At 32.8% G+C, this 69362-nt stretch overlaps 3 protein-coding genes across 3 annotated transcripts; all 3 read right to left on the bottom strand.

Moving 5' to 3' along the window:
- Window positions 1–26018: 26018 nt before the first annotated feature.
- On the bottom strand, window positions 26019–45958 carry LOC131936189 (uncharacterized). The gene is made up of 16 exons (XM_059293103.1): window positions 45754–45958; window positions 45370–45482; window positions 42736–43000; window positions 41805–41826; window positions 41461–41662; window positions 40292–40508; window positions 40119–40172; window positions 34504–34628; window positions 33935–34199; window positions 33360–33381; window positions 32027–32222; window positions 29770–30001; window positions 29285–29397; window positions 27529–27792; window positions 27426–27429; window positions 26019–26749 (listed from the first exon to the last, which is right to left on the bottom strand). The coding sequence occupies exons 1-16, from the start codon at window positions 45881–45883 to the stop codon at window positions 26019–26021; spliced, it is 2955 nt and encodes a 984-aa protein (XP_059149086.1). The 5' UTR covers window positions 45884–45958.
- Window positions 45959–47216: 1258 nt separating this feature from the next.
- Window positions 47217–57063, bottom strand: LOC131936188 (uncharacterized). The gene is made up of 8 exons (XM_059293102.1): window positions 56984–57063; window positions 54977–55182; window positions 51978–52206; window positions 51417–51526; window positions 50061–50304; window positions 49738–49759; window positions 49099–49300; window positions 47217–47309 (listed from the first exon to the last, which is right to left on the bottom strand). The coding sequence occupies exons 1-8, from the start codon at window positions 57036–57038 to the stop codon at window positions 47217–47219; spliced, it is 1161 nt and encodes a 386-aa protein (XP_059149085.1). The 5' UTR covers window positions 57039–57063.
- A 2864-nt stretch (window positions 57064–59927) lies between these two features.
- On the bottom strand, window positions 59928–69106 carry LOC131936220 (uncharacterized). The gene is made up of 8 exons (XM_059293135.1): window positions 68995–69106; window positions 68399–68663; window positions 68063–68084; window positions 66336–66525; window positions 61856–62066; window positions 61366–61478; window positions 60301–60564; window positions 59928–60029 (listed from the first exon to the last, which is right to left on the bottom strand). Exons 1-8 carry the CDS (start codon window positions 69079–69081, stop codon window positions 60027–60029), a joined length of 1155 nt encoding a protein of 384 aa, XP_059149118.1. The 5' UTR covers window positions 69082–69106; the 3' UTR covers window positions 59928–60026.
- Between the last annotated feature and the right edge of the window lie 256 nt (window positions 69107–69362).

Raw genomic sequence — 69362 nt, 5'->3', positions numbered from 1 at the left:
TTGATACGGATCTACCATTTTGATATAATACTTATATATGAAATTTCATCAACCTAGCTGTAACGGTACTCAAGTTATCGTGTTTACACACGGACACACAGACACACAGACACACACACACACACACACACACAGACATACGGACAAGATTGCAAAATTATGTTTTTCCGTATCAGTGAGGTGTAAAACGTCGAGATTTGTAAAAATCTCCATTTTTTTTTTGCACGATTACAATACTTTCTCTATACTACGTATATACGAGAAAGTAAAAAAAAGAAATTATATTTTGGAAATCCATACCTTGTATAGGCTGACTTTGTCACTGAAAATATTATAACAATTACTGTTCAAGTTAACTTAAACAATTAAAAACTACATTTATTAATCTTTAAATTAATGCCAATTCAAATCATCAAAAATAATCGGTAGTCTAGGAAATGAAACGCAATTGTTTCTAAAATGCTACGATGCTAAGGATAATTGTTGTGGCGCGATGGACAGTTCTGTAGAAATATGTCGTCTGCTAGAGTTCTTGCCATTCAAATATACGGCGGGTAAAATTAGCGGGTTTATTTGGCTCAGTGGCGTAGGCAGGGAGGGGGGGGGTTAGGGGGGGGGGGCGTAACCCCCCCCCATAGACCTCTCGGTATATATATATATATATATAAAGTATGATGGGGGGTGCAAATAGAAAGTTTGAGGGGGTGCAAATCGAAAGTTTGAGGGGGGGGGGGTGCAAATCGAAAGTTTGTCCCCGGGTAAAAATTGGAACCCCCTCCCCTTGAGACGATCCTGGCTACCCCACTGATTTGGCTGTTGCCTCGATCAAGTTATTTTTTAATGAATGTTGTGTTACCCTGAAGACTTTTAAATTAATGAAATTAGTAATACTTTTTATACTTCCCCGTGGCCTAGCGGCAGAGAGCTAGACTGCTAACCCGAAAGTTTCGAGTTCGAATCCAGGTTTAGGTCAATAGAAATCGTCCACCCAGCTGATCGGTATCTAATTCACATGTATTTAATATAGTCATGATTTATGAATATTTTTTCGATTACCTTCTGATAACTATTAACAATAGTGATAAAACATTTATTTTAAGTTTCAAGAGATTATCATGAATTATTACCCACATGTTTAGACATTACCAGTAAAAGCAGATAATAAAGTGTTGCCTTGTAGTTTATTCTTGGTTGGACAAAATGACTATTTAAGCAAATCCAAAAAGAAAAGCAGGCTGAAACTGGAGTCAATGCCTACTGGCGGAAAACCAGTTGACACGTATACTGAATTGTATTGGAGGCGTGGTCGAGTCGGCAAAAGCTCATGGTTGTTAAAATTCGAAAACGTCTCGAGTTCGAACCCTCTTGCAGGTAAGGCCAGATCCCTTCCAACACTAAACATTAAGAACGAAGAAAAAGAAAGACTAACAAGTTTAATGGAATTAACTCCATAAATTAACTTCATTTTGTACATCTTATAAAATTTTTAAAAATATATTATGTAAAGTATTATGTAAAGTCTTGGTTATTAATCAGGACAGTAAGTTAACTGTACCTTGTGCTACGTCTATCGTTATATTAGCAACAATTGTGTCTCTGTTGTTTTCTGTAGCCACACACACATACGTGTAGTCATCATACATGTTTTCTGTTTGAAACGTCAGTGTCGACGAATGAAGGTACCTGGCACAGGTTGTCCCAGAATCGATTAAATCAGGTTTGCCAATTGTTATTGCGATTTTGTCAGGATATAGTGTAAAGCTTCTAAAGTTACTTAACCTGCTGCCAAACTTCCATTGAATGTTTACATAGTTTGATCCCTGCAATTATACAGCACTGCATACAAAAGAACAAACATAAATATATAGTTAAATATAATTCTTATCAATTTGTTTTTGCTCAGTGTTCGTAAGAAACACGATATTAAATTGTGTAGTGTGGGGATAAAATGAAATAAGCTATGAATCAACGCACACACATTTTACTTTAGTCACCCAATAAAAACTCTGAAAACTTTTTCGTGCAATTGTAGATGTCATATTACTGTTATTGATTTTAATTTTGTGTTTACGCAATTGGTTCATTTATTTACGGAACTTACATTAACAAAACACGTTAAATTGACATTTTGTCCTTCGCTTACTTCTAACTGCAAATCTGGGGGGCGATACTTTCCCCCTTCGAAAAATAGAGCACCTTTTCCGAAAAATAAAAAAAAAGAATTAAAACAATTAAAAAACAGTGATGAGAGAGTACCCACACACACAAAAATGACTTAGAAGTAATGCACCTATATTGTGTTTGGTGTCTTTGTTTCACTGTTGTCTGTGTTAAAATATTCGTTAATGAACGAACCATTTGTGGTCGTTGTATGTACTATATTGTTGGTTAATAACTGTATGCTTTTAAATATGGTGTATAAGTGATGAGTGTCAACAGCATAGTCCATGTTTAAAAGCTGTACTATACATTTCATTTTCTCAACTGAACGTTTGTTACGTTTTCTGATACCTTCCTGTTTTGTTTACCCATATATTTAGTGCTTATGTTACATTTAAAATAATCGTATTATAAATATGTGAATCATTGAAGTAAGCCCTTCTGACGGGTTGCTGTTGTCTGAGAAGAAATGTTAACGCAGTGTTTTAAGAGTATTTCATCAATTCGTTACCAATCGTCTACTTTTACAGCGGGGCCTTGTTTTAAGTTTTCAAACGTAAAATAAGCAGTTTCTCTATTACTTGGCCATAGTGCTCACGGGGGGAACCCGATCTGCTGCAGGTCACTCGTCCGCCTGGCGCCGGAGGACGCGACTGTTTCGAACTAGTGAACGCTTATAGTAGTCTATCTTATTCTTAGTGTATCAATATGTGTATGAATACAAACAAACATATCTAATATATAAAGCTCAATTCTGTATGTAAAAATAAATTTGTTTGTCGTTGACATACTTCGATGGATTTAAGTGTTAGACTATTATCGTGCTCATAGTCTAAATTTATAAGTTAAAAAATTACTATTGAAAGTGTTGGGAAATAATTTTAATTTTTCAAACTGATAGTAATAATTGTCGGCATGTTCATTAAACACAATTTTAAAAAAATAACAAAAATTCTAATTATGTCTGAAAATTATTTATATTTAGTCCTTTAGCACTTACTTCCCTTTGATAAATTAGGAAAACACAATTACTTCCCTTTATAAAACATTGCATTAGTGGAAAAGAATTTACTTTTTATTACTTTGTTTTGGTGTTGGGAAAAAATAATTACATAATTAGCGGGGATTGATCAAGTGCAAATGTTGTAGGTATTTTACGAATAAGCTTGGACAGGAGTCGGCAACCTTTTAAAGCGGAAGAGCCAAAAGTTACAATTTTCAAAATTTCCCTGGTTTTAAATAGCCACCAACATTTGTTTCATTTCAAATATTTTATTTTTTTATTAAGATTATTAGTATTTGTTCAAGGAGCTGGAGAGCCGCATCTTGATATCAAAAGAGCCGCATGCGGCTCGCGAGCCGCAGGTTGCCGACCCCTGGCTTGGAGTATTATAATTGTTCATTTGGTTTGGTTTGGCACCTACGTTCGTTTAAGTGAGTGCAAAAGACTATGAATAAGTTGGGGTACTATAGTCGATTATTAATTAAGCTGAAACAGGCGATTCTGCCCCGGGCTAGACTGTGAGCACTTTGCGTTTATGTTAGCGTTAGTGTTTTCTTTGTGTTTAGGTTGGGTTTGCGTTAGTGGTTGCGTTTTGATTTGGTTCGTTTTTGTTCTTTCTTTTTTCGTTTTCGTTTGTGTTTTTTTCTTTGGGTTTGTGTTTGTATTTGTGTTTGTGGTTGGTTTTGCGTTTGGATTTGGTTTGTTTTCGTTTGCTTTTTCGTTTTTTTTTTCGTTTTTTCATATGGTGTTTGTGGTTGTGGTTGGGTTTGTTGTTAGGTTTTTGTTTTCGTTTGCTTTTTTGTTTGTTTTTTCTTTGTGTTTGTATTGGTGTTTGTGGTTGTGTTTGTTGTTAGGTTTTTGTTTTCGTTTTTATTTGTAATTGTGTTAGCGTTATGTTTGCGTTTTGTTGTTTTGGTTTTGGTAGGTTGTGGTTTGGGTGGACAATGCCGGGTTTATGATAATTACTAAACACACTGTTAATGGTCTTTAACAGAAAGGTTTTTCACAGAAGCCAGATCAGGGCCTGGCCGGTACGGCTAGTATATATATATATATATATATATATATATATATATATATATATATATATATATATATATATATATATATATATATATATATATATATATATATATATATATATATATATATATATATATATATATATATATATATATATATATATATATATATATGCATGCCTTTATTAATAATAAAACTCACAAAAATACAAAGTTTTCACTCAAACTGATTTATTATGTAGATCTATAAACATGAAAAGTAATGTATGAGTGTGTGTGTGTGTGTTTGATTTCCTTTAATGCATTACTACACCTTTCATCAGATCGCCATGAAAATTCGGGAAGTTTTTGATAATACTCATTGGGAGGTTTCTGTGAGAAAGAAATTTCAATTTCGCACGGGCAGTGCCCCGGTAGAGTGCAATTAGGCTCCCAGTGTTATCCGGTGTGCGCTCTGGCGCCTACGTTTGTTTTAAACAGTGCGATAGAGTATTAAACAAGTGGTGTTATATAGTTGATCAATAAATCGAATTAGGCGCGTCCGGCATGGTTTTAAAGTGTGCGATAGAATATAAATAAGATGTAGTATCATAGCCGTTTATTAAATCAAATTAGTTTTAAGGAGCACCCTGTAATATTGACACGACATAATGATTAAACCGTAGGTTTAGGGGCGTAGGTGGTGACAATACATAAGCAACATAATTATATTGTACTTTAAGTAGCTTTAAAACTCAATTTAATAATGCAGAATTTTTTCATGTAGGCCTACCTGGTACTACAAAACCAACTGGAGATGATTTAAGTAAAACTGGAACAAGGCGAGCTGTTAAAAGTTTTGAATCTATGAGTTAAGCGATAAAAATGTCATTTTCAAAAGTAAGTTTATATTCACTACTAATCGTAAGGCTAAATAAAACTGATGACTTTGTATTTAAACTCGCCTGTAATTGTAAGACTCTGATACCGACTCTCCATTAAAACATCATTATTTGAGTTGAAGTATATCGCAGAACAAATATACAAGCCATCGTCTGGACATTGAGCATTATTGACCATCACGCTCATCGTCATTGTGTTTCTGTTATTTAGTCTGTCAGATGATTCATTTATCCTCCCAGAAAAATAAAACCTTAATTTCCCGGCACGTAAAGTTCCTGATGGAAACTAAAATAATTATTTTAATTTTAATGTATATATAATTTTATAACACAACATACACACATATACACATACCCTCATATATATATATATATATATATATATATATATATATATATATATATATATATATATATATACATACATAATTTTGCAATAATTAAACTAGATTACGATTTACTATAATATTAAAATGAAATAAATATGAAATATGTCTGAAAATTCATAATACGCTCCAGGCATTTTTTAATTAAAAGTTTCAAATATTATCTCTGGTCATTTATTTTTAGAAGCTTTTATTTAACTTTCTTCCTCTTCATATCTTTCTGTCTGTCGTCCGTCATTGATCAAAACGGGCAATCAAACTTTTCAGCACTTCGAATGTTCTCCGAAATTCAGCACGTGGTTCAAGACCCGACGATATTGCAGCTTGACATTAAATGCCATAGAGGCATGTAAAAGCTCCTGTCTGTAGGTATGCGTCAGCGGCTTAGGAAATCCCAACTCTAGGCCGAAGACACCTATTTGGTACCGATCCACCCACCTGATATAAAGAAGCATACTCTGCCTGCAAGTTCAATATTACAACACTTTATTCCTTCATAAATAATAACAGTTAGGTGAATCTCAACAGACTTACAATGTCACAGGTCCACACACTGTATCACACCGACTCTCACGATTTATTAACACTTGTCTCTGCATTCAATCCGTTCTATATCTCTCTTCATATCAGTGCCCAATCGTTCTATCTTCGTTTCAAAACGCACATCTTCTGTCACGCTCCTGCATGCATCTGTCACTCTCTACCCAAATGTAACGCAGCTTATATACACCCAGTAACACCTAGATGTACATCCTGTATTGTCAACAATGTCTATCAAGGTCAAACTATTCTATTTTGGAAACACCTATTGTATAGTCTCTATCAATAGTTTGTCCATTTGTCTTTAAGTTGACAAGTCAAATTATAATTAGTAATACTATCTACTTCACAACAATTTCATAATAATCTATATCTATAATTCTCCTCTTCGAGCCGTTAGAAAACAAGCTGCAAACGCTCTCCCTACCTCCCCACCCCTACATGGTTTTAGTGAGCTGTGTTCACTCTAAATGTTTACAAGCAGAGCCAACGATTTTAAACGTAGGGGGGGGAGGGGGGGGGGGGAAGGAAGGGGGGGGGGTTATGGTCCATAACGAGCTACTTATAGTGTTTTAAAGAAATATTTTCAGTGTCAGCGTTGGTACTGTCGAATTCACAAATTATGAATTATTGAAAATTAGAAACAACTACATAGCGGCGTATGTTATGCCGCGGGCCGGCTCGTATCTATATAATTCTCTTCTGGGAGACGCTAAAAAACAAGCTGCAAGCGCATCCTTGCAGTCCCCTCTCTTCCTCTCTATCACTACTAACCCCACCCCACCCCCACATGGTCTGGTGAGCTGTGGTCACGCTAAATGTTTACAAATCGTAGAGCCGGGTTTGGTGACGGCTATTAGGGGCAGATAATTTAGTTTGAAACTATTTTAAACTTACAGGAGGTAACTAAGAGGAGGCTGTTTTCAGGGGGGGGGGGTTGTAGGGTCGGGGTTAGGGGAAGGGGGGAAAGGTTAGTGTTTTAAAGCAAATATTTTCAGTGGCAACATTGGTACTGTCGAATTCACAAATTATGAATTACTGAAAAGTGGAAAATAAAACAACTAAATAGCGGCGTATGATACGCCGCTGGTCGGCTCGTTATAAATAACTCAGTTCATTTCTGGGCTTGGTCGTGTTCATATTGACAACCTAATACCCGGTGGGCGCAATTTGGAACGCCGGACTATACTTTTAGCACTCTGCGATTATGTTTGCGTTAAAGTTTGTGTTCGCGTTTAATTTTGCATAAATGTTTCTGAGGTATTGTTTTCGTTTAGGTTTGCGTTTGTATTTGCGTTTATGTTTATGTTTCTATCTGTATTTGTCTTTGTGTTTGTATTGTTGTTAGTGATTATGTTTGCGTTTGTGTTTGCGTTTGCATTTGCGCTTGTGTTTGCGTTTGTGTTTTTATTGTGTGTTGCGTTTGCTTTTGTGGTTGCGTTCGAACTTCTTTATATGTGAGCAGATTAAAGTTAGTTGATTCGTTTTGAATCGAAATTTTTTAGATCCAGAATTGGGACGTCGGTTATGCTCATTGTTGCTAATCCTAAAAGCCTCGAGTTCGAAATCCTGGGCAAATGAAACTCGAGAATTGGGGACATCAACTTTTCTAAAACAAAAAACAACTTCAAAACCAATCAACTGGTGCCGTGTAGTTTTTTCTTGGTTGGACAAAAGCTTTGGAAGCAAATCCAAAATGAAAAACAGGCTTAAATCAGAGTCAACGGTTTATAGGATGCATAATCAGTTGACACGTAATGCTTAGATATCTCGGAGAGAATACTTTCCAACACTAAAATTAAGTTCGAAGAAAGAATATCTGGTTTGTTCCTGTGGTTACATCTCCATAGTCTTCCATCATACTTCCTTAAAAATATTAGCCCCTAAGCAAACTAGTAGTTTTTTTTTTTAATTTAAACAAAAATAATCAAAATGAAAAACAGTTGAAATAGACAAATTGCGAAGAAGTTTATCAATTTACCAGTGAGAAGGTAAGAGACAATACAAGTTTTCAAAAGATAATGATCCAATTAAAGCTACATTAATGGAAAACATTGTAAGTATTCAAATTACATACTACAGTGTATGTTTACGAACTGATAAGGTATAACGTAACACATTAAATATTGAAATTCGACGAAAGGTTGTTGTATTTTAAAGATTGCTTCGAAAAATATGATATGTGTATAAGGAGTTTCTTACTGATGATTCGTATGGGGAGGTAAGCGTGTTGTATTTCGCTAAAGTAGTTGGCTCTTTTTTCCCATCTCTCCTTGCAATAGTCAGGCTTAAAATTGTTCTTGCATTTGTTGGAACACCAGCACGCGAAGCGTCACATGTCACCGTGAATGATCCTCCTATATCAACAACTTTTGGGTTGACGAGGGTTTCACTAAGTGGCTGACTAGCAGAAGAAAAATTAACTTTAAGTAGTTCTAGGACAAAGCAGCTGAAACTTATCAGTGTGTATCTGTTGTCACTAATTGAATATTCAAAATAACATACGCTTGCTAACTAGTCCAGTTTTATTTGATAGCAGTGCATTTCATAAAACATCCATCTATATGTATCTACATCATTAAGCTGCACAAATGTATCCAACCATTATAACATATATTTGCTTAAATCATTTCGGGCGTAATGTATTTCAAATGTTAATAAAATTTAAAATAAAATGTGTATGGAATGAAATATAAAACAAAACATCGTAATGTTGTAATTCTTACCTTGTATCAGGGAACTGTTTCCCTGGAAATATTGCAACTCTTAGAGTCTATGTTTAAATAATTTTGCGATAATTAAACTAGATTACGATTTACTATAATATTAAAATGAAATAAATATGAAATATGTCCGAAGTTTCATAATACGCTCCAGGCATTTGTTAATTAAAAGTTTCAAATATTTTCTCTGGTCATTTATTTTTAGAAGCTTTTATTTAACTTCCTTCCTCTTCATATCTTTCTGTCTGTCGTCCGTCATTGATCAAAACGGGCAATCGAACTTTTCAGCACTTCGAATGTTCTCTGAAATTCAGCACGTGGTTCAAGACCCGACGATATTGCAGCGTGACATTAAATTTGACTTCATTGGATTAAAAATTCATTATTTTATGAATTATTACATATTTTCTGCGCATTATGATGATCATTTGGTGCGCAAAAAAATGTTTTTACCCATAAAATTCTGTTTTAAAAATTTTAAAGTAGGCATTCTAAAAATTTTAATTAATAAAAACGTTTTAGTAACAAGCGTTAATATAATAATGCACTCAAAGGAGAGAATAAAAGATTTTCTTTAAATACAAAAACGAGCCACTATTTAAATGACTAAAAAGAAAAGCGTGGGTCGCTTATTAAATTCTAGTAAACAAAAAGGATTCAATACATATTATAGCGAGCCAAGCTTTTCTATTTATTTATTTAAATAGTAGCTCATTATCATATATGAACAAAAAACACTTTTCTTTCATTTTAGTGCATTATCACATAACATCTTGTAATTTAAACGTTTTTATGAATTTCTATTAGCACTATTCAGAACTATAGCTTTGTAATTAATTTGATTCATTATTAACTAATGTAAAGATACTTTTCATTATGTTTAATATTGACTTAGTAAAATCTTAATACCTTTTTTAGTGTACAACGTCATATTCCCAACGACTGTGTTCATGTTGTTTTCTGTAGCCACACACACATACATGTAGCCATCATACTTTTCTTCTGTTTGAAACTTCAGTGTTGACGAATGAATATACTGGACACATGTTGTCCCAGAACTGACCAGCACAGGTTCAGCAACTGATGTCGCGTTTTGTACAGGATATGGCGTAAAGCTGCTAAAGTTACTTAACCTGCTGCCAATTTTCCATTGTATGGTTACGTTTTTTGGTCCCTGTAATAATGTACGGACAAATTTAAAATACAAATAAAAATAAATCGTCACAACGTTTTCCTTGATGATTTTAAAATAAAGATATCTAAAAATATTTTTTAAACATACTTCGAGTATGTTATCAGACAATAATAATTGTCAAAATAATTATATACCTTTAAAGAAAAATTTAAAATGTAATACCACAAATATATAAAAAATAAAAACCGTGTTAGAGTCGTTGCTACAGCTGCTACATATAAGAGTTCTAATTATTGTAATATTTGACATGGTTTTAGATCAGGGGTCGGCAACCTTTTGAAGTAGAAGAGCCAAAAGTTACAATTTTCAAAATTTCCCTGGTTTTAAAGAGCCACTAACATTTTTTTATATCAAATATTTTATTTTTTTATTACGATTATTAGTATTTGTGCAAGGAACCGGAGAGCCGCATCTTAATATCAAAAGGGCCGCATGCGGCTCGCGAGCCGCAGGTTGCCGACCCCTGTTTTAGATTACTCGTTTATACTAAGTTAAAGCTATAAAGATTCTTACGTCGATGATACAATTCAAATCAACATCAGAACCCACACCAATAACAGACTGATTAGGACGCAGTCCAACTTTATCATTGGTATTTACATACAGCGAAACAAGAATGGGACGCGGTGTTTAAAGATTTAAATCTCATTAGCCATATTTACTTACGTCTTTTAATTTTAAACATAATGAATATAATAATTAATATACTATTTTTAAAAAATAACTAAAATTGCTTTTATTTCCATTACATTTTACAAATCAAATGTATACATAGCAAAATAATGAAATATAAACCTACTGTTCATTCTAATGTAAGTAACTGAAAATACATGTTTCTACTATATGTGTTTGCATTTAGACGGAATATGAAAAACTCACCTTTAACCGTGAGAATCTGGTAGCTATTTGATATCGAATCACTTTTATTGGAGTTAAGGTATATGGCACTACAAAAATAAAAACCAGCATCTGTACATTTAGCGTCATAGATCACCACTTCTATTTTCATTGTGTTCCTGTTCTTTGGTTTTCTAGCAGTTGCTTGTAAGGTTCCAGAAAACCGAAATGCCAATTTTCTTGCAGGGAAACTTTGCGGTGGAGGCTGAATAATAGATATTATGCTGGTATTTTTCTTTATATCTATCCGTATATATACGTTTTCAGAATTAGTGTATTGTGGATTTTATTTTTAGGATTAATATTTAAAAATTCCCAACCCCCACTTTCTCTCTCTCTCTCTTTCTCTCTCTCTCTCTCTCTCTCTCTCTCTCTCTCTCTCTCTCTCTCTCTCTCTCTCTCTCTCTCTCTCTGTTCGCATGTTCCAAGGGAACTTTATGATACGGGCTTTTCTTAAAGATATATTGCGGATGTTTTAAACGTATAAACTAAATTGTATTTAAAGAAGGAAAAAGTGAATAAAGGCATATTGAAATGTAGAAAAACACTTTTAATTATGCAACCCGAAAGTGTTTATGTTTGTAACAAAAACGTAAAAAACAATGACGTCACATGTCGCAAATTTAGAATATGAAGAAAGGATTCATTTCATTCAAATTTTATTTAGATTTATAGATCTAATTACCAAGACGTCCGCTATGAAATGTATACAACTTATACAAATTACATAAATACCACTGAACAGTCGGGTTATAAACGAAATCATTTGAGTCTTATAATCAGCGTGTGTATTCAATATGGTGTTGTGTATATAATTTGGTTTTAGCTATTAAGTTGTTTTTTTTTTTTTTTTTTTTTTTTTTTTTTTGCTTTATCACTACTACCGTTAAACGTGTAGTAAAGCACATTGCGTTTTAAACTATTTTATAAATGATTTTTTCCAGGTAAGTATAAAATTAAAAATATATGAGCCTATAATTCACGTGAAACGGGTATCTATGGCTAGTTATTAATAAAAAATTGTCTTAAAGTTTTAAATAATAAAAATATAATCATACTAGTCTGTCTGACATATTTTTGTCTTTAAATTTAGTATATTAATTAGATTTAAATAATCTTAATGTTTTTGTCTTATTCGTTTTATTTGAGGCATAATCAAAATGATAAAACAACATAAAGTGTAATTCAACTTCAATTCGAAACAACATAGCAATAAAAGCGTTACCTTAGCCTCGTATTGAGTACCATTATGTCCGTATCTTGCTAAAGGTTTAAGCTGCTGTGTACCATCTGACCACTCAATCACCAGCGTCCGAACTGTTGTAGCAGTTGTTGGAACACCAGCACGTGACTCGTCACATGTCACAGTAAAAGTTCCTCCAGTCCCAGCTACACTTGGGCTGATAAGCTGATTATTTATTCTTTGACTAGAAAATATAGAATACATTTGTTTAATTAAACCAGTAGTTATTCATTGCAAGTATAGATGCTTACATTTCATATTGCTACTTGGCGTAAAAAAAAATAATACATTTGTGTAAATAGTAATTAACCCGGTAGTTCAGGTATTCTCTTAAATTAAAAGCAGTACAGGTACAATTCAATATCTTCCTCTTTCTTTAGACTAAAGATCTAATAAACTTAAAGTCTTGTATAATTACTACGAATTTTAGCACGTATATTAGACATCTGTTGTGCCTTAATGTATTTTAATTCAAGCCATATACCAAACTAATCAAATCCTAAAATTAAATTTCCAATCAGCTCAATTCATTATAGCTTTGATAATGTTATATTAAAAGAAAAGCATTTGTGTGAAAATAAATACAAACTAAAACAATAATAGTGGTGCCTTTCATACCCTGTATGGGCTTCCTCTATCCCTGAAAATATTTTAAAATAGTTATTTACAGTTATAAAAAAGGGTAAAACATGAATAAAAACGGAGAGAAACGGAGATAAACAATTTATACTAAAGATGTAAGTTATAAAAATTACAATTAAAATGTTGATTTTCAAATTATCATTTATCTCGGAATTCAGTCATTTATTAATTAGTTGTTAACGTTTTCTACTACCTAAATAAATAACTAAATTCTAAGTATCATTATTAAGTTTAAACTAATTTACAAAAAACTGTTTGTCCTTGTAATTTACAGTTTGAGCGAGACATCCAAATACCTATTTGAGTGTATATGGTCATGTTCCCAACAACAGTGTCTTTGTTGTTTTCTGTAGCCTCACACACAAATATGTAGCCATCATAATTGTATTCTATTTGAAACTTTAGTGTTGACGAATAACGGTATCGGGAACAAGCTGGTTCTAATTCGACTCTCTCAAATATTGGGTTTAGTGCAGGGTATAGAGAAATGCTACTGAAATTAGTCAATTTGTTGCGGATTTTCCATTGAAAGGTTACGTTGTTTGGTCCCTGAAATAATAGTAAACTATAGAGAAACGACAATACAAAAACATGCTGTTGAATAGATATGCATTAAACAAGAAGTTTTGATGTATGTGGGTAATATTGTTATGTGTCTGGAAGAGTTATCTCCCTTCCACGTCTGACATAAAATGACAATTTAATATAATCTAAATTGTTTTTTATCTTTCGCATGTCTAAGATATTCCCTAAATTTCCTAGTCACTAACAAATTGTGATGTTCAATGTTTGGCCCAGACGTATAGGACACAAAATTTAAAATTCGTGAGCTGAGGTACAGGGGTGGTGAAGAGTGAGAAATTCCTGTAAAAAAAATTTAAACAATTACTGGATAGATGTTTAAGTAAAAAGATGTAGGTTAATTAAGTAGCCTAATTGGCCATAAAGTTAAAACCATTCCATTAAACTTGATGATATATTCTGTACGGCTGTGATGAGAAGAAGGACATATTGTCCCACTTCTCGCAAAAGCTAGGTTTTTTTTTTACATTTTTTTTTTAAATCTCAGTTGTAATTTATACAAATAAAACCGGGAGTGATCTCCCCTAAACTTTCTCGAATATTCTTATATAAATCAACAGTGAATGGGTACTCGGGGTATAGACATGATTTTTAATCCATTTTAAATACTTAAACTTTTTAAAATAGAATAAAATCTCGTGGAAAAAGAATTGCACATCAAGTGAACGCCAAACAAAATGTGCATAATAGTGCACAATATTATTAGTACTTATAAATTTAAATTAGTTTTTTGAGAAATCTGAAATAGCGTAAATTACTACTTCCGGTCAACGAAAATTACTCAAAATTTAACAGGTGTTACAGAATTAGATCTTTTACTCACATTTGAAATTCCATTTATCTATCTGAAACGGTACTCAAGTTAAAGGCTTTTGAAAAATTCAAAGTAGAAAAAGTACCACTTCCTGTTATTAGAAATCGCTCAAAAGTTGATACAGATCTACGATTTTGATAAAATACTTATATATGAAATTTCATCAACCTAGCTGTAACGGTACTCAAGTAATCGTGTTTACACACACACACACACACACACACACACAGACATACGGACAAGATTGCAAAACTATGTTTTTTCTGACTCAGGGAGCTTTGCAAAAAAGATCGATTTTTTTTGCACGATTACAAGCCTTTCTCTATAATTTGTGTATACGAGAAAGTACAAAGATAACACAAAATAAACCGGGAGTGATCTCCCCTAAACTTTCTCGAATATTCTTATATAAAACAACAGGGGATGGTAACTCGGGATATAGTTATGATTTTTTATCCATTTTGAATACTTAAACTTTAAAAAAAATAATAGAATCTCATAAAAAAAGAATTGCGCACCAATCGAACGCCGAATAAAGATGTGTATAATAGTGCGGAATATTATTAGTACTTTATAAATTCACAAGCGTTTTTTGAGAAATCGGAAATAGCGTAAGTTAGTACTTTCGGTGAACGAAAATTACTCAAACTTTGAAAGATGGTAGAGATGTAGATCTTTTACTTACATAAGAAATTTCATTTACCTATCTGTAATAGTACTCAAGTTATAGGTTTTTGAAAAATTCAAAGTAGAAAAAGTACCACTTCCGTTTATCGGAAATCGCTCAAAAGTTGATATGGATCTACGATTTTGATAAAATACTTATATATAAAATGTCATAAACCTAGCTTTAACGGTACTCTTCTTCTTCTTCTTTCTTCTTCCTCGTTCTTTATTGTGAATATGGTGGAGGATTCAGACAACAAGTCCAACTTCGTGGACAAACCGGACTGTGGTCTCCAGTTTGTCAGGTGCCCCATATAATTTTTCCCTGAGTGGGGTGGGCTGGGGCCAGTGTCTGTCTCGTGCCTGGCTATACAAAGTACATTCCTGGAGTACATGCTCCGTGTTTTCCGGGGCCTTGCCACAAGGGCACATTTCGCTACACCCAACCTTCAGTTTTCTGTGCATGTGTTGATTTAGTCTGTTGTGGCCTGTTCTAAGTCGAAAGATTATGTATTGTTGTTTTCGTGTTAAATTATAATAGCCGTCGTCTTTAATGTGTGACAGACCACATTTGCGTTTGTTTGTTTTTTATTATTCTTTTTATTTCTTTTGGGTGTAGCGAAATTTCCGGTTGTGGTTTCTTTCCCCCAATTTTTGCCAGCTGGTCTGCGATCTCGTTACCCTTGATCTGGCAGTGGCCCGGGATCCACTGCAGCACAATTCTGCTGCAGGTATTTTTTAGCCTCTCTAGTGCTGTCATAAGTGCTTGAATATAGGACTCTGGATTTTGTAGGGATTGCAGGTCTGATTTGGCATCTGTAAGAAATACAATCTGACTATTCGGTGATTCAGGGTGTTCTGACAGGAGGTTTGCTGCATGTTCTAAAGCTTCTTTTTCTGCCCTAAAATTGTCGGATAGGCTGCCTGTGGCTATTGACTTTTCCAGGCTTTCTCCGCTTGGCCATTAAATAAGGATGCCAGCCCCGCCATTTTTTGTGGCATCTTCAGCTGAGCCATCTGTGAAAACTCTAATCCAGGTATTGCTGGGGTACTGATCCTTAATGTGTTTATTTGTTATTTTCTTAAGTTCTTCTAGATCATAGTCAGATTTTTTTCCTATGGTGTCTATTGAGTCAATAATGGTTAAGTGACAGTGGGAGATCCAAGGCGGGGAGAGGTTTTGAGTTTTTATTGCTTCAGGAATGATATTTTCGATTTCATATTTCTTTTTCAGATTCTTTGCTTCTTTGATGAAACTTGTTCTTTGTAGTCTGGTTGATGGACTGGGTTTCTGGAGTTTTTGTTTTAGGTTATGGTTTTCCAGTGCCTCTAGCTTTGTGTATTGAGGGAGGATTTTTTATTCTCTTCTCTCTTCTATTGAGCTAAGAGCGGCTATTTCCTCCATAGCTTTTATGGGTGTTGTTTTCATGGCTCCTGTCATTATTCTCAAACCAATGTTCTGAACTTTGTCAATTTTGCTAATAAGTTAGTACTTCCGGTAAACGAAAATTACTCAAACTTTGAAAGATGGTAGAGATGTAGATCTTTTACTTACATATGAAATTTCATTTACCTATCTGTAATAGTACTCAAGTTATAGGTTTTTGAAAAATTCAAAGGAGAAAAAGTACCACTTCTGTTTATCGGAAATCGCTCAAAAGTTGATACGGATCTACGATTTTGATAAAATACTTATATATAAAATGTCATCAACCTAGCTTTAACGGTACTCAAGTTATCGTGTTTACATACACACAGACAGACAGACAGACACACACGCACACACATAAGGACAAGATTGCAAAATTATGTTTTTCCGTATCAGTGAGGTGTAAAACGTCGATATTTGTAAAAATCTCGATTTTTTTTGCACGATTACAAGACTTTCTCTATACTTCATATATAGGAGAAAGTAAAGATGCATTAAAATCATAAATGTATAAAGAATTTAATATGACCAAAGGAAACTCAGGATCAAAATAAAGTTTTCTCTGGTTTATGAAGATACAAAATAATGTTTTTCAAGCACTTGTTTGTACAGCAAAAATTAAACTAACGAATTACTAGCGTGGGAAGAATGTTGTTGGTATACTTTAGTTTATAATGTGATGTTTTATGCGGGTGCATGGACATTTTTTTTTAAAATACACCAAATGTTCCGCTTCTCACTACATATTTTAATGGCGTAACAATTTCTTTTTTTTGTTGTTATTACAGCTGTTTTAAATGTGACTGTACTTACTTCAATGCTGCAATATATAGTAACATTTGAGCCAGGTTGATGAACGGACTCAAATGGACCCAGTCCAGTATTATTCATTGGATTTAAGTAGAAAGACATTTTTCTTCCAACTGTTTAAATTGAAAATGTTATGAGGCTATTGTATCTGCTTTTTTAATCACCTAAAATGAGCATTTCAAAAAATGCATTTCTAAGAGTGCATATTAAAAAGTGAATTTTAAAAAGTGCATTTCAGAAAGTAGTAAATATAAAAAAAGTGAATACCAGAACGTGAATATCAAACTTAAATTTAATTATTTTTTAACGCCGATAGTTTTGGCAAGAGAACAAACGTATTATAGTCATGTTTATATATAATACACTCTTCAAGTTAAGCAATTTTTTAATGCTACTATAAGTTATTTAATTAAATACATTTTATTAACTCATTTAAAATTAGATATTCATATTTGTTACACATTAAAAGAAGTTATTGTTAAAATTCAAATGTATCCTAATGTTAATATGTTCAAACTCAGAATGAAATATAGGCCCTACTTGCCTCTGATAGATAGATTCTGGTAAAAGCCGTCTGATTTTATTTCAAAACCAGCAGAGTTTAGGTAAATCCCATGACAAATGTAAGTGCCGGCGTCTGCACATTTGGCATCACGGACAATTAATTCCATTTTCATCGTGTTCCAGTTTTTTGGATGGTCCGCAGTACCTCTTAGGCTACCTTCAAAATTATAAGTCCAGTTTCTTACTGGATAAGAAGTTGGTGGAAACTAAAAATAAAAGAAAGAAGCTGAGAAGTCCATTTAGAATATATATATATATATATATATATATATATATATATATATATATATATATATATATATATATTTATTTATTTATATATATATATATATATATATATATATATATATATATGTAATGATAATATGAAATCATTCAGTGTATTTAAAATTGATAAAAAATCATAACTATATCCCGAGTTACCATCCCCTGTTGTTTTATATAAGAATATTCGAGTAAGTTTAGGAGAGATCACTACCGGTTTATTTTGTGTTTTCTTTTTACTTTCTCGTATACACAAATTATAGAGAAAGGCTTGTAATCGTGCAAAAAAAACGAGCTTTTTGCAAATCTCAACGTTTTAGGGCTACCTGAGTCGGAAAAACATAGTTTTGCAACCTTGTCCGAATGTATGTGTGTGTGTGTGTGTGTGTGTGTGTGTAAACACGATAACTTGAATACCGTTACAGCTAGGTTGAGGAAATTTCATATATAAGTATTATATCAAAATCTTAGATCCGTGTCAACTTTTGAGCGATTTCCGATAAACGAAAGTGGTACTTTTTCTTCTTTGAATTTTTAAAAGCCTATAACTTAACTACTATTTCAGATAGATAAATACAATTTCACATGTAAGTAAGAGCTCTAATTCTCTGCCGTCTGTCAAATTTTGAGTAATTTCCGTCGAACGGAAGTAGTAATTTACGCTATTTTCGATTTCTAAAAAAACGCATTGTGATTTTATAAAGTACTAATAATATCCCGCACTATTATGCACATTTAATTTGGCGTTCACTTGGTGTACATATCTTTATTTTACGAGATTCTATTCTGTTATAATGCCCCGTAGTGTTATATTAGAATATTCGAGAAAGTTTAGGGGAGATCAATCCCAGTTTATTTAAAAGGGAAATGGGGTTAGTATTCAATTTATAAAGCTCAATAGGATTCTTTGGCTGTGTATGTGACAGAATACATAATAATATAGTAAAAATCCCAATTTGATCGCCATTGTGCTAAATTCTTGAAATGTTTATTATTTAAAATAATGATTATAAAAATACTTTAATGCCTTTGTTAAATATTTTACATTTTCCAAACTTATCGTTTTAATTCACAGAGTGTAGAATGAGCAAAAAATCAAAAGAAAATATATTACCCTTCACTAAACTTCTAATTGTGTCTGAAAAAAGTGTGCAATTACACCCCTTATTCCTTTAGATTAATTTAATTTCCTTGAAAGAACACACACAAAAATCTTTTCTATTAGACCCATCGCGAAAAATAAAATTTTATTAATTTTTTTGATGTTGGAAAACACAATTATAATTTATAATTGATAAAGTGTAATTTGGCAGGTAGAAAAAGTGCTAATTTAAATACTACCTTTTATTTATTTTATCCACTGAATGTACTGTTTACTAATTATTATGTTTAATCAATAACAATTTAGAAGCCGTTCCTCAATGTCGTCTATAACTTTTATCTTTCCGTTTACGGATTAGATGGAGTACTATTTGTGCCCCGGGCAATCTTGTGAACGCTTTGGTGCATACACTAGTGTGAATGCGATAGGCTGTGAGCAAAAATGGTTACTATAGTCCTTCACTAAATCAAATCTTGGGAGTCCTCTCACGACCCGATAGATTACTATTTGGCTTCTCGGGCCTTCCTACGTTTTTTTTAAACAGCGCGGTAGACTATGGATAAGAAGAGATACTATAATTTTTCATTAAATCGAACCAAGGCGCCCCTGGAGGTTGTGATTTGGCACCCAATCTACAATGTGCGCACTATGCGTTTAAGATTGCATTTAAGTTTGTGTTTATTTTCTGCGTTATTGTTTGTTTATGGCTTGCGTCTGAGTCTGTGTTTGTGTTTGCGTTATTATTTATGTTTTTGTTTGCTTTTGTAATTTGTTAGTGTTTGCAGTTTGTTTCTGTTTACTATTGTGTTTGCTTTTGTGTTTGAGTTTGTGTTTGCGTTTGCGTTTCTTTTTGAGTTTTTGTTTGCTTTTGTGTTTGGATTTGTGTTTTGTGTGTGTTTGCTTTTACGTTATGTCTGCGTTTGTTTTCGTGTTTGTTTGTTGTTTTTTGTGGTTAAAGTTAATTCGAAAAGTAATATATTTCCTAAACCCGGGCATATGATGCTTAAAAAACACACACGTCATAGTGCTTTACAGGTTGGTTTTTTTTTAGATGCCAGTGCAGGCCCTAGGCCGAGGCGGCTATTCTTATTCGTCTAATACAGGGGTCTCCAAACTTTTTAGCCCGAGGGCCGCATTAACTATCAAATATCAGTTCGGGGGCCAGAGTTTCTTTAAGGCATCTCTTCAGGGTCGTGGAGCCCCCCCCCCCCGAAGAACGTCTACTGCCCCCTCCCCCCCAACGAAATATAATTTATATAGAAATATATACACATTTCAAGTGTCCACCCCCCCCCCCCCACCCAGGTATGTTGTTCGAAAATTTGAAAGGTACTTTGATGCAAAAGTTTTAATGTTAGGACAGTCTTCCTTGTGCAAAAACGTATGAAAACCCATCTGACCTTCTTTGAACGTGTCTCTAAGGAAGTCATTTTCTTGCACTTCAATGACCTCCATCTGCAGTTAATCTTTGCAACTGGCCACATTTGCTTCAAATGGGCTTTGAAACAGTCTCAATTCTTCTGCCTATGAATCCAAGTAAGAAAACCGCTACTGAAACTGCAGCTGGAGGTCACTGTTATGAAGTCATCTGTGTGCTTTGTTTTGATGGTGGTGATGACTGCAGTGAGGGTTGAGGTAACAGTTTAAGCCCTGATTTAATAACCCCAACACACGAACGATATTAAGACTTTTAATACACGAAAGAAACTAGCACAGAGTTCTGCCACGGAGCACAAGACACACACTTCCACACGATAACAAGTCTAGCATTCAACTAACTTAATTCATTCACGCGGCCCCAACTTCACCCTAAGGTAACCCAACCCCTACCTAACCCCAGCAGTCCCGCGAGGGGCGGGGCGCCTGACCTGTGCATGCATTAACTCGAACTTTTTACGACTGGGACAACTACAGGCTATTCAGACTTGTATCTAGTAAGGGGACGTTCAATCAAATACACTAAGGGCTATTCCTAATACAGCTATTATGATCTATCTAATCTACAATTAAACAATATAATAGTGTGGACATAAATACTATTATGATTTAAACGATATTCTATTCCAGTTTTCTATCATATGCTAATCCCAGTTATAACAGTCACTATGTTTTCACCAATATATGCAACACGAAGCCACATTTTCAAATAGTTTTGAATTTTCTGGTCAAAGTTCCTCAGCCAGCTCCAGCAAACATTTATTCAGTGGACAAAAAGATCGTCGCGGGCCGGATAAAATGACCTCGCGGGCCGCATCCGGCCCGCGGGCCGTAGTTTGGAGACCCCTGGTCTAATATATAAAGATGAAAGATTCTGTGCTCTGTGGGTATGCTTGTGTAAAACATGCATATAATACAAAAATTCGACTCGGTCGCCGATGTGTAATATTCCTAAAGTGTTCATTTTTGGACAACAATCTCAATTGAAGTCTAAAAAATAAATATTAATGCTTTTGTAAACAAAGTTCTCGTTTTCTAAACTATCATTATAATTGACGAAATACGTAAAGATCAAAAACAAATATATCACAATTCACAAAAATTATTATTTAGTCTAAACAAAAAAGGAATATCTTCCCATAATACCAATTATTTTTCTTGATAGATCACCCAAAAAAAACATTACATAGAGAAAGTAGGCTACTTGTTATTAGTTTGTTTTGATGTTGGAAAATATATATATATAATTAGCATGTGTTCGTTTTAAATAGTGCGATATGCTATACATAAAAAGGTTTAGTATATTCGTTCATTAATTCGAACCCACGGCGTCCTCTCTCGCCCAGATATTTGGCGCCTCCGGCCTTCCCGTATGCACTTCAGCGCCAACGTTCACTAAAATTCAATCAGGCGAGCCCACAGTCGTCCATAGGCGCCCCGCATGATGCTATTTGGCGCCCAGGCTATACTGTGAGTACTATGTGTTTGTGTTTAAGTTTGTGTTAATGTTTGTGTTTGCGTTTGTGTTTTGGTTGCATTTCGTTAGAGTTTGTTGCCGTTTTCGTTAGCTTTTCTGTTTGCGATTGCTATTGTGTTTGTTTGTCTATATGATTTTGTTAGTGTTTTTGCTTTTGTTTCGGTTTGCGTTTGCTTTTGGGTTTTTATTCGGGTTTTTGTTTGTGTTTGTATATGTGTTATGTCTGATTTTAAGTTTGTGTTTTGGCTTTGGTTGGTTAAAGTTAGGGTTAGGTTTTTGAGTTGGAGTTTGATGTTGGGTTATGAGTTATTTTCTCAAACGTCCATATTTGCATAGAGACATTGATATGACAAGTAATACATTTCCTAAACTCGGGCAGTGCCGGATATATACTGCTTAATCTCTCTATATTTACATTGTTTATTTGGTGAAAAAACAATGACTATTTACAAAACTTTTAGGGTACCTTAGTTTTGTACATCTCGCTAATTTTTTTCATAGACCTGAGTAAAAGAATGGACATGGAAAAATTACCGGTCAGTTTCTACTCACAAGGCAATGGCTAAAAAGCGACAGAAAGTTAAATTATATAAAAAAAAAACTCCTTTGGCCGAACCCAAAGAGCTGGCTTTTACCAGAATCTCTTTGTGAGATCGTAGAAAATCGCATATTAATTAAAAAAAAAACAACTAATGAAGTATAATCTTTGAGTTATACTATTAAGAAAGCATCTTAGTACTAATTACCTCTCAAGTAATAAATTTGCGAACTTTCCGTCAACTTCACACAAATTACTCTTAAACTTGAGCAATTTACATAACAGCAAATCACTAATTACTTAACCATTGGAATTTATCAAATGTTTTTCAAAAAACCTAGAGAAGCAATGCCAAGCCGGGACAGCAAGTTTTTATTTTAAAAAAAAATTATAGTCTTTATTGAATTATGAAAAAAACGGATATATATTTTGTCATTCAGAAACGTACATAATTCAACAATCGTGAACTCAACGTGTTAACAATCGGTCACGGTCACGGTCATGGTTAGGGTCAGGGTCAGGGTCAGGGTCATACAAGTAGGTATATGTAAGACTATACCCTATAAAAGTTGCTAATTAAATTTTTAATTAAAACACTTACTCTTCTTTCGTATGGAGGTATATATGTACTGTATATTGCTAAACCTGAATTGATTGTCCCACGTTTGTATGTAATTTGTAATAGAGAAATTGTTGTAGCAGTTGTTGGTACACCAGCACGTGACGCGTCACATGTCACAGTAAAAGTTCCTCCAGTCTCAGCTACACTTGGGCTTACGATATCATTTCTACTGGTTTGACCTTTCACTAAAACGATAATCTTGCATTAAATGCTAAATAAACACTTTTCACAAGCTTTTATTTAACTTCAGTCTAGATCGAAACGCCTGAGCAAAATTACGAGCACTTCTAACCGACAAATAGGGTTCGTTGTTCGTACGTGGGTCAGGACATAAAAATAAATGCAACATGACATTTCACCTGACTTATTTGTTGCCTAATTATTTTTTTATAAATTAATTCAAATTTTGTCCAAATTAGTAGGCTGTCTCTTCCAACGATGCTGCACTATTATACACACGTTATCACGTTCATTAGGTGCGCAATGGTTTTTAGTCATGCAACTCTATTATAAATTTAAAACATTTAAAGTCGGCTGTCTCATCAAACTTTCCTCGAGCAATTATCCACGCGTTGTTAAGGTGCGCAATGGTTTTTAGTCATGCAACTCTTATGTATATAAAACATGTAAAGTACTAAAAAAAATTTGTAAAAAAAACGGTTTATTAACTAGCTTGTATGTAAAAATGCACTAAAAAGTAGAAAATAAATTATCCACTACTGTTTAAATAATTTTAAAGAATAGCGTTGGTATCTTCCTAAATATTACTAAAGGGGTCCAATAGATACGATTTTATTTATAGTTAATTAAATTGTAGTGTATAATTTATGTTCTACTTTTTAGTGCATTTTCACATAAAAGCTTGTTATTAAAACGATTGTATGATATTTTTTAAAAATTCAATTAAGTAATCAATGTATTATTTTATTAGACAATGGCCGTTATATTGAACACAGTTTCAACACTTATACAAAAAATTATTTTTTAAAAAAATTCTTTTTAAACAAAAATATTCGGGAAAAGAAAAAATATAACCTTTTGATAAACCCAGTATTGCCATCCCCAAGCCGTATAAAATGCAGTAGTTCATTTTGAAATGCATGAATTTGTCGTCATGAAAGATAAAATGTACCAGATGGCTTAGCTAAATATAAATGTAAGTTAACCAGTCTTTTCGTTTTAAATAGAGTCTAGTCTACGTTACAGTAGACGTGGCGTTGGAAAGCAGAGGTGATGCTAGTAGGGATGCAGGGGGGGGTTGGTTGATTTATTCGAGAAAAAATAAGTTAACTCTAGTTGTCAGTAATGATATAGCAATCATCATTAGAGGTATAGTCGACTCCAGAGTGTCAACGGCGTGGTCGTATTGTTTTACAACTGCTAACTCGAAAGCCTTGAGTTTGAAATAATTTTTCTGAATCCACACAGCTCTGATGGAGAACTGACTCACTAGGGAAATAAGAGGTGGCTGGGCATAGTGCCGATCACACTTTTCTTTCATATGTCGAGGTTACTGAAACATGTGAACTCTACTTTACCTGGCGCAGGTTCGAAAAGGGAACTTTACTTAACTTTTCTGGGACAGATTGGCTCAAAGAGAGAGCTTACAACTGCTAACTCGAAAGACTCGACTTCGGATCCCGGGCTCAAATGTGTAGGATGTCCACTCACGCTAGATTGTCAGCTGATACACTTTAGGGAAATAAAAGCGGCTGGGCATTGTGCTGCCCGCACTATCTCCTTGTATGACGAGGTCATTGAAACGGGAGAACTCTACTAGCAGGAAAAATTAATGATTACTGTGCCATCTACTCTGTTTATTATGAAATAATATGGATATATTTCAAAACAGCCTCATGCCTTTAAATTTGTGTGTTTTTTCAACGCTAATTGGTCGCCAATAAAGTACTACTTATTAATTGTAAATCCAAACCCTAGCCCTAACTTCGCTGTACCTACGCCACTGTTTCACCACTAGAGCTCTATACTTGTCTCGTCACCACATTTTATCCACAAGAAACAAATCTCTGTCTGAGTACACATACATGTGGGTGGTTTAAAAGATTATAGGATTAACAACGGATTAACCAACAGCTTTAAAGAAACCAAATCCTACATGTTTTTGAGCTAACGATACGGGCAGTGATGTTTTGTAAAGTGTTGAGATGAAGACTAAACGGTATTATATTCTGAATGTATGGAGCATTATCACAGCTTAACCAACATTCTGGTAAATGAAAAAATAACCATAGGACTAATCAGACAGTACGGGTCCATTTTTATTGGAATGGCAACTCGAGATACAGACAGGCTTTTAAATCAATTTTTAAATAATAAAACTTTTAAAAATAAAATAGAATCTCGTTGAAAAATAAAATACGCACTACGTGAACAGCTAACAATGTGTGTATAATAGTGCGGAATGTTAGTACTTTATACTAACTTATGCGTTTTTCGACAAATCGGAAATAGCATAAAGTATTATTTCGGTAAAAGGAAATTATTCAAACTTTGAGAAAAGCAGAAAATTAATTGTTGTACTCATTTGTAAAAATTCATTCATCTATCTGAAAAAGCTCTCATGTTAAGTCTTTTGAAAAACAAAAGTACAATAAAAATCATTTTTCGGTTTCCCGATATTGCTAAAGGTTGAAGCAGAACTTCAATTTTTTTTAATACTTACGTATAAAATTTCATTAACCTATCTGTAACGGTACTCAATTTATCGTGTTGACACACACATACATACACACATAGACATACTGACAGAATTGCAAAGAGCAGTTTTTCCGACTTGATTTCGCATAAAACGCCGAAATTTTGATAACGCTGGATTTATAATTTTAGCCCGATTAAATAAGTCCCCTATACTCCGTTTATGATGTAGTGGTGCCTGCTGAGATGTAAACCGGTTAAAACTGTCAAAATTTCATGTGATTTTTTACCACTTTATTTTGATTGGGAAATACATTTTCAAAACAAAACCAGTGATTAACTTAATCTAAATCACAATCTTAATAATTATGATGCGGTTTCTTTAGATCTATTGGCGTGCGTTGAGATTTCCCTATGTTGATTTTCTAAATTGACGAGCTGTAGCATGTGGATATAGTTTGCCATTGTGTTGCAGGCGTAAAAGGCAGTACCACTTGTACCTGTACCACTTGTACCTGTAACACTTGTACATGTACCTGTACCAAATGTACCTGTACCACTTGTACCTCTACTACTTCTACATGTACCTGTATCAATTGTACGTGTACCACTTGTATCTGTACCACTTGTACATGTATCTGTACCAATTGTACGTGTACCACTTGTACCTGTACCACTTGTACCTTTACCACTTGTACCTGTACCACTTGTACCTGTACCTGTACCACTTGTACCTGTACCACTTGTACCTGTACCACTTGTACATGTACCTATACCAATTGTACGTGTACCACTTGTACCTGTACCACTTGTACCTGTACCACTTGTACCTGTACCACTTGTACCTGTACCAATTGTACCTGTACCACTTGTACCTGTACCACTTGTACCTGTACCTGTACCATTTGTACCTGTACCACTTGTACCTGTACCACTTGTACCTGTAACACTTGTACCTATACCACTTGCATCTGTAGCAATTGTACCTCTACTAATTGTACCTGTACCACTTGTACCTATACTAATTGTACCTTGACCACTTGTACCTGTACCTTTACCACTTGTACCTGTACAAGTTGTACCTGTACCACTTGTACCTGTAACACATGTACATGTACAAAATGTACCTGTACCTGTACCAACTGTACCTGTATATATAACACCGTTTGCATAAGGGATGTTTTATTATGTGTAATACTTTTTACATTTTAATCATTGGACAAGTTATATACAATTTAAAAAATTATTTAAACTGGAATCAACGAATACGGGTAACGTATTATATTCTATTATGGGACAAGGGGGTGAAGGGGAGAGACGATAAATATCCGTAGTTATCTCGTAGGGAGACACTCTCATAGCTTTCTCCACAATGATTCATGCAAAGCACAAAACCAAATTTAGATTAGTCAGTTAATTTTCTATTTGCGACACACACACATTTCTATGTATAGCTTTAATACATTTTGTTACACTTCCACGCAAACAAAACAAAATTCCGGATAATAGTCTGTACGCTTTAATCAACTAGCAACATACTTAAGGCTACTTTTGATTTCAGGAAAAAAATTCAATAGGCTTTATTCAAAGTCTCCTACAATGTCACCCATGTCACTGAAAAAATTAGAAACATAGTTTAAAAATAAATATAAGGAATAAAACTTACTAAAATTATCTGAATGAAATATTTTCTTTTATGAAATAATTTAAAATTCCTGAATGTTTTAAATTGTGAATAGTCAATTTTTAATTTATTAAACATATACTGCATACAATTCTATAAAGTTTATCAAAAATCATATTTTATTGTATAGAACTTTAATAACCTTTCAGTTAAAGTCTAAAATTAGTACATTCTTTATCAATATAAATATACCTGTTTTGTGTATATCGTCATATTCCCCACAATTGTGTCTCTGTTGTTTTCTGTAGCCACACACATATACATGTAGCCATCATACATGTCTTCTGTTTGAAACTTCAGTGTTGACGAATGAATATACTGGACACAGGTTGTCACAGAACTGACCAGCACAGGTTCAGCAACTGACACAGCGTTTTGTACAGGATATGGCGTAAAACTGCTAAAATTACTTAATCTTCCTCCAAACTTCCATTGAAAAGTTACGTTTTTTGGTCCCTGCAACAAGGTACGGACACATTAAAAATATAAACAAAAATAAATATGGAAATAAATTAAATAAACCGGGGATGATCTTCCCTAAACTTTCTCAAATATTCTTAAATACAATACGGGGGATGGCAACTCAGGATTTATACATCATTTTTAATCAATGTTTTATTACTTCAACTTTTTTAAATAGAATAGAATTAGGGGAGACCACTCCAGGTTTATTTTTATTAACCTTGACTGTGTATAATTAAATACTGCTGCTTAGAGAGTCCTTTTACTATGTCGTATACAGAGTATGTAGGAAGTATTGTAATCGTGCACACAAACCACATGCAATTTTCACAGTATTCATAGTTTTACATTTCAGTACTTCCTTATATACGGGGACTTATTTTAATCGGGCAAAAATAATAAATCCAGATTTCTCACAATTTCAGAGTTCTGTGCGTAATTGAGTCGGAAAAACTGCGCTTTGCCACTATGTCCGTATGTTTGTGTGTGCGTGTGTGTGTGTGTGTGTGTCTGTAAACATATTAACTTGAGTAGGCTACCGCTACATCTAGGTTAATGAAAGATCATATACAAGTATTATATGAAATTTATAGTTCTGTTTCAACTTTTCAGCGCTTTCTGGTAACCAGAAGTTGAAAGTATTCTAATTTTTGTTTTTCAAAAGCCTATAACTTGGCAACTATTTCAGATAGATAAAAGAAATTTAAAAATAAGTAAAATGTCTAATTCTATGCCTTCTGTAAAAAGCCTATAACTTCATTAGGACTTTCGTTTCAAATAGATAAATGAAATTTCACATGTAATTAAAATATCTAATTCTCTGCCTTCCATCACATTTTTAGTAATTTCCGTTGACCGGAAGTGGTAATGTACGCTATTTCCGATTTCTCAAAAAATGCAAGTGAATTTATAAAGTACTAATAATATTCGCACTATTATACACAGATTGTTTGACGCGCAATTCTTTTTTCTACGAGACTCTATTATATTTTTAAAATGTTAAGTAATTAAAAATGGATTAAAAATCATGTCTTTATCCCGAGTTGCCATCCCCCGTTGTTTATATAAGAATATTCGATACATTTTAGGGAAGATCACTCCCGGTTTATTTTTTATATATTTTTTTACTCATTTTGCCGCCCCTTAAGGGTTGACGCCCTGGTTGGCGCCTTTCCGTTTCCTCTCCTAGCCATGCCGCAATTTGTCCTAGCTGAATCTAAATTTTAATTAGGACCGCCACCATTAATTTAGTCGTTTTAAATGGCTCCCTTTTTTGTCTTGGGACCTATTGTTACTGTATAACAATCTTACTTTACCTAACTGACCTACAACATGTATCGTTTAATAATACTACAGGAAAAAAATCACAAGAAATAAAATAAATTTAACTAACTGTTGTAGCTCTAGCACTATATACAAAATATATATTTGTATTTGCGTTATACGTTTGTTGTAAACAAATGTGAAAACAATGACAAAACCTTACAGTGGCATTACACAACAAAGTAACATTAGACCCTGCAGGATTGACCGACTCGTATGGACCCCGTCCCTTGGCATTCTGGGGAACTAAAGTCAGGGACACAGGAACTACTTGGGCTGTTTGAGTTTAAAGATTGTGAGAATAAATTTAAAAAAAAACATTATTGACTGTTTTTTTGAAGCCGAATTTATTTATGTAATGTAAAAAATTAACACGAATTTAAAACTATTGTTTAAAAAAACGTTTCGAAATTAAAACTTTTAAATACACAAAAATGTTAACGACAACCTGCTATTTTAAACTCAAAAATTAAATCATGCATTATCTTTGTTGTATTTTAATTCAAACGTTCAATAACAAGTTGTGTGGCGAAATTGTTTCTTTAAATTTACAAATTTCTATCTTAGCGATTATAAATGCCGAAGATGCGTAAAAATGCATCATTCCAGGCATGACAATAGTAGACAAAATGGGGATGCCAGACTTACCTACAATACTGAGATTCTGGTGTCCAATGAAAAATAAAATTTCATCGAATGAAGCTCTACAAACATACAATCCAGCATCTGCACATTTAGCGTCTTGAACAATTATTTCAATTTTCATTGTGTTTCTGTTGTTTTTCATTGTGTTGCTGTTGTTTGGAGATTCGGATGTTTCTGCCAAGTTTCCAACAAAATTAAAACTCCAGTTTCTCTCAGGTAGAGAATATGGTATAAACTAAAGAAAAACAAACAGTATTATTTCAAAACTAAATGGATTAATGAATAGATTGATTGATAGAAAGATGTATATATGAATAGATAATTGATAGAACAACGCATGGGTGGACAATGTTTTAGGTTTGATGTACGCTATTTGATAGCGGATTTTAGCGGAGGACCGCACCGTTTAAAATAATTGTATTATTTATTTAACATTATATTTCCTTAAATTATAAATGGTATCATAAAAATCAGTAAATAAAATGTGTCTGTGTTACCAAAAACATTTTGTGTTTCCATTCTTCATAAAACACAAGGGATTCATCACCAATTTTACGCTTTTTCGTAGGGTTCATGGCTTTACGTAATTTGGAAATTTTTAAATTTTACTGTTGCATAGACAAAACTGAAATAAACTGACAAAACGGGAAAGTGTTTATTTTCACTGCCTGCGCATGCGCATTGACAAAGCCGCACTAATGAAAAAAATACGAGATTAACTTTCGGTCGCGGAAATGATGCAAATCTCAGTTCACAGCGGGGTTCTCTGAATCTATGGCGGGCAACAAAAAACTCTGTGGCGAGCCGCATATGGTCTGCAGGCCGCAAATGGCACACCCCTGGAGAAACAGATATAGGGATGAAGTGAGAAAGAAAGAAAGAAGAGAGAAGATATGCAGGTAAAGAGACTGCAAGGGTAGACGAATTAAAGTATGGAGAGATAGAGATAGACGGACTGATGGGTGGATGGATAGACGGATGGACGGAGAGACGGACGGATGGACAAATGAATGGATGAATGGATTGATATATTTTAGTAGACAATTTATTATTATGTAAGTCTCATCTTCAATAAAACATTTGAAAAACTTAAATATGTAATAATCATAAAAAAAAATTAATTTGGCTACATTTCCTAGCTTATTTAGCTTTTGAGAAACTTGCAACCAAAATGTTTATTACAATAGTAAGATCTAGGTTCAAATTTGTTTGGCTAACAAACACGCATATATTTAATCTGACGCGATATTAAATAAATACACACAGCGAGATAAAGATCAATATTTCAAATAAATGGTCGGCTATATGTGTCCTGGGTGGTGAATGGGGGAAGAATGATTCCCAAAAAATATAGCAAAAGATTTTCTGTTGATGTTTCCCTGGATTTATATAAAGGTTAGTACCAAAAACTGAAACAATACTAATGTTAAATCTAGTAATTTCGGTATTGCAAAATCATCCAACATTAAAAGAACACTTTTCTTTGAAGTTCAATACTAACAAACTAATTAAAAACTAATACAACTGACTCAAAACAAGTGTATATTTAGTCCTATATGGTTTAAATATCTACTTATTCTGGATATGAATGCCATTTCCTGAAATGTATACATAAACGTCGTTAAAAGTTTTTATTTAGAATAATATTCTTATTGAAAAATATTTTGTATTCACAAAACAGGCACTACCGGTGTGTCTTCGATTAGCGACGCTTGCCACAATAAACTTAATTTGGTGTAGCTTTGAATCATCGTGAATCGCAGTTGTAGATCATAATACCCATTTAACTATACCTATAAACGTTAGTTTCCCTGCATAGTGCTTTTGGGTAAATTTTTTAACACTACCATTCTCCCGTATAGCTTATTATTATTTGATTTCTGTAATAAATTGAGGTAGTATTTTAAATACTTTTTGTTTACCCTTTATCAATTCCATGAAAATTCGAGCATGGAAATACATTATTGGGATTATCTATCCTGATCAATGGAAATAATTTTTTAAACTTTTGTGAGATGAAACTATATTTTTTTTATGGCGGGAAGTAAGTTTATCTTAATTATGTAACCTGTACTTTGCGTTATCAATCTAACATTTTAGAAATGATTAATTTTAATTATTTTAGACATCAATTTGTATTTAAGAAGTTATTTAAAAAATTTAAATACAGAAGAATGGTTTTATACTTTATGGAAATCTTCCACAAACATTTCCTCCTGTGTGTCACACAATCCCTTTAATTTTCATACTATTGACTTACTTTATGTTCATATGGAGGAGCGTATGTCCTGTATCTTGCTAATAATACTGGACTATTCGACGTGTCTGTCCATTCAATATGTAATAAATTAAGAGTTGTAGTATTTGATGGAACACCAGCATGTGATGCGTCACAAGTCACATTGAATGATCCGCCTTCTTTAACCTCTCTTGGGTTAACAATCGAATCGCTGTCACTTTCAATGTAATAAAAAATGTATTAAAAAATTGAAAAGGATCTATTACTTTAAAAATGGAAAATGCCAAAATAGACTGATAGATACATCTAAAGATTCGCAATATTATACATCAGTTAACTACTTAAGTTTTAGCGAATAACAATCTGACAAGAGAACAATTATTTAACTTACATTGTAAATTGGTTGAGAAATGTTAATAATATTCTTACATGTACGTTATTAAGCTGATATAAAAAAATCAATATGAACAAAAATATGTCATAACTAATTGTTGTGTAATGAAATGTCATGATATTAAAAAAAAGCAAATGTATTTCCTTAACCATTTGCACAATTAATAAAAGCTTTACATGTCCTGTCTTTTCAAATCAAATAAACAAACGGCTATGTCATTTGGTTTAAAGTACTAGTGTTTATATGGTTAAAGTTTTTAAAGTTTGAATTTTAGTAAATACACTCTAGTGTCGTATTCCAACAACATTAAAACTTTAGCCTAAATCATAAATAATATCCATATTTAGCTAAAAGTAAGTCAAAATAAATTTTCTAAGTTTGAAAGAGAATATAACCCGGACAAATAACTCCATGGTCAAAAACCCTTGGGATATAACATCCAACGGTAACAAAACAAAATTGAAATCCATCAAAACGAAAAAAATCATCCTGAGTTTCATCTGTTTGGAGTTTATTCTATGAAAAAAACTACGAAAAATTATTGTTGCTAGTTTTAAAAATAAAAATGAATTTCTCATTAATTTACTTTGTAAAATGTATTTCTAAAAGACTTTTCATTGCGATTCTACCTCGGAAATATCATTTAGTATCTGAATCAAAAAATCACATTCCAGCATTCTACTGTCTTCCTCTTCCTCTGAGACAAATGAATATTTTTAAAAAAGAAAAAATTAAACATTATATTCTGCGGATATATATATATATATATATATATATATATATATATATATATATATATATATATATATATATATATATATATATATAAAACATCTGATATTGGTATATGTCGAGGGTCTGTTGTTGTTTTGTCCCTGAGGGTTTGTTTAGGACTTTATTTTGAGGGGTGTGGGGATGTTTTGTTTACTACTCTCTTATCAGCACTGTTGTCATACATACCTTACAGGTTTTACACGAAACTCTGAAAATTGAAAAAAACCAACTGATTTTGTATTTAAAGTTGTAGGCCCCGGTAAAAAAAACATTTTTACTACTAGAGAGCAAACAAGTTTGTCTCTGCAGCTTTTTAAAGGTACATCCAAATATGCATTTCCGCTAAAAACAATAATTGGCAAAAGTTTTTGATAACTATAACAACGGCGGCCATCTTAGAATTTTAACCTCTTTGTAGGATTTCCAACATTACTAAAATACTGCATATCGGATGTAGCTTTAAAAAAGCTGTAGAGGAAAAGAAAGTAATGCTTTACGAAAAGTTTTTTCGATTACTTTTGAATGAAGGATAACTATTTAAAATGGTGATAAAACATATAAGTTTCAAGAGATCATTATGAATTATCCCCCACTTTTTTACACATTGCGAGTAAAAGCAGATAATAAAGTATTTTATTACTAACAATTTTAAGTAAATTAACTCCATAGTTTTACTTTAATTTGTAAATCTAATAAAATATTAACAATATATTATGTAAACATATGCTTGGTTAATAATCAGTGCAGTAAATTAACTGTACCTTGACTTAAGCATATAGTAATATTAGCAACAATTGTTTCTCTGTTGTTTTCTGTAGCCACACACACATACGTGTAGTCATCATACTTGTATTCTGTTTGAAACGTCAGTGTCGACGAATGAAGGTACCTGGTACAAGTTGTCCCAGATTTTAATAAAACAGTTTTACCAATTGTTACTGCGTTTTTGTCAGGATATAGTGTAAAGCTGCTAAAGTTACTTAACATGCTGCCAAACTTCCATTGGATGTTTACATTGCTAGATCCCTGCAATTATAAAGCACTACATACAAAAGAACGAACATATATCTACAGTTAAATATAATTGCAACAACTTTAATTTTTGCTAAGTGTACTTAAGAAACAAGACGTTAAATTGTGTAGTTTGGGGATTAAATGAAATAAGCTATGAATCAACATACACACTAATTTAACTTAAGTCACCCCAAAAAAACTCCATTAAAATTCGATACTGATCTTAATTTTATCGGGAAATAAGTAGATGTCATATTACTGTTATAGCTTTTAATTTTGTTTTCACTCAATTGTTTCATTTATTTACTGAACTTACATTAACAAAACACGTTAAATTGACATTTACTCCCTCATCAACACCCAATCTCAAATCTACTGGTTGATACCGTGGTCCCCTTTCGAAGATTTCTTGGAATGAGGCGACTTTATCGAAAACAAAATCTATTAAAACAAGAAAAAACAGTTATGAATAACTAAACAAAATGATAGAGAAAAGCATGCACCCCTATATTGTGTTCGACGTCTATGTTTTACTGTTGCCTGTGTTTACGAACGAATCATTTGTGGTCGTTGTATGTACTATATTCTTGGTTAAGGGTGCAAGATACCCATGTTTTCGATTAAAAAAACTAATTTTGCTCCCCAAAATTTGTATTTCTTAATTCGGTACTAATACCTTTTATCTATTTAACCCGAACATTTCGGATTCGTTGATACGCTTGACCAATCATATTATAGTACAGTAAATCATAGTAATGTACGATAGGTTGCAACTAACCACGTGTGCCTGGCGGTCATCTTGTTTCTAGATAAACAAAACAATCGCCTGTCTTAGTTTGTTTACTTTTTTTGCATATACTCTTCAATTTGTTGTTTTAAAATTATACAACAACATTTAGGTTAATAATTGAAACGTTGCCAAGAATTGTACTGTTGATTGTTAATGTAACACTATTAAACAATGTTTGGTACGCTTTATACTAAGCTGAAACAATGCGTCATGGACGTGTCAGTCTGGGGGAATGTATGTAGTAAGTCCATCCCCTTCACCCCCCTCATCCCCTTCTCGCTATTCAACCAACGACCATTTATAATCTTGTTACATCGTTCTGTGATAGGCTTGAACGCGTTCATCAGACTTTACATCGGACTGTATACGACACATGTGTTAATGTGTATGCCCTTCGGTTTTGTAGTGTTTGCTAGCAGCTAATGTAAATACTAGATGGGATAGCTGATATGCATTAATTGTAAGGAAACATAGTGCTTGACCCTATCTACACAGATGTGTTATTCACGGTTGAATAACCATACGTAATTTATGTCTCATTTGATCTTCACGCACTGTCCAGCGGTGGGGAGGTGTGGGATGGGGGGGGGGTCTAGCCTTAAGCGTTGTACCCTGGATTGTGTTGTAGGCTATTATTGAAAGGCAATAAACTTGTGTAAGCTACAATTTAAGTAGGGATAGACATTGTATTGAAGTGAGAAGACCGGCTGACAAACAAAACTTAATCTGGTTTAACAATAGTTGTTCTGAGAATAACACTCGATGGATAGGATGTATAATATATAATAGTCATTAATTCATTACCTGTTGTATACATATTTTCTGTCTACAAAAAAAATGATTCAAAAACTTACAATATAAATCAACGCGTTTTTTATTAGTCAAATGGTTCTTCCACACATAACAAGACGGTTTTTTTTCTGTTTTCTATAAGAGGAAACGCACAGAGCCTTTTTCCGCCCTTCTTTTCACGTTTTCTTAACTTTGCATTTTTACTTCAAATTCAACATTCAAATCGCTATACGAGATTGAAACATTCCATGTGCATTTAGCATTATACCCTCGACAAAACCTCGTTTGTACAATAAATTTAGTACAATACTTTAAGAAATATTGATATTTATGTTGCGCCACCCCCTCACTGTTGTACATAAATCTACGTAAAAATTTGTATTAAAAATTGAAAAAGAGCTACCACAATGAAAAAACGTAGAAATGTATAGTTTGATTTGAAAAATCTACATCTTTCATCAGCTTTACAAAATTTCTTATGGGAACAAAGTTATAAAGGTTTGAAAAGGTGTTAGTTTTCACACCTTTTCGTGGTTTGCATAGCAAACAGTACGGCTATATATTATTTTTGTCTATAGCTTAACAACTATTAATATATACATTTATTAAACACCCAGAATTGTGTTAAATTAAAAATACAAAATTCTTTCCGTGGGCCTAAATTAAAAAGTCGCCTATTTTCGTTTTCTGATTCCGATGTTTTGTTACCCACATATTTTTCTTACAGTTAAAATAATCGTATTATCAATATGTGAATCATTGAAGTAAGCCCTTCTGACGCGTTGCTGTGATCTGAGAAGAAATGTTAACGCAATATTTAAAGAGTATTTTATCAATGCGTTACCAATCGTCTACTTTTACAGTGGGGCCTTGTTTTCTAGTTATTTAAACGTAAAATAAGCAGTTGATGTATTAATTGGACATAGTGCCCACGGGGGCAGGGGGGGGGACATCCGGTCAAAAGGCCGACAAGACAAAAGGCCGACTGCCAAAAAGGTCGACTGTCGAAAGGCCGACAAGACAAAAGGCCGACAAGTTTTTTAAAACAACAAACTAAAATTACAGGCATTTTTAATATCTAAAATATGTAATTATATACGACTGTTTAAGTTTCTTAGAAAAATTATTAGGTACATACAATATGATAAAATAAAACACATGATGTAATCAATTATTTGTTGCCGATATATTGATCCATATATAGGGAAATCACAGGGGTAAGTTTACACAAAAAAAAAATAATTTACCAATTTTGGCACACTTGTATCACAATTACAACCGGTGCATACACTTTTTTCACGCAAGTCACAATGAACGAAACTAAAATATAATTCAAAGTTTGTCGGTATTGAACATGTAGTTCAGTCAAAGGCACGTGATCGGTCTACTTCGTTCGGTTTTTTTTATTTCTTGGCGAAATATGGTGGTAACACCACCTTTCTGGCTATCCTTTGTACACTCCCGTCATCTCCAAGCGTATGGACCCCATTTTTCCCCTTATAAGGATCGCAACTAGCATTGTCTCTTGGCTTCCACCTTGTTGCTTGTAGGCGGTGATGCCGGGAGCTTTTGACTTTGTTCTTTGATGATTATCTCCCCTCGATTACATAGAAGGAGCTATGAAAGACAGCAGTGACAGTATTTCGCAATATTTAGGTGTTGATCCGTTGTATTTAAGACACACGCGTAATCTCCAGTCGCTTGACCTGATAGCTTACCTTATAAGGATAGCAAATAGCACTGTCTCTTCTCTTGAACGTCTCACCTTGTTTTTCAAGTCTTATTTCGGTGGTCGTCAAGATAGGAGCTATGCAGTAATACATATTTTGCGCTAATAGTATTTTTTATGCTTGTCGGCCTTATGGTTTGTCGGCCTTATGGTTTGTCGGCCTGATGGCTGTCTGCCTTATGGCTGTCGGCCTTATGCCCTGTCGGCCTTTTGTCCATGTCGGCCTTTTGTCCGTGTCGGCCTTATGTCTTGTCGGCCTTTTGGATGTCGGCCTTTTGTCCTACACCCCTCACGGGGGAACCCTAGGCGCTGCAGGTCACTCCTCCGCCTGTCGCCGGAGGGCGCGACTGTTTCGAAGTAGTGAAATATTATAGTAGTCTATCTTATTCTTATTGTATCGAACTTTTTAAAAAGAACGTAGGCGCAATAGTGTTTTCGAAATTGAAATATTTTTACAGGAATATAATTGAGAGTGACAATTGACTTGCTTGACCACCCTGTTTTCATATTAAAGAAAAGTAACAGCGACAAGAATTTAAACTTTTATTTTCTCACGTTCTTTAACTTCACACAAAATTAACTATAAACTAATTCCCTATTTATACTAAACGGGTTTCAATTAGCTGAGAAAATTAGTAAATAAGGACTATTAACTAAAATTTCTTTCAAGGCTAATATAAACAAATGCGAATGTGTTTAGCGAAAAATGCGTTCATTAGCGCGTCTGGATTTTTTTTTCTTTTTGAGTGCCACTGGCTATTAGTTAATATAAAGGCTATTACAAAGATATTTGTATCACTGTTATGCAATAGCTGAGAGTTTATTTAGTTCAAAGAGTAAACGAGAAAAGTCCAGAATAGAGAAATGCAAATAGATTAGACGGAAGTTTTTTGGCGGTTAAATAAATTAGAATGATTAATCTTCGTGAAAAATAGTGATGCTAATTGTATTGGGTAGTCTAGAGCGCTATTTTCCTACTGTTTTTAAATTAGCTAAACTCCAGATATCAACAATGTTAAAACGTTCTATTTATTTTCTTTGGAAAATATTAGAATATAATAATAAATACATAAAAAACGATTATAAATACAAGCTTTTATAAATGCCCTAAAAAAAAGAAAATAATACAAATTTTTATAAAAATATAATAAATCTTCTGTTACTTTAAATATAAAAAAAATTACTTTCTTTAAATCTATTAACGCACTACTATATATCACTATAAATAAAAGCGTGGGCCGCTTATTTAAATACTTATTATTATAGCATTTATATATTCGATACTTTTATTATACAGACACTAACATTACCGAATAATTTTTGTGTCTAATCTTAAAAGTGGGCTTCATGAAGTGTTTCTTTCAGGCAGCTCTTGGGAGGGCCCCCTCTCCCGCCATAAATGGTCTACGCTGCCCCCCCCCCCCCCCCTCCACCCGGTCCACATAAAATTTATAAAGATAATATTTGGTTTTACCAGTGTCAGCTCCACCCAACTCCCCCAACATATTTTGTTACAAGCTTTTATTTAACTCACTTCCTCATCAGTCTGTCGTCAGTCTAGACGGAAACGCAGGAGTGAAAATTCGGACAGTTCTACTTGACCGATACGATTCTCATTTGGCACGTGGGTCAAGACATGAAGACAATGCAATCTGAAACTAAATTTGACTTAATTGGATGCCTAATTGATTTTTTTTTGAATTAATAAAAATTTGGACCGAATTAGTAGGCATGTCTAGCCAACCACACCACACGCGTCATCAATAGCTGCGCCATCACGACCACGTAATGGCTGCGTTCAAAAACCATTGCGCGCCTACTGAACGTGATATTCAGTAGGCGCGCAATGGTTTTTAGTCATGTAACTCTATTGTAGATAAAACATGTAAAGTACTGAAAAAAAAATTCATAAAAAACGTTTTAATAACCAGCTTTTATGTAATGATGCACTAAAAAGTAGAAAATAAATTATAGACTACTATTTAAATAACTATAAAGAAAAGCGTGGGTGTCTTCCTTAACATTAGTAAAGGTATCCAATAGATACTAAAGTGACCCACGCTTTTCTTTATAGTTATTTAAATAGTAGTCTATAATTTATTTTCTACTTTTTAGTGCATCATTACATAAATGCTTGTTATTAAAACGTTTTTTTTTTAATTTTTTATGAAAGTGCAGTAACTACGTTTAGATCAAATTAACCAGGAAAAGTATTGTGATACACATAATAGAATGTCGCCATTGGTTGTTGAATGAAATAAAGAATTGAGAATCAAATGCCGAAAACGATACGCAATAATAATGACGTAATTAATATAAGGACAAATATTACTTGTTTCATTTAAGAAAGGAGTGTAGATATACAAAAAATATCGTTAGAGAAATATACATATTAAGCTTTAGTATCGGGATTAAAGTTAGGGTTATTAGGTAATTTATCTGGTATAGTCATGTATATTTTAATCCTTTTAACACTCAAATGCCCCAAATATGTCTACGCTAAAATGTTGTGACAATATATCAGCAACATAGTTTTATTTCACTAAAAGAAGCTTTAAAACTCAATTCTTTTTTGTTAAATTAATTATTTAATTTTACAAAAATTTTCATGTATGCCTACCTGACACTTCAAAACCAGGTGGGGATGAAATTAATGACACTGGAACAAGGCGAGCTGTTAAAAGATTGGAATCTACTTATTTGAGCGATAAAGTTGTCAAATCAAAATGTAACTTTATATTAACTTCAAATCGTAGGGCTAAATGAAACTGATATCTTTGATTTTTAACTCGCCTGTAATTGTGTTATTCCGACTCTCCGTTACAACATCATTATTTAAATTGAAATATATCGCAGTACAAATGTACAAGACATCGTTTGGACATCTAATATCATTGACCGTCATACTAATCATCATTGTGTTTCTGTTATTTAGTTTGTCAGGTGATTCATTAATCCGTCCAGAGAAATAAAACTTTAATTTACCGGCAGGTGAATTTTTTGGTGGAAACTAAAATAAATATTTTTTTTAAAATGTGTATATAATTATATAACACCACATACACACACGTATATATATATATATATATATATATATATATATATATATATATATATATATATATATATATATATATATATATATATACGGACCCGTGGCACACATTGGACATGCATATTGTTAAAAACTCGGCTTGATCGCCATAGTGTAATACTCCTAAATGTTCCTAAATAAATGATTTTAAAAAATTAATATTGATGGCTTTGTAAAACACATTACATTTCCCAAACTAAATTAAAGAAAATGTTTTATCTTTCACGAAAATTCTAAATGTGTATAAAAATTAATTCCCTTAGTCCTTTAGCACCAATTATTTTCTTAATAGATAAAAAAAAAACTCAAAGTTTTCATGCAGCACCGTCTCTTAGCGTGCTGCGCGGAAGTGTTGGTAAACCCGTGCCTCGATAAACAACTCAGAGAGAGAGAGAGAGAGAGAGAGAGAGAGAGAGAGAGAGAGAGAGAAAGAGAGAGAGAGAGAGAAAGAAGGAGGGCGTGAAAGAGATTACACGTTTTTAAAATACAATGATCATATTAAAGCAGTAATAGAAAACAGTGTAAGTGTTCAATTTACATACCACATTGTAAGTTTACGAACTAATAAGGTATAACGTAATATATATATATATATATATATATATATATATATATATATATATATATATATATATATATATATATATATATATATATATATATATATATATATATGTATATATATATATATGTATATATATATATATGTATATATATATATGTATATATATATATATATATATATATATATATATATATATATATATATATATATATATATTTATATATTGAAATTCGACGAAAGGTTGTTGTATTTTCAAAGTTAGTTTCCAAAAAATATGATTTAATTGTATAAGTAATTCCTTACTGTTGATTCGTATGGGAAGGTAAGCGTGTTGTATCTTGCTATAGTAGTTGGCTCTTTTTCCCCCTCTCTCCTTGCAATAGTCAGGCTTAAAATTGTCGTTGCATTTGTTGGAACACCAGCAATTGAAGCGTCGCATGCCAAAGTGAACGATTCACCTACATCAACTGCTTTTGGGTTGACGAGGGTTTCACTAATTGGCTGACTAGCAGTAGAATAATTAACTTTAAGTATTTCTAGGTCAAAACAGTTGAAACATATTGGTATTTCAAATATTAATTAATTTAATAATAAAATGTGTATGAAATTAAATATAAAACAATACATAGTATGGTGGTCATCCTTACCTTGTATCAGGGGACTGTTTCCCTGGAAATATGGAACCTCTTTTGAGTCTTTTGTTTAAACAAATTTACACTTATTAAACTAGTTTCCGATTTAATAAAATGCTAAGATGAAATAAATAGTAGACCTAAATGAAAGATGTCTGAAAATATCATAACACACTCCAGACTTTTTTTATTTAAAATTTTCCTTTATACATTTATGTTGGAAGCTTTAATTTAACTTGCTCCCTCGTTATGTCTTTATGTCTGTCGTCCATTATAGATCGAAACGGGCGAGCGAAATTTTTAGTTCAACTTACTGAACAATTTCTCTGAAATTCGACAAGTTTGTCATGATGCAATGACATTGCAGTGTGACATAAATTGGGCCTCAATTGGATTAATATTAGTAGACTACTACTATCCGCACTATTATACGCGCATTATCGTTATCATAAAATTTATAAAAACAAGCGTTTATATAATAATGCACTAAAAATGAGAAAAATAAAAGATTTTCTGTAAATTCAATGAACCACTATTTTTAAAAAAGTTTTAATAACAAGCATTTATATAATAATGCAATAAAAAAGAGAAAATAAAAGATATTTTAAAACTTCAATGAACCACTATTTAAATGACTAAAAACAGCGTGAGTCGCTTCTTAAATTCTAGTAAAAGTATACAATACATATTTATGCGACAACGCTTTTCTTTCTAGTTATTTAAATATTTGCTCATTAAAATATATAAAGAAAAATCGTTCATTTTGTCATTTTAAATGCATAATTACATAAAAGCTTGTAATTAAAACGTGTTTATGAAATTCTATTAGCACTATTAAGAACTATAGTTTTGAAATTAATTTGATTTACCTGATTTAGTACTATTTGAATAACGCAAATATACTTGTTTTGTTATGTTTAATATTAACTTAGTAAAATCAAAATACCTTTTTTATGGTACAATGTCATGTTCCCAACGACTGTGTACCTGTTGTTTTCTGTAGCCACACACACGTACATGTAGCCATCATACTTTTCTTCTGTTTGAAACTTCAGTGTTGACGTATGAATATACTGGACACAGGTTGTCCCAGAACTGACCAGGACAGGTTCAGCAACTGACACAGCGTTTTGTACAGGATATGGTGTAAAACTGTTAAAGTTACTTAACCTGCTGCCAAACTTCCATTGAAAAGTTACGTTTTTTGGTCCCTGCAATAATGTACAGACACATTTAAAATATAAATAAAATAAACCATAACATATTTTTGCTTAATGATATATAAAAATATTGTTTTTAAACTTACATCGCGTATATTATCTAATAATAATATTTGTCAAAATAACTATATCATTTATAGAAACTTTTAAACTGTAATACTACTAAAATTTAAAAATAAAAATCGTGTTAGAATTGTTGTTACAGCTGAAACATAGTTGATATTTAATTATTGTATAATTAGTCATTGTTTCAAACTACTCGTTTATCTATCTAATACTACTAAAAGTCAAGTTTGTTTACATGTTTGAATATTTATTTGTTTGTTTTTATTGTTTGTTTGTTTGTTTGTCCGATCGAGTTTTGTGATATGTTCGACTCTATCTGGAGAGCTGTAAAATAGTATGTAGGTAGAGAATAATTTTTTAATGCAGACAGACTGTTAATCACAAATTTATTTAAAGACGTTAATTAATTTATTGATTTATTCATACGTAGAGTAACCCATTTTTTTTAAATGTTAAAACATTGACTAAACTTTGTGGGAATAGTGACGTCACAGGTTTTTGTTTACTCTTTAGTACAATAAAATGGCGGCGTCTATCGAAGAAAATTGTGTTCCCATTCAAAAGTTTAACGCGTTCTAAATCTAATTTTCTGTCGGTCATAACTTTAACAATACGTCCGTTTCCTGTATTTATTACGTTCCAACACTTATATCAATTTTCAACTGTCTTTTTCATTAGTTTTACAATAAATTTCTCTAGGTCTAAAGATCAGCTGTCGAAGGAAAGTTATTTATAGATCTAGATCTAGAATCTAGAATCTAAAAATCTAGGTCAAATCAAAGATTTATTAGTTTTAAATACAATTAAAAAAAACGAAACTTTAGCAACCCAGTCGTAGATCTAGAATATAGATAATTCTATCTAGATTTAGATAATAATGAGTTTCTATATACTAAACTATTTTAGACATTTATTATTTTATATAAATCTTTGTTTGTATAGCTATGAAATATGCTAATTAGGAAATGTTGGATGCAGGGCCTATTTGCATAACTTAAGATTCATACGCGGCTTCTATACCGCTAAGTGTGCAAAATTATAGACGTAAACTCTAGATATAGCTCAGTCGTAGATCTAAAATATAGATAATTTTCTATCTAGATTTAGATAATAATGATTTTCTTTTTACTAAACTATTTTAGACCTTTATTATTTTATATAAATCTTTGTTTGGAATATGGTAATTTTGAAATGCTCGCTCCGGGCCTATAAGCGTGGCTAATGATTAGATCTAGATTCTAGGTCTAGCAAGAAAAACTAAACATAAGAAGACTTACGCAAAAGAGTCGTAGAATCTAGACTAGATCTAGATAATTCTATCTAGATCTAGATAATTTCAGACCGTCTTTATTTTATATAAATCTTTGTTTGGCTAATTTAAGATAAAATTTAATTTGAAAGTTACTACTACTAGACTTAGATCTAGATCTATGCGCGTAGATCAATTTGCATAAGGAGACTCAAAGTATAGTATAAAAATTCATTTGTGACGTCACGAGTAAATAGCTAAGTTGGTAGCGTAGTCCGCTCTCATGCGGGTGGCACAGGTTCTAGACCAATATGTCAATGATATTTTTTTTTCAATTTTTTTTTTAGATGTGAATGATAAAGTTGCCTATCTGAACTTGGCAGGATACAGGGCAGGTGAAGTAGAGTTCATCTGTTTCTTTGTCCTAAGCATATGAAAGGATAGTGTGGTCAGAGACATGCTCGGCTGGAATCGTTTTTTAAACGTTAAAAACATGTTGTCTGAGACTTGGCGGGACACAGGGCAGGTGAAGTAGAGTTGAGTAGGTCACATGTGACGTCAGTATATGAAGGGATAGTCCGAAATCGGTGTTTTCGGTGTTTTTAAAAGATAAGAAACATATTTTTGAATGTGGGGTCTGTTTTTTGTGACGATAAGTGACACTGTAGTAGCGTAGCGAGGAGAGGGGGGGGGGGGCGGGAGGGGAGGCGGGGGGGGGGGAAGGGGAGGCGGGGGGGGCGGAGGGGACATATGTTGGGGCACCAAAATGGTTTGGAAAAATAAATTGAAAGGTTGAGGGGGGTTCAAATCGAAAGTTTGAGTGGGGGGGGGGGGTGCACATCAAAAGTTTGAGGGGGGGTTGAAAATCGAAATCTTGGGGGGGGGGGGGGTTAAAATCGAAAAGTTTGTCCCCGGGCGCCGGGAAGGGTCGCTATGCCTCTGAGTGACAGACGTGATGTTTTTTGATGGATGACCCCCGAAACCCACAGTTATCCAACGGATGACGGGTCTTCTAGTACTAAGTTAAAACTGTAAAAGTTCTTACCTCGACGATACAATTCAAATCCACATCATAACCGACATCAGTAACAGACTGATAAGGAAGCATTCCAACTTTATCCTTAGCATTTACATACATCGAAACAAGAATGGGTCGCGCTGTTTAAAGAATTAAATCCCATTAGCCATATTTACTGACGTCTTTTTATTTTAAACATAATGAATATAATCATTAATATATACGCTGACTATTTTAAATAAAAATGAAAAATGCTTTTGTTTCCATTACAATTTCATTTATTTTACTAATACAATGTATACATAGCAAAAATCTTGAAATATAGAACTACTTTTCTTTACAATGTAAATAATTGAATAAACATGTTTCTACTATATGTGTTTGCATTTAGACGGAATATGAAAAACTCACCTTTAACCGTGAGAATCTGGTAGCTATTTGATATCGAATCACTTTTATTGGAGTTAAGGTATATGGCAGAACAAAAATAGAATCCAGCATCTGCACATTTAGCGTCATAGATCACCACTTCTATTTTCATTGTGTTCCTGTTCTTTGGTTTTCCAGCAGTCGCTTGTAAGGTTCCAGTAAATCGAAAAGACCATTTTCTTGCAGGGAAACTTTGTGGTGGAGGCTGAATTAAACATATTATGTTGATATATATATATATATATATATATATATATATATATATATATATATATATATATATATATATATATACATATATATATACATATATATATATATATATATATATATATATATATATATATATATATATATATATATATATATATATATATATATATATATATATATATATATATATCCCTAACTTTGTATATACGAGATTTTTAGCGCTAAAAATAATAGCCAGTTTGATTATATCTCTATAGTCAATTGACAGGTTTCTATAATATTTTCTCGCACTATGGGTAATCATACTGGTTTTTTAGTTATGTAAAAAAAAAAGAAAAAAAATGTGTTTGTCAAGTTGCACGGTTTGTGACTGAGACCATATGGTTCACGGAACACGTGCATTGTTTTTAGCGCAATTTCCATATGGACAATTGCGATTATTAACTCGTCATTTCTGGATGGATGAGTGTCCCCAGCTTTAAGTCGTATCTTCTCCTCAACGAAGCAATATCGAGGACTAGTTTCAAAGCAAATATGTTAAGCAAGTTCCGAGGATGATTATGGGCTTAAAAAAATCCCGGAATTCTTTCCTGGATTTCCCGGAAAAGCCAAAAAACCTCGAAAAAATGCAGTTTTTGGCCCATATCTCGGCAACCAGACTACTTAGCGACTTGAAACATGTATCAATCGATTCCTGCCATAATTTAGAACAATATTGCCGAAGAAAGTTTTCAAAAATATCCTTCCGCTTGGTCACAAATTTTTTTTAAAAATTACATAAACACCTACAAACCGATCTTTGTCCTAGCTTGAACGCACCCCAGCATTATACGTCTTGTGTTTTGTCCCCGTGTGTGCTTTACGCTACGACAGAGCTACGGGTTATGAACATAATACACTACAGTACTATATAGCAATATATAGATATAGATCTATGGGGAAAGGGATGTGTCAAAATAATCTATTTTTCGCTGTCTTTTAGATCTTGCTATAAGTTTATTTTTTACTTATTAATTCAAACGTTATTTTTGTACCCTATTAATTTATTTATAATTTATATGAGAGTGATAGGGAGTTACAATTACAAGGTTTTGTTTCGCTAGACCGAATCATTTTTTCACATTTTTTAAAAACAAACTTGATCACTATCTATTTTTAGATAACATAGGGAAATTGCGCTTAAATTGTCACTAGACTTTTTATTAACTTGTTTTTTTTAGGAATAATATATTTTAAAATGTCCCCTCTTTTTCTCTTTCAGCATGTCCCGAGGCTATGAGATCAGTATCTTCAGCAATATTTGGAGAACTTAATATTACGGACGTCTGTTGAAAACAATATAATGGATGTTTATAATGTATTATCTTATTATTCTTTAAAGAAGGAAAATATAAATAAAGGCATAATCAAATGTAGAAACACATTTTTATTTACGTAACCGGAAAAGTGTTTATGGTTGTGAGAACACTTCAAAAAACAGTGCTGTGGCAAGGCGCATGTTTAAACTATGGAAAGTACACAACACTAATAGCGTCATCTTCTAATTTTATAATCTATATTTACTCCCCCGCTCTCCAGGCAAATCGCTACCACAACACCAATCTGGTGAGCACTTGTTCACGACGAATGTTTACAATCGTAGAGCCGGGATAGTAACTGCTATTAGGGGCAGATAATTTAGTATTAAACAATTTGAAACGAAGGGGGGTAACAATTTCTGATTGATCTTTGCTTTGTCTGTAAACGGCTGCTTTCACCGGGCCGGGGGGGGGGGGGTAGTGTTGAATTCACAAATTATGAATTACTGATAAGCAGAAAATAAAACAACCAGTTGGCAGCGTACGCTACGACGCGGGTCAGCTCGTATGAAGAAATGGGCTATTTCATTCAAATTTGAATTAGATCTATAGATCTACTTATCAAGACGTACGCTATAAAATGTAAACAATTGTCTCGGCCTAAAATCATACAAATTACTTTAAAGACAAAGTGTGCATTCAATATGGTGTTTTGTTTACAAATAATGTATATCATTGGCTTTAAGCTTTTTACTTTCTCGTATATACGAAGTATAGAGAAAGTATTGCAATCGTGCACAAAAATCACTTGAAATTTTAAAGATTTTCACCGTATTACACCTCAGTCCTTCATCACATCCGAAGTATAGGGGACTTATTTTAATCGGGCAAAAATTATTAATCCAGATTTATCGAAATTAAGAGGTTTTATGCGTAATCCAGTCTGAAAAACTGGGCTTTGCAAATCTGTCCGTATGTCTGTGTGTCTGTCTGTCTGTGTGTGTGTCTGTATGTAAACATGATTACTTGAGTACCGTTACAGCTAGGTTGATGAAATTTCATATATAAATATTTTATCAAAATCGTAAATACGTGTCAACTTTTGAGCGATTTCCGATAACCGGAAGTGGTACTTTTTCTACTTTGAAATTTTCAAAAGCCTGTAACTTGAGTACTATTTCAGACAGAAAAATGAAATTTCACATGTAAGTATAAGATCTAATTCTCTACCTTCTGTTAAATTTTAAGTAATTTACGTTGACCGGAAGTAGTAATTTACGCTACTTCCGATTTCTGAAAAAACTAATGTACATTTTTAAAGTACTAATAATATTGCTCACTATTATGCACTTTTTTTATTTGGCGTTCACTTGGTGTGCAATTCTTTTGTCTACGAGATTTTATTCTATTTTTAAAATTTTAAGTATTTAAAATGGATTAAAAATCATGTCTATAGCCCGAGTTGTCATCCCCTGTTGTTTTATATAAGAATATTCGAGAAAGTTTAGTGGAGATCATTCCCGGTTTATTTTATAAATTATTTTTTCCAAGCAGGTATGACATTAAAATTATATAGGCCTATATTTTACGTGAAATAGGTATCCATGGCTAGTTATTAAAAAATGGCACCATTGTAAACACAAATTGACATAAAGAACATAGGCCTACTATTGCGTTTTAAGTTTAAAGAATATATTTATATTATTCTACCTGTATTTTGTCTAATTCGTTTCATTTGAAGCATAATCAAAACGATAAAATACCGTAAAAGGTAATTCAACTTCAAATCTCAACAACTTAACAATAGAAGCGTTACCTTAGCCTCGTATTGAGTACCATTATGTCCGTATCTTGCTAAAGGTTTAAGCTGCTGTGTACCATCTGACCACTCAATCACCAGCGTCCGAACTGTTGTAGCAGTTGTTGGAACACCAGCACGTGACGCGTCACATGTCACAGTAAAAGTTCCTCCAGTCTCAGCTACACTTGGGCTGATAAGCTGATCACTTATTCTTTGACTAAATTTTATATAACAGATAGTTAAATTACAACCAGTAGTTAGCTATTGCAAGTATAGATGCTTACATTTCATATTGCTACTGGGCGTGTAATACATTTGTGTAAATAGTAATAAACCCGGTAGTTTAGGTATTCTAATAAATTAAAAACAGCACAGGGAAAATTCGGTATCTTTTTCTTTCTTTAAAATAAAGATCTAATAATTCATTGGTAATGCAAAATTACTATGAATTTTAGAACGTATATTAGGCATCTGTTGTGCTTTTACATATTTCGAACAGATTTTAATTCAAAACATAAACCAAACTTATCAAATCCTAAAATTGAATCTCCAATCAACTCAACTCATCATAGCTCTCAGATTGTTATATTAAAAGAAAAGCATCAATGAGAAAATCAATACAAACTATAACAATTATATTGTTGTCATTCATACCCAGTATGTGCTTCCTCTGTCCCTGAAAATATTTTAAAATTGTTTTTGTATTTAATTTATTTACACTTGTAAAAGAGGATAAAATACGAATGAAAACGGAGATAAACAATTTATGCTAAAATGTATGTTATAAAAAATACAATTAAAATGTCGATTTTCAAATTATCATTTAACTCGGAATTCAGTCATTTATTAATTAGTTGTTTAACGTTTCCTTACTACCTAAATAAATCACCAAATTGTTTGTATTATTATTAAGTTTAAATTAATTTACAACATACTGTTTGCCCGTAATTTACAGTTTAAGCGTGACATAGAAATACCTATTTGGGTGTATATCGCCATGTTCCCAACGACAGTGTCTCTATTGTTTTCTGTAGCCACACACATAAACATGTAGCCATCATACTTATATTCTATTTGAAACTTTAGTGTTGACGAATAACGGTAGCGGGAACAAGCTGGTTCTATGTCGACTCTCTCAAATATTGGGTTTAGTGCAGGGTATAGAGAAGTGATACTGAAATTGCTACCAATTATCCATTTGAAGGTTACGTTGTTTGGTCCCTGAAATAATAGTCAACTACCATCAGAGAAACGATAATACACAAACATAATGTTCAATAGATATGCATTAAACAAGAAGTTTTCGTGTAGATGGAAAGAGGTGATATTGTTCTGAGTCTAGAAGTGTTATTTCCCTTCCACGTAGCCCGTAAGTAACAATTTACAATATATTTTCCCTTTTGCCTGTCAAAGATAATCCCAAACTTTCATAATCACTAAAATATGGTATTGTTCAATGTTTGACATATTGGATAGATTCTGGGTAGAAAATTGAGGTTGATATGACGCAAAATTTTAAAGCTGGTGAGATGTTGGCCTGGGAGGGGGGGGGGGTTACGTGAAGAGGTGCTGTCAATTTATTTACAACAATTAATGGATGGATGTTTAAATTAATGAAATATAGGCTACGTACTTGACTGTAAAGATGAGACAATCCCTTAATACAGCGGTCTAAAATGATCAATAAAATGTTTCCATGGATCAATTTAGTAATTTTAACAATTGAATATTCTATTGTCATCGGAAACAAAGCTTCCCTGAAAATTTCAGCGCGCTAGCTAACTGGGAAGTGCCCGAAATTTCGATCGCAAGATTTGATTGGAAAGATGCGAAAGCAAGTTAAAGAAAACGTGGTAAAAATAACAACTAAATATGAGGTTTTGAACGGCTGTGGTAGGAAGTGGTACACATTGTCCCATTTCTAACCAAAGCTAGTTTTTGGCATTTTTTTTTACAATCTACTTTATAATATAGAAATGATTACGTAAATGTATTAAACGAATAAAGAATTTAATATTACCACAAGAAACTCGGGATCAAAAAATGTTTACTCTTTTTAATGGATTGTGAGTATACAAAATGTTTTTAAGTACCTCTTTGTACAGCTTAAACTTACACTAACGAATTACAGTCGAGAGAAGGATTTTGTTGATACAGCTTAGTTTATATTATGTTTTGCGCGGGTACATTGAAATTTTGGTCTAAAAATACACTAAATATGTGCCGTCTAACTTCTCCTTTGTTCCGCTTCTCACCACTTTTTTCCTTACGTATTTTAAATGGCGTAAAAACATTTTTTTTATTACAACCGTATTAATTGTGACTGTACTTACTTCAACGCTGCAATATATAGTAACACTTGAGCCTGGTCGATGAACGGACTCAAATGGTCCCAGTCCAGTATTATTCATGGGATTTAAGTAGAAAGACATTTTTCTTCCAACTGTTAAAATTGAAAATATTATGAGGCTAATGAGTTTGCTTTTTTTAATCGCTTAAAATGTGCATTTCAAAGATTGCATTTCAAAAAGTGCATTTCAAAAAGTGCGTTTCTAAAGTCCATATAAAAAAGTTAATATCAAAAAGTGAATACCAAAAATTTAATATCAAATGTTAATTTCAACAAAGTTAATATCAAATTTTAATTTTAATTTTTACGTCGCTAGTTTACGCGAGAAAACAATACTGTCCTTATAATAGAAAAGTTTATTTTCAATACTTTCTTTGTTAAACTTTTGTTTCAAAATGTCACTTTAATGTTATTTAATTCATTTAATTTAAATAACTCATTTAAAAATGGACATTCATATTTGCTTCACAGCAAAGAAGTTATTGTTAAAATCCCATTGTATACTAAAGTTAATATCTTCTTTATCAAAAAGAAATATACTTGCCTTTGATAGATAGGTTCTGGTAAAAGCCATCTAATTCTGGTTCATAATCAGTATCGCTCAACATGTACTTCCCGTGACAAATGTAAGTGCCGGCATCTGCACATCTGGGATCATGGACAACTAATGCCATTTTCATCGTGTTCCTGTTTTTTGGTCTTTCCCCCGTATTATTTTGGTTCCCTTCGAAATATAAAGTCCAGTTCCTTACTGGAATAGAAGTCGGCGGAATCTAAAAATAAACGAAAGAAGCTAAGGAAATCCGTTTTAAATCTCTCTATCTATATACTACTAAAACTCAAGTTTGTTTACATGTTTGAATATTTTTTTGTTAGTTTGTCTGTTTGGTTACAGGAGAGAATCTGCACTATGTGTAGAGGTGTAAAATAGTCTTTAGGTAGAGAACATTTTTTGTTTTTAAACAGACTGTTAATCACAAATTTATTTAAAGACGTTATTTAATGTATTGATTTATTCTTTGGTAGATTAACTACATTAATTATAAAAGTCCAGAACAATGACTTTACTTAAAGTGAATAGTGACGTCACATGATTTATTTACTTTTTACAACAATAATGGCGGCTTCCATCGAAGATGTTGTTGCCTCTATTCAGAAGTATAACGCATTATATAGCTAAATTTATGTCGGCTATAACTTTAACGATACGTCCGTTTGCTATTTTTATAACGTTCCAACACTTATATCAATTTATTTTCAACAGTCCTTTTCATTTAAGTATAGAATAAATTTCTCTAGATTTAAAGATCAGCTGCCGAAGAAAGTTATTCATAGAACTAGAATCTAGGTCAAAACAAAATGAATTATTTAAAATTAAAATCCATTTTAAAATCAGAATAAAATATTGACTTTCTTTATTAAACTATCTTAGTCCTTAAATATTTGATAAAAAACTTTGCTTTTTAGCTTCAGGTATCATCTAATTCAAGAATAAATGTGATTTATCTATCTAGGTTCTAGAGTGTAGACTCTAGAGTCACACTCTAGAATTACGGCAAAAACTCGGCTTAACCAATCCAGTCGTAGAATCTAGATAATTATATCTAGATTTCTAGATCTAGATAATAATGAGTTTCTATACTAAACTATTTCAGACCTTCATTACTTTATATAAATCTGTGTTTGTTTAGCTATGGAATTAGCTAATTTAAGATAAAATTTAATTTGAAAGATACTAGCTTATTCGCGTAAATCAAGTTTCTTAAGCAGACTCTTTTAACTATTAAAATATAGCACAAGAAACGCCAATGACGTCACGAGTTCAGATAGCTAAGTTGTTAATGTAATAGCCTTTTTTGCGGGTAGCACGGGTACGAGACACACCATATCATTGTTAAAAAAATTTCAATTTTTTTTAGATGTGAATGATAAAGTTGCCTATCGAGACTTGGCGGGATATAGGGCAGGGGAAGTAGAGTTCACCTGTTTCTTTGTCCTCAGCATATGAAGGGATAGTGTGGTCAGAGAAATGCTCGGCTGGAATCGTTTTTGTAAACGATAAAAACATATTGTCTGATACTTGGCGGGACACTGAGCAGGTGAAGTAGAGTTGAGTAGGTCAACTGTGACGTCAGTATATGAAGGGATAGTGTGGTCAGACCCATGCTTAGCCGAAATCGGTGTTATAGTCAATCACCAAATTGAATCAAGCACGTTCGACAGGGAGCTGTTAGGCGCCTTGAATTATCCTGTGAGCACCATGGCGGTTACGTTAGTTTTAGGGAGCAAGGGGCCGTACGCTGCTTCCCTGTGGTAGTGAAATTGGGGGCTCTCTAGAGCACCCCTCTACATCCCTCACACTTGGGCGGTCATATATATATATATATATATATATATATATATATATATATATATATATATATATATATATATATATATATATATATATATATATCACACGTCGCGCGTTTTTGCGAACTTAAATAAAGATAATTTAAACAAAAATGCAATGAATGTATTAAATTTAAATTTTCATGTTTATTGCAACTTACAAAACATTTTAAAATGATAATATAAAAGCATTCAGTGTTCCTTTTACAAGCTTTTTTCAACTTGCTTCTCTGTCTATTATCTAAAATTTGGCATGTAGGTCAAGGCGTGAAGATTTTAACTAATTCATAAAAATCAAGTAGGCATCCAATTAATGTCAGATAATCAATTTTTTTTGTTAATTAATTAAAATTATGTCAAAATTACTAGGCAGACGTATCCAACTACTCCGCACTATTATACGTGCTTTATCATGTTCACTATTATATTTTTTTAATCATTTATTTTCTACTTTTTAGTGCATTATTAAAATCTTGTTATTGAAACGTTTTTTATTATTTCTTTTAGGGAATATTTTTATTATGATTTAAATATAAAAAGATTATAGCATTTGGTGCACATGTTTATTGAAACAGAATTATCATTTCTATTGAATCTTGTAAAAATAAATGTATATTTTTTCATTCAAAAACATACATTACGCAACAATAGGGTTAATTAAAGTGCTGCCAATCTTTCTATTTAGAAGTGTAAGCTTATTTTCTGGAAAAAATGGTCATGGGCATGGGTAAGGCACGGTCTCGGTCACGGGCACCGGCATGGATATGGGCATGGGAATGGGCATGGAATTTTTATTTTTTTAACTTTTATTTTTCACATGTTGGTTTCTATTGTGTGAAAAATATAAAAATATTCAGTTATATTATTTTTCATATTTCGTTATAATCAGAAGAATTTTTTTTTCGGATCAAAATTTACCAAACCTAGTCAAGACTAAAATTAAATAATCAAAATTAAACATATATATATATATATATATATATATATATATATATATATATATATATATATATATATATATATACATATATATAGTTATATATATATATGTCAAACAATCTATTTGTATAGGCTACGCGTACATTTAGCTGTAAATGAGACTAAGCCTCTATAAAAGGTGTTACAGTTTTAGTTGTTAATTAAAATACTTACTAAATTATAGTATGGAGGTATAAGCGTCCTGTAAAATGCTAAAAGTGAATTTATTGTCCCACGTCTATGAGTAATACGTAAAGAGGAAATTGTGGTAGCAGTTGTTGGAACACCAGCACGTGACGCGTCACATGTCACAGTAAAAGTTCCTCCAGTCTCAGCTACACTTGGGCTGACGATATCATTTCTACTACTTTGACCTTTCACTAAAAAGATAAATTGTCATCTATCTATCTATATACTACTAAAAGTCAAGTTTGTTTACATGTTTGAATATTTATTTGTTTGTTTTTTTGTTTGTTTGTTTGTTTGCCTGATTGACTATCTCGCATGGTTGCACTCATCGTGGAAAGCTGTAAAATAGTATGTAGGTAGAGAAAATTTTTTGTTTTAAGACAGACTGTTAATCACACATTTATTTAAAGACGTTAATTATTTATTGATTTATTCATACGCAGAGTAACCCATTTTTTTTAAAAGTTTAGAACGACCACTACACTCGGCGGGACCGTGACGTCACAGTTTTTTGTTTACTCTTTAGTACAACAAAATGGCGGCGTCTATCGAAGAAAATTGTGTTCCCATTCAAAAGTTTAACGCGTTCTAAATCTAATTTTCTGTCGGTCATAACTTTAACAATACGTCCGTTTGCTGTATTTATTACGTTCCAACACTTATATCAATTTTAAACTGTCTTTTTTCATTTAGTTTTACAATAAATTTCTCTAGATCTAAAGATCAGCTGTCGAAGGAAAGTTATGAATCTAGCCTAGATCTAGATCTAGCCTAGATCTAGGTCACTAGACTCAATGTAAATTCTAGATCTAGACTTAATGTAAATTCTACATCTAGAATCTATTACAGGCCTTAATACATCTAGAATCTATTTCAGGCCTTAATTATTTTATATAAATCTTTGTTTGGCTAATTTAAGATAAAATTTAATTTGAAAGTTACTAGATTCTACTGCTAGACTTAGATCTAGATCTATGCGCGGAGACTCAAAAGTATAGTATAAAAATTCATTTGTGACGTCACGAGTAAATAGCTAAGTTGATAGCGTAGTCCGCTCTCATGTGGGTGGAACAGGTTCTAGACCAATATGTCAATGATCTTTTTTTTCAATTTTTTTTTTTAGATGTGAATGATAAAGTTGCCTATCTGAACTTGGCAGGATACAGGGCAGGTGAAGTAGAGTTCATCTGTTTCTTTGTCCTAAGCATATGAAAGGATAGTGTGGTCAGAGACATGCTCGGCTGGAATCGTTTTTTTAAACGATAAAAACATGTTGTCTGAGACTTGGCGGGACACTGGGCAGGTGAAGTAGAGTTGAGTAGGTCACATGTGACGTCAGTATATGAAGGGATAGTCCGAAATCGGTGTTTTCGGTGTTTTTAAAAGATAAGAAACATATTTTTGAATGTGGGGTCAGTTTTTTGTGACGATAAGTGACACTGCAGTAGCGTAGCGAGGAGGGGGGGGGCGGGAGGGGAGGGGAGGCTGAGGGGGGGGAAGGGGAGGCGGGGGGAGGTGGAGGGGGGAAGGGGGGGGGTGGGGGGGACATATGTTGGGGCGCCAAAATTGTTTGGAAAAATAAATTGAAAGGTTGAGGGGGGTTCAAATCGAAAGTTTGAGTGGGGGGGGGGGTGCACATCAAAAGTTTGAGGGGGGGGGGGGTTGAAAATCGAAATCTTGGGGGGGGGGGGGGTTAAAATCGAAAAGTTTGTCCCCGGGCGCCGGGAAGGCTCGCTAAGCCTCTGAGTGACAGACGTGATGTTTTTTGATGGATGACCCCCGAAACCCACAGTTATCCAACGGATGACGGGTATTCTAGTTAATTGCTAAATATGCATATATTTTTTAAATATTGTTCAATTAAAGTAATCCATCTATTACTTTATAAGACAATTGCAAATACGTTGAACACAAATTTACACTTATACAAAATATTTACTTTTTTTTAAATAATGTCCTGTTAAATAAAAATATAGGAGAAAATAATACAACCTTTTGAAAAACACAGTATTGCCATCCACAACCCGTATAAAATGCAGTAGTTCATTTTGAAATGCAGGATTTTGCCGTCATTAAACATACATTGCACTAAATTTATAAATGTGATTTAACCAGTCTTTTCGTTTTAAATGGAGTCAAGTCTGCGTTACAGTAGACGTGGCGTTGGAAGGCAGAGGTGATGCTAGTAGGAATGCAGGGGGAGATTTTGATAGATTTATTCGAGAAAAAATAAGTTAACTTTAGTTGTCATTAATGAGATAGCAACCATCATTAGAGGTATAGTCGACTCCAGAGTGTCAACGGCGTGATCGGATGGTAGAGAATACAACTACTAACTCATAAGTCTAGAGTTTGAGTTCCGTCCTTGCGTCCACCCAGCTCTAATGGATGCCTGACTCACTTTAGTGAAATAAAAGACGGCTGGGCATAGTGATGATCACACTTTCATATGTCAAGGTAACTGAAACTTGTGAACTCTACTTTACCTGGCGCATTGACCGTTCGCTTCGAAAAGAGAACTGAACTAACTCAAAAGTGTCGACTTCGGATCCCGGACTCAAATGTGTAGAATGTTATTGAATCCACTTAGGCTAGATGTTCAGCTGATTCACTTTAGGGAAAGAAAATCGGAGGGGCATTGTGCTGCCCGCAATACCCCCTTGTATGAAACAGGTGAGCTCTACTTCATCGTCTTGGGCCCATGCAGGAAAAATTGATGATCACTGTATCAACTATTTTGTTTATTATGAAAAAAAAGGATATATTTCATAACAGCCTCAGGCGTTTGAAGTTGTGTGTTTTATCAACGCCGATTTGTCGACAGTAAATTACTACTTATTAATTGTAAATCCAAACCCTAGCCCTAACACCGCTGTACCTACGCCACTGCTTCACCACTAGAGCTCTATACTTGCCACGTCACCACAATTTATCCACAAGAAACAAATCTCTGTCTGAGTACAAATCCATGTGGGTGGTTTAAAAGATTATAGGCCTAACAACGGATTAACCAACAGCTTTCAAGCAGCCAAATCCTAGATGTTTTTTGAGCCAATGATACATTTAGCTATGTTTTGTAAAGTGTTGAGATGAAGATTAAACAATATTATATACTGATTGTAGGGTGCCTTATCACAGCTTAACCAACATTCTGGTACATGAAAAAATAACCGTAGGACTAATCAGACAGTACGGGTCCATTCTTATTGGAATGGCAACTCGAGATACAGGCAGGCTTTTTGAATCAATTTTTAAATAATAAAACTTTTAAAAATAGAATAGAATCAAGTTGAAAAATGAAATACGCACTAAGTGAACAATGTGTGTATAATAGTGCGGAATGTTAGTACTTTATATATTCGTATGCGTTTTCGACAAATCGGAAATAGCATAAAGTATTATTTCGGTAAATGGAAATTATTCAAACTTTGAGAAAAGCAGAAAATTAATTGTTGTACTCATTTGTAAAAATTCATTCATCTATCTGGAATAGCTCTCATGTTAATTTAAGGATTTTGAAAAACAAAAGTACAATAAATCATTTTTCGTTTCCGGATATTGCTAAAAGTTGAAGCAGAACTTCACATTTTATATAATACTTACGTATAAAATTTCATTAACCTATCTGTAACGGTACTCAATTTATCGTGTTGACACACACATACATACACACATAGACATACTGACAAAATTGCAAAGAGCAGTTTTTCCGATTCGATTTCGCATAAAACGCCGAAATTTTGATAATGCTGGATTTATAATTTTAGCCCGATTAAATCAGTCCCCTATACTCCGTTTATGATGTATTGGTGCCGACTGAGATGTAAACCGATTAAAACTGTTAAAATATCATGTGATTTTTGACCGCTTTATTTTGATTGGGAAACACATTTCAAAACAAAACCTGTGATTAGCTTAATCTGAATCACAATCATAATAATTATGATGCGGTTTCTTTAGATCTATTCACGTGCGTTGAGATTTCCCTATGTTGATTTTCTAAATTGACGAGCTGTAACATGTGGATATAGTTTGCCACTGTATTGCAGGCGTAAAAGGCAGTACCACTTGTACCTCTACTACTTGTACCTTGACCACTTGTACCTGTACCACTTGTACCTGTACCACTTGTACATGTACCTGTACCACTTGTACCTGTACCACTTGTACCTGTACCAACTGTACCTGTACATATAACACCGTTTGCCTAAGGGATGTTTTATAATGTGTAATACTTTTTACATTTTATTCATTGGACAAGTTATATACCATTTAAAAAATTATTTAAGCTGGAATCAACGATTGCCGGTAAGGTATTATATTTTACGAGCCGACCCGCGGCGTATCATACGCCGCTATTTAGTTGTTTTATTTTCTACTTTTCAGTAATTCCTAATTTGTGAATTCGAAAGTACCACTGCTGTCACTGAAAATATTTGCTTTAAAACACTATCAGTAAGTCGTTAAGGACGATACCCCCCTCATTTCACCCAACCCCTAACCCCCCCCCCTCCCCCCCCCCCGTGAAAGCAGCCTCCTCTTAGCTACCTCTCCTAAGTTTAAAATCGTTTCAAACAAAATTATGTGCCCCTAATAGCCGTCACTAAACCCGGCTCTACGGTTGTAAACATTTAGCGTGAACCACAGCTCACCTGACTTCCTAGAGAGGAAGAGAGGGGACTGCAAGGCGCGCTTACAGATTGTTTTCTAACGTCTCCAAGAAGAGAATTATATATATAGATAATGGGACAAGGTGGTGAAGGGGAGAGACGATAAACATCCTTAGTTATCTCAATTTCTTCACAATGATTCATGCAAAACACAAAACCAAATTTAGATTTGTCAGTTAATTTTCTATTTGCGATACACACACATTTCTTTGTACAGCTTTAATACATTTTGTTACACTGCCACGCAAACAAAACAAAATTCCGGATAATAGTCTGTTCGCTTTAATCAACTAGCAACATACTGTAGGCTACTTTTGATTTCGGGAAAAAAATTCAATATGTGTTATTCAAAGTCTCCTACAATGTCACTGAAAATATTAGAAACATAGTTTAATAATAAATATAAGGAATAAAACTTACTAAAATTATCTGAATGAAATATTTTCTTTTATAAAAGAATGTAAAATTCCTGAATTTTAAAAATTGTGAATAGTCAGTTTTTAATTAATTTTAATTTAATAAACATATACTGCATACAATTATATAATATTTATCAAAATCATATTTTATTGTATAGAATTGTAATAACCTTTCAGTTAAAGTCTAAAATTAGCAAATTCTTTATCGATATAAATATACCTGTTTTGTGTATATCGTCATATTCCCAACAATTGTGCCTTCATTGTTTTCTGTAGCCACACACACATACATGTAGCCATCATACATGTCTTCTGTTTGAAACTTCAGTGTTGACGAATGACGGTACTGGACACAGGTTGTCCCAGAACTGACCAGCACAGGTTCAACAACTGACACAGCGTTTTGTACAGGATATGGTGTAAAGCTACTAAAGTTACTTAATCTGCTGCCAAACTTCCAACTAAAGGTCACGTTTTTTGGTCCCTGCAATAAAACATTTAAATAAGGAAAGAACAAAATAAGAGAACGCCGTGGTCGTATCGGTTAATTTCTTGGTTGCTGAACCAAAAAGTCTCGAGTTCAAACCTCGGGCAAATGATGTTCGATAGCTGGGGACAGCAATTCATCAAGAGATAACTCCAAAATCAAACAACTTATGACGTGTAATTTTTTCTTGGCTGGACAAAGTCTATGGAAACAAATCCAAAATAACCGATGTAACTCTTAGTCAATACAAGTTGACACGTAATAAATAAATGTGTTGGAGGTAAACCTTTTCAACACTAGATATAAAAACGAAGAAAAAGAGCAACAAAACAAGCTATACATCGTTGGCTTAATTCCCTCAGCTAAATCAGGTCTGTAGATTTAGTGGTATGAAATAATTAAACGCCCTTTTTTTCGGTACATTTTACAAATTTTAAAATTTTACAATTTATTTTGTAATTAATTAAGATTATAGAAATTTTAAACAGTTCAATAGTAATTACATATATAGAAATCATGTTTGTATTTTTTAAGAAATTTCGACCAAGCTATCTAACCTTCCCATATACCCTCTCTGTTTTATCAAAGACTGTTTTACTGTCAGTATGTACTTCATTATAGCTGTTTATTTTATTTACTTTGGCAGTTTATAGTTTTATTTTTCTTCTCCTTTGCAGGCGGCCGTCCCCCCTCTCTCCCTTAGCCACGCCACGATTTTCCCTTGTTAAATTTTAGATCTCCAATGTTTATTAGGACCGCCACCATTAATTTAGTCGTGAAAACAATGGTAATACTTACAGTGGCATTACACAGCAAAGTAACATTAGACCCTGCAGGATTGACCGACTCGTATGGACCCCGTCCCTTGGCATTCTGGGGAACTAAAGTCAGGGACACGGGAACTACTTGGGCTGTTTGAATTTAAAGATTTTGAGAAACAATAAAATAATATTAATTTATCATTGCGAAAATAAATAAATTAACATTAATTATTGTTATTTTTAAAGCAAATTTGTTGATATTATGGTAAAAATTAACACGAATTTACAACAATAGTTTTAAAAAAACTTTCAAAAATATAAACTTTCAAATACACAAAAATGTTTTTTAAGATCTGCCTTTTTAAACACAAAAATTAAATCATGAATTTGAACTTGTAATAGTAGTGTGTATGATGCAATAGTGTCAGTAAATTTACAACTTTCTATTTTAACGATTTAAATAAACTCTGAAGATCTGTTAAATGCTAAATTCTAGGAATGAAACTGACTGGGAATGACAGACTTACATACAATAGTGAGATTCTGGTAGCTAATGAAATATAATCTGCTTTCAAATGAAACATTACAAACAAACAATCCAGCATCAGCACATTTTGCGTCATTAACAATTATTTCAATTTTCATTGTGTTTCTGTTGTTTGGAGATTCGGATGTTTCTGACAAACTTCCAACAAAACTAAAACTCCAGTTTCTCTCAGGTAGAGAATATGGTGTAAACTAAAGAAAAAAAACACCTTTATTTAAAAAATAATCGCATGGATGGATAGGTTGATTGATTTATAGAAAGATGTGAGTATGAATAGATAATTGATAGAAAAACGAATACAGCGATGAAGTGAGAAAGAGAGAAGAGAGGCAGGTAAAGAGGTTGCAGTGGTAGACGAATTGACGTATGAAGAGATGGATGGATATATTTTAGTAGACTATTGTGTATTGCTTAAGTCTCCATCAGCAATACAACCTTTGAAAAACTTTAGTATATAATGATTATTAAAAATACTTAGGCTAAATTGCCTTACGTACTTAGCTTTTGAGAAACTTGAACCCAATATGTTTTTTCACAATTGTAAGTTCAAGGTTCAAATGTATTAGGCTAACAAACACACATGTATTTAATGTGATGCGATACTAAATGGATACACACAGCGAGATAAAGATTAATATTTCAACAAAATTGTGGATGGATAGGTTGATTGATTTATAGAAAGATGTAGCGACCTCTCCATGCACCCAGAGGGGTGTAGGACAAAAGGCCGACATCCAAAAGGCCGACAAGACAAAAGGCCGATATGACATAAGGCCGATATGGACAAAAGGCCGACAGCCAAAAGGCCGATATGACATAAGGCCGACAGGACATAATGCCATTTGTACGGATCCCGCCCGAGCGAACTTTTAATCTGGCGCCCCCATATATATATATATATATATATATATATATATATATATATATATATATATATATATATATATATATATATATATATATATATATGTATATATGTGTGTGTGTGTGTGTGTGTGTGTGTGTTTGCGACAGTCCGGAAAATATTTAATAATTACGGTGTTTGACTTTAGTTCCCCGACGATTAAATTCCCATTAAGATGCGGTATCCTTTTAAAAATGATTAGTAAAATTAGAAAGAAGTAAGTCTCATCTGAGTTAAGAGGAAGGTTTTTTGCAGGCGCTTATTAGTTTAGGCCAGTTTTTTTTATGTTCAGTCTTTGTTATGATATCGTACACAGATGAATGATACGTTTGTTACAATAAAGTCATACAAGTGACAAAGATTAGTAAATTATCAGAAACATTTATTGTACACATTGGAATACGGCAAGGGTATTTCGTTGACTGGTTGATTCTATAATGAAACATGCTAGAAGAAACGAACTGGAATCCAACAGACACTACAACTCGAAGACTTGAATTTCGAACATGTACGCTGCCTTCTCGCAAATCGTCAACAACAATTGCAGAACGAATTGTGCTGGTTGAACAATCATCAATAAACGGTTTATTTAAAGTGGCACAGCCCGTGACGTTCTGATAAGAATCAGCAGTGATAAAATGCGTTTTAACATTCTAAGCCAATGTGGAATTGAAATGCATTGTCATAAAAATCATATCATTATCTATAGCTAAATGTAAAGTCTCTTGTACTGTATGGCTCGGAGCTAGCTGGTTACTGACGGTGGAGAATGAAAAAAGAGCAAAGAAATTGTGGTTGTTATATGAAAATTGCAGTTTTAGGACTTGTTATTAAACAAGTAATCAATAAATGATCAATGCGTTACAACATACTAATTTTTTTAGCTCTTCAAATTTCGACAAACGATATCGTCATTTCTTAACAAAAATGGCTAATGAAATTGTACACTACGCGTTTATACAATGGGTTTCTATTTTAAGTGCTACACGGTTTATCTACTCACCTTTACGGTGTAAATCATTTCCATTTACCTTGGCGAAAAAGCGCCTACGCCCACCTACATATTTTTTTTAATTTTACTGTTACACATTGCGTCATAATACAGTTGGCTTCTTTTCTAAGTGTTAAAAAAGTCATCTACTCACCATCCAGTACAAATCCTTGCAATTTTAGTTTGCGAAAAAGCACCCCAGCTCCCCCCCCCCCCCCCCCCCCCCGTACCATTTTGAAAAAAATTCTAGTAGAGTTGTTTTAACTTCACTACCTTTATTTACGGTTATTAAATCTTATAGTACACATTAATACGATTTGTTTAATTTATAAGCGGTTAAGGTTATCGGCTCACCATTCCAGTGTAAATACTTCCGATTTTAGTCGGCGAAAAAGCGCCCCTCCCCCTCCTCCCATCTAGGAAAACTGTTTCTTAAGGTTTTTTTTTTTTTTTTTGCTTTACAGTTACACAATCAAGTTAGAAAACAGTTAAATCAGTATGTAAAGGCTTGTAGCTGCTAAATTTCTTAACTTTAACTGTTAAAAAAATACATTTTAAACTGAGCTTTTAAATTTTTGTCTACCCATTTTGGCGCCCCCCCCCCCCCCCGGAGTTCGGCGCCCATCCCTAGCCACGCCTCTGTACAGCGTCGCTGGATTTAGATAGGGTTAGTAAACAAATTGGATTAATACTAATGCAATTCTACAGTTTCGGTATTGCAGTTTTATCCAACATTAAAAGAACACTTTTTGTGTAGTTCAACCTTAAAAAACTAAATGAAAATTAATACAACTAATATAACTGACCCCAACACAACTTAGATTTAGTCCTATATTGTTTTAATCTCTATTTATTCTGAATATGAATGTATTTTTCTGAAATTTATACGTACATTAATAAAAGATTTTATTTAGCAAAATATTCAGATTGAAAAATATTTTGTATTCACAAAACAGGTACTACCTAGACCGGCGTGTCTTCGCTTAGCGACGCTCGCCATAATAAACTTAATTTGGTGTAGCTTTGAATCATCGCGAAACGCAGTTGTAGATCACAATAATCATATTACAATACTTATAAACGCTAGTTTCCCTGCATAGTCCTTTTGGGTGAAAGTTTAATAACTACGATTCTCACTGCAGCGTATTATGCACTTTTCTAATTTATGGTTTGAGTTTGAATTGTGGTGTTTATGATGAAATATAATCCAACAGCAATTATTTTGTAACTGTTGTTGTTTTTTTTTCAAAAGTATTAAATAGCTGTGTTGACAGAAGCATTATAATTTTACAAATTTTACAATTAGCCTACATTTTTAAAAACACATCATTGTAAAGTTGTGATGTCTCGCTCCTTAACCCTTCCCCCGATCTAACCACACTTTCAAGCACAACCCGTGTCAAACTGCACCTTCCCTAATAGAGTGTGGACCTTTAGGAGCGACTTGTAAATTAAAATTAAAACCGGGAGTGATCTCCCCTAAACTTTCTCGAATAATCTTATATAACTTGAAATATAGACATGATTTTTAATTACTTAAACTCTTAAAAATAGAATAGAATCTCATAGAAAAAAGAATTGCGCACCAAGCGAACGCCAAAACAAAATGTGCATAATAGTGCGCAATATTATTAGTACTTTATAAATTTACATGCGTTTTTTGAGAAATCGAAAATAGCGTAAATTAGTACTTCCGGTCAACGGAAATAACTTAAAATTTGACAGAAGGTAGAGAATTAAATCGTTTGCTTACATGTGAAATTTCATTTATCTATCTGCAATAGTACTCAAGTTATAGGCTTTTGAAAAATTCAAAGTAGAAAAAGTACCACTTCCGGTTATCGGAAATCAATCAAAGTTGATCAGGATCTACGATTTCGATAAAATACTTATATATATATATGCTTTTTCATCAGCCTAGCTGTAACGGTACTCAAGTTATCGTGTTTACACAAAGACAGACAGACACACAGACACACAGACATACGGACAAGATTGCAAAATTAAGTTTTTCCGTATCAGTGAGGTGTAAAATGTCGAGATTTATAAAAATCTCGATTTCTTTTTTTCACGATTACAAGACTTTCTTAATACGAGAAAGTAAAAATTAAGGAAACTGCCCTTTCAATTTATTTAATAAACTAGGCCAGTATTTAAAATACATTTTTTTACCCCTTATCAATTCAATAAAAATTATATCACGGAAACAAACTAAAAGAATGTAATCTATATTTTTTCTTAAGTAATTTTTTTTAAAATTGTGAAATTATCTATCCTGACCAAGGGAAATAATGTGTTCAACTTTTGTCAGGTAAAACTATAATTTTTATGGCGTTAAATAAGTTAATCTTAATTCTATAATCTCTACTTACGCTATTAACCTAACATCTTAGAAATGATAAATATTGATTTTTGTATACATCAGTTCGTATTTAAAAAGACATTAAAAGTTAAAAATATAGCAGAATGGTGATGAAGGGCAGATTTCTGCTTTATGGGAATCTTCCACAAACATTTCCGCCCGTGTGTCATACAATCCCTTTAATTTTCATATAATGGACTTACTTTATATGGAGGAGCGTACGTCCTGTATCCTGCTAATAATACTGAATTATTCGACGCACCCCTCCATTTAATATTTAATACATGAAGAGTTGTAATATGTAATGGAACACCAGCACGTGAAGCGTCACAAGTCACATTGAATGATCCGCCTTCTTTAACCTCTTTAGGGTTGACAATCGTATCGCTCACGCTTCCAATGTAATAAAATATTAATTAAAAAATTAATAAGTATCTATTACTTTAAAAATGGACAATGCCGAAATAGACTGATTGATACATCTAAAGATTCGCAATATTATACAACAGTTAACTACTTAAGTTTTAGCGAATAACAATCTGATTATAGAACAATTGTCTAACGTATATTGTTAATATATATATATATATATATATATATATATATATATATATATATATATATATATTCAGTAATATAAACAATATTCTTACATGTAAGTTAATAAAATGACACGTGTTTGTTAAAGCTAATATTTAAAAAATCAATATGAACAAAATATCATGTCATAACTAATTGTTATGTGATGTATGTGATGAGCAAACCGAAACAAAATGTATTTTCTTATCCATTTGCACAATTAATCAAAACTTTACATGCACTCTAATGTAAGTAGGTTTAAAGTTTTAGTCATTGTAAGGTTGAAGTTTTTTAAAGTTTGAATTTTAGCAAAACTCTCTCTCTCTTCTGTCGTATTTCAACCACCCTAAAACTTTAGCCTAAATCTTAAATTAACTCCGTACTTAACCAGCTAAAGTGCAAGCACACAACTACTCAACGAAATATATTTTTAAACAAATGGCAAAATATATTAAAAGGCAAAAATGTAACACAAATACGTATGCAAGCTATACTTTACTTATTAATCATTGTAAAAGAGTAGCTAAGTCATTCAAAATAAATTTTCTAAGTTTGAAAAAGAAAAACCCGGACGAATAACTCGCTGAACTAAAAACCCTTTGACATAACACCCAACGGTAACAAATAAAATATGACGAAGGACATTATAAAAAAAATATCCCTGAATTTCAGCTGTTTGGAGCTTATTCAATGAAAAATCTACGATAAATAATTCATTCTACTTATAAAATTGAAACTGAGTTGGTCATTAGTTTACTTTGTAAAATATATTTTCTAAAGTGATTTTGCCTTGCGTTTCTACCTCAAAACGTCCATTAGGTTCTGAATATAAAAATCCTATGCTAGCCTTCTACTGAATTGGAGCCGGCGTGTCCCCTTAACTTATACATGTATTGTTAAAACATTTATCTCCCTCAGCTATTGTTTATTTTGATGTTTCTTAGAGAAATTAATATAAAATTTTGCCAATTAGCATTCTTTTAGTAATAAACCAATTAGCATGATATTTTGATTCCGGCGAATAATATTTAGGTAGAAAATAGAAAGTTCATTTAACTTTAAAAAATAAAATTAAAAATCTTAATCTGCGGGTTTATATACATACATACATACATACATACATACATATATATATATATATATATATATATATATATATATATATATATATATATATATATATATATATATATATATATATATATATATATAGTTAGTGGTTAATATCGAGGGTGTAGTGTTATATGTTGCTTTGTACCTGAGGCTTTGTTTAGTGGTTTATTTCGAGGGGTTTAAATGCAGTGATGTTTTTTTTTTACTTCGTCCCTGTTAGCACTGTAGTTATACATACCTTACAGTCTCTACAAATGACGCTGCAATTACAATAAAAACAACAGATTGTATATTTAAACAATAATGTTTTATACTTTTTTCGTTTACGTTCTGAAAGAAAGATAAATAATAAAAATATTGATATACCATTTTTTTTGTTACGTTTCAAGAGATTATCATGTATTATCACCCAAGACTAGTTTCTACATTGCCAGTAAAAGCAGATAATAAAGTATTATATCACTAACAATTTTAATTTAATTAATTCCATATTATAACTGCATTTTGTAAATCTAATTTAAAAAATAACAATATATTATATAAATAAAGTATTGGTTAATTATCATTGCAGTACCTTCTGATACATATATCGTCATGTTAGCAACAATTGTTTCTCTGTTGTTTTCTGTAGCCACACACACATACGTGTAACGATCGTACTTGTATTCTAATGTAAACCTCAGTGTCGACGAATGAAGGTACCTGGCACAGTTTGTCCCAGAATCGAATAAAACTGGTTCGCCTAATGTTACTGCGTTTTTGTCAGGATACGGTATAAGGCTACTAAAGTTACTTAACTTGCTGCCAAACCTCCATTGGATGTTTACATTGTTAGATCCCTGCAATTATACAGCACTGAGTACAAAGAACAAACATATTTCAAGAGTTAAATATAATTTTTAACAACTTTTATTTTTGCTCAGTGTACTTAAGAAATAAGATGTTAAATTGTGTAGTATGGGGATTAAATGAATTAAAGTTCTTTATCATCATAAGAGAAAGCATAAGCTATGAATTAACACACATTTCGCTTTAGTCACCCTGCTTAAAAAAAACACTCCATTGAAATTCGTTACGAATATTAATTTTATCGGGAAATTAAATCATATTACTATTATTGCTGATTAATTATGTGTTCATGCAATTTTTTCATTTATTTACGGAACTTACATTAACAAAACACGTTAAATTGACCTTTAATCCTTCAGTACCTTGCAATTTCAAATCTTGAGGGGGAAGCGTACCATCTGCTAGCATTTTTAGGAATGGGGCGCCTTTTTTGTAATCTAAAAATTAATTAAAACAAGAAAAACAGTGATGAATAACTAAACAAAATGACAGAAAAATTCATGCACCTATATTTTGTTCCGCGACTATGTTTCACTGTTGTGTGTATTAAACTCTTAGTTTATGAACTAACCGTTTGTGGTCGTTGTTTGTACTAAATTCCTTGTTAATTAGAAGTCGCCTATAAAAATAATTCTTTGTATATACTAAATTGTTCGGTTAACACAAATTTGTCTATCAAAGATATTTAT

The sequence above is a fragment of the Physella acuta genome, unplaced genomic scaffold (genome assembly GCF_028476545.2).
Source record: "Physella acuta isolate Inbredline_101_S28 unplaced genomic scaffold, ASM2847654v3 ptg000171l, whole genome shotgun sequence".
Taxonomy (NCBI): Eukaryota; Metazoa; Mollusca; class Gastropoda; family Physidae; genus Physella; species Physella acuta.
The sequence above is the reverse complement of the archived record's forward strand: the minus strand, read 5'-3'. Positions and strand labels throughout refer to the sequence as shown.

Coding starts and splice junctions, on each gene's coding strand:
- LOC131936189 (XM_059293103.1), bottom strand. CDS start 45,883: ATGAAAATAGAAGTGGTGATCTATGACGCTAAATGTGCAGATGCTGGA. Junction 40,173..40,291: donor TCGGAATAACACAATTACAG/GCGAGTTAAAAA, acceptor ATCTTTTAACAG/CTCGCCTTGTTCCAGTGTCA. Junction 32,223..33,359: donor TTTCGTGTAAAACCTGTAAG/GTATGTATGACA, acceptor TTACATTGAAAG/TGACAGCGATTCGATTGTTA.
- LOC131936188 (XM_059293102.1), bottom strand. CDS start 57,038: ATGAACTACTGCATTTTATACGGGTTGTGGATGGCAATACTGTGTTTT. Junction 55,183..56,983: donor AATACTGTGTTTTTCAAAAG/GTTGTATTATTT, acceptor TTATCTTTTTAG/TGAAAGGTCAAAGTAGTAGA. Junction 51,527..51,977: donor CCAGAACCTATCTATCAAAG/GCAAGTATATTT, acceptor CAATTTTAACAG/TTGGAAGAAAAATGTCTTTC.
- LOC131936220 (XM_059293135.1), bottom strand. CDS start 69,081: ATGCTAGCAGATGGTACGCTTCCCCCTCAAGATTTGAAATTGCAAGGT. Junction 68,085..68,398: donor GACGATATATGTATCAGAAG/GTACTGCAATGA, acceptor TTGTAATTGCAG/CGTCATTTGTAGAGACTGTA. Junction 66,526..68,062: donor TCATTTGTAGAGACTGTAAG/GTATGTATAACT, acceptor TTACATTGGAAG/CGTGAGCGATACGATTGTCA.